At 37.1% G+C, this 63,738-nt stretch overlaps 1 protein-coding gene across 4 annotated transcripts; it reads left to right on the forward strand.

Annotated features, from left to right (window-relative positions):
* Positions 1-30,015: 30,015 nt before the first annotated feature.
* On the forward strand, positions 30,016-42,773 carry b3galt2 (UDP-Gal:betaGlcNAc beta 1,3-galactosyltransferase, polypeptide 2). Of its 4 annotated transcripts, none has more exons than XM_032572818.1 (3): positions 30,016-30,826; positions 31,935-32,075; positions 40,430-42,773. In XM_032572818.1, the coding sequence occupies exon 3, from the start codon at positions 40,768-40,770 to the stop codon at positions 42,091-42,093; it is 1,326 nt and encodes a 441-aa protein (XP_032428709.1). In that variant the 5' UTR covers positions 30,016-30,826; positions 31,935-32,075; positions 40,430-40,767; the 3' UTR covers positions 42,094-42,773. The 4 variants fall into 4 exon arrangements, with proteins under 4 accessions (XP_032428709.1, XP_032428710.1, XP_032428707.1 ...); XM_032572819.1 differs by having other exon boundaries at positions 30,016-30,183; XM_032572816.1 differs by lacking the exon at positions 31,935-32,075.
* The last annotated feature ends 20,965 nt before the right edge of the window (positions 42,774-63,738 follow it).

Consider the following 63,738-nt stretch of genomic DNA (forward strand, 5'->3'; position numbering starts at 1 on the left):
TGTGAAAGAAGCTAATTGTTTCATCTGTCTGTCACCACCCTTGACTCGTCCTTATGATGTCTTGAGTGTGGTTTTGAATTGTTATTGCTTTGAATACAAAGCCTTGACCTGTTATATCTGCAGACCAGACAAACGTGTAGATATAACTGTCTTTTTTTAGTTAATATGTGACCAATTGATCTTCAAAGGTGGACAAAGATTATTATTTTAGTTATGCAGAAATGACTGACAAAAAGGTCAGAAGAGCAAATTCTAAGAATTCAACTCCCTTTCAAACACTACTAAAGTTTTTATGGCAATGTCTAAAAAGATCCTGTAAAACAATTCACAGGATGTTTCTATCTTCTCTTTCCTGGGCTTGATCTTTGACCTTAAATCTATCTCTCTGTAGAGAAATTAACATTTGCAGGTCTTTGTCCACAATCGGTGCTGGCCCTTGCTCCTCGCCTTGTCTCTACTGCTTCTTCATCCCACTTATCGGCATGGCTGATTGAATCTGTGACCTTTTTCTGTCCTCCAATCACACTATAACAATAACCTTCACCTTCTGCAATAAAAGCACAGACAGTTTGTTAGCAAGTACAGCTTTGAATTTCACCACTGTATCTCTCCTCATTCTCAGTTCTTAGTAGTGAAGTCTGTACCTAATCTCCCTTTAGGAAGGTTATAATATGGCAACCTTTTGGTGTTTGGTTGCCCCAGGTAAGACAGTGGGTTAGTTTTCTGTGGTTGTATATGCACAGGTTAAAATCTAAGTCTTGCTAAACCAGAATCACACCAATTTGACAAATACATCAATGATGGAATGTGAGCCAAAAGTGATTTAAGTATGCTTGCATCAGACTTAACTATGTGTCTAAAAGCTTTGATGAACATTGTTAGCTATTAGTAAATTGTTGAAGCAGAAATTACTTTAGTGCTTACAGAACAAATCAAAGCCAAATCTAATTTAGCTCTACGCCTACCCCAGCGACCGCCCCTATCCCTTGGCATTTGTTGTCACAACGAGAAGCGGTTTAAACAATCAGCTGTAAAATGGGATATTCTTTCTTGAAGTCAGTACATTGTCAATTTTACACACTTCCTTTGAACATGAACACACTGACATCAATATACCAACTTGTTTTTACAAAAGAGGCTTCATTATACAAGATATGCTTGATGCTTGTTTCTACCCTCCTCCCAAAATTGCATATGTCCTGTCATTTTAATGCCCTAAAAGATACAGCTCCATAACTTTGCATGAGTCTGATCTGCACCGTACTGGATGTGAGCCCCAGCCAAGCCAGGCAGTCACAGATTGTTTGGATATGAATGTTGCAGTTTGTAGATGCCACATGCAGTGACAGTGTTTACAGTGAACAGGGCAAGCCCCTTTTTATGCAACCAATTAAAATGCAGAAAATCATCTAAGAATCAGAGGTGGGATGAAATGCTGTGGAGTCACAAAACAAGGTTTCCCGATATGTGTAGGAGCAATCAGGTTTCTCCAACTTCCCACACTGGCTGCACATTTATTAAAGCAATAGAAAACCTTTTTTCAGAAAGTAACTAACATACTGTAAGTAATAATTTTATTTTTATATAGTGCTTTTATATTCTAATTCTGCGGTGGGCAATGACTCAGGGTGGCATTAAAAATGCTGGGCTTGTATGGAAATGCAACTCTAATATTAAAAAAATTGACCCGAAATTTAATCTCAGGCATACCTGAGACACTGCACAGACTGCAAAGCATCGTATGCAGACACTGTATGTATTTTACACATTCATTGAAGTTTCTGAACGATAACCCACAAAATAGCAAGCATGCATTTAAAGGGTAATAATGTTGTTCCTTTGCCCTCTGTCTAGAAGTCTAGAAAAGAAAAGGGTTGGTCTGATGCATAGAAGTAACATCATCATTCAAATCTACCTTATGTTACAGTCACAGGCGTTTAATTTAGTCATTTATGACATATTAAATTTATTGATAGAGCATTGTGACATGAAAATTAAAATATTACTTATTATCTTATCCCTGTTTATATCTTTTAGGACACATTTCTTGGAGTTCTGCATCATAACTCCAAAATGCATGCTCCATTCAGCAGGACACATGCTGAATGGAGCCCAGCTCTGCTGTCCCTGTCAGGGGTAAATCATGTACAATACATGACCCAGAGAAAATTTGAAACTGCATTCAATTTCACTGTGTGAGAGCCTTATTTGAAAAACTGTTCAACATCTGTGACCTACTCTTTGACACTGAAGTGGCTCCCTAAGACACTCATTGTCTATGGTTCACTTTCTGCCAAACTCACATAAGGATGAAGTACTAGACTGTCCTATTGTCCTAAAAACGTAGGATGTCAATTTAATAGATGTACTTCAATAAATCTTTCCTAAAATCCTTAGAGGAAAACTGAGTACTGCACGTGGTCTGCAAGGCTGACATTGTCCTTTTAATCCCGTGGCAGGTTGGATCTAAAAGAAATTAAGCAAATACTCAGCCTCTCAGGGAGTAGAAAGCCACGGCTCTTGCTTGATCCTGTCTATCTCCAGCCTCCGAAACCTATTTCGCTCAACTAAAGTGGCCACACACAGTCTTTATTCTTGAGAGGAAGACTGACAACTCCAGCACAGACCTGAGTGCAAGTACTCGGGAAGATTGTCAGTCTCCAGCTCTTTGCAAGGCAAAATCCTCCATGAAAGCACCACCTGTCAGAACAGTCAATGTCTCTCTCAGGAGTGTGAAAGCAGAAGGTGAATAGAAATCCCTGTGACTCTAAGTTAAGGTCATGTCAGTGACATGGACTTAAACTGTCTTGGTACACAGCTGCTCTTTATGCAGGGCACATAAAAGAGACTCCAAGAGTGCATCAACCAACCATTCCTCTGACAATTTCAGTACTTGACAACCTTTATTTAATGACAGGGAAAACAAATACAACATTCATTCCATTTGTGTGCAAGCTTTTTCACTTATGTTACATCTCTGATAAAAACCTAGAGTACTTACAAACCTGTCGTCACAAACAGCCAAAGGGATTTGACACAAAAGTGAGTACACAGTAAACTGAACTGGAGCCATCACACTAATTATCTTTACAGGAAGGGTCAGAGCAGACTCTACCTGCTGAGGAGATCTTTTGGAGTGCAGTGGGCCACTTCTGGTGGCATCGTCCATCTGTAAGTGTGTCGCCTGCAGTAACTTAAGAATCAATTGGATATGATCATCAAGAAGGCCACCTCTGTCCTTGGATGCTCCGTGAGCCACTGCAGGTGGTACGAGACAGGAGAACACAAACCAAATAACGTCACTCTTTGAAAATATCTCTCACACACTTTGCAACCACTGGTAAGCTCTTTCAGTGAGTAGATCTAAAATATGAAAAGTACTAAATTGCACCTCATAGCTATTAAACTACAACCAGCAAATACAACAAGATGCTTACTTCTTACTATTATCTGCACAGGTTTCCTTAATCTTAAGTTTTATTATTTTATGTTTCTTTAAATCCACATCTGCTATTTTTCATTATAGTTTTGCTTTCATTGTATATCAGACCTTACTGTACAGGCCCTATTTTTATTTTATTGCTTACCTTTATGTGTATCTGTGTATTTTATGATTGGTTTGCTCCTTATATATGCAAAGTACACCACTAAGTAACAAATACAGCTTTGGAAAAAAATAAGGGACCACTGCACTGAACCCCATTGAAAACCTCATGGTTATTTCACCAAATATTGATTTCTGAACTTTTCCTGAGTTAAAACATTAATATTGTTGTTTCCAAATTAATATTAACTTGATTTCTTTGCACTATTTGAGGTCTGAAAGCACTGTATCTTTTTTTTTTTAAATTTTGACCACTTCTCATTTTCTGCAAATAAGTACTAAATTTTTGCTTGGAAATTCAGAGACATGTCAGCAGTTCATAGAATAAAATAACAATATTCATTTTACTCAAACTTATACCTATAAAAAGTAAAATCAGAGAAACTGATCACTTTAAGTGGTTTCTTAATTTTTCCAGAGCTGTTCACATGGAGACGAGCATAGTAAACTTTTGTAAACAATTGAGAGGAATACGTCTACAAGACATGATGCAGCACCATAGAAAATACTGTATCCACTGCATCATAGTTTATAAATGTCACAGCTCGCATGGCCATGCAGAAACATAATACCCGTATTTTGAAATTTATTCACTGTGGGACCAAAAGTGATCCGTAAGGATGGCAACACTGACATCAGTCCTAATGGGAATTAGAAATTACCATATTTCTATATTTCCATATTTAAACCCTACAAGCTGTAACAACCCCGCTTTAGTTCAGTTTTCGCAGGGACACGTTGTGAACGCATACATAGCATTGTCAAGGTGAGATGATCATGTTTACATATTTATTGAGGAACTATAGTTTTAACAGGTCTTGTGTGTGGTTCAGTGCCCTTTAACCGATCAGGTGCCAATGCTATTTTTTTTTTTTTGCCTGCTTTGTCCTCTGACAGTTCAGCTTGCTGCAGCAGATGGTATCTTACTGAGCTGGGTTCTGCTAGAGTTTTCTTCCTATTCAAAGAGAGAAAACTCCATTTTGCTTTCAACACATTTCCTCAGAATGAGGGACTGACAACATTAACGGCTCAATGTAATCAATCATTCACATGCTTATTCAAGAGGAATAATTGCTGCAAAAGTGATGACTCAAAGCAGTCTACTGGGCATCCTTATACTGACAAATTTTTACAAATTGGAATTATCGACAGAATTTTACTGCACTGTACATAACCAGGACAAAAATATAAGTAATTGAATTTTAATTTTAATGACATTTTAATCTTTCTTAATTAGTGGATTGTATTGGAATGACTTGATCATTTATTTATGGATATAAATTGGATCTGTTTGGGTTTTTCAACCCTGCTTGAGTTTAATTTTTTTTGTGAATTGTTGCTTTGTTGATTAATCGGATTCATTTGAATTTATTACAACGTCTCTCCACTGAATATAATTATGATTTAGGCCCAGGTGACTCTTCAGAAAGATGATAGATGAAAACCACTGATCTAATTCAAAAACTCTTAGTGACTATCTGCTTCAATACTCATTATGAAGTCACATAGCCACAGAAAATCGACGTGAGAAAACCTACGACAGATGACTCCTGTCCATACTTCAAAATAGTAAATTAATGAATTATCCAAACATTTCAAAAGCACAAAATGGGAAGAAAATTGGTATTATAATAATGATAATTGGCATAGTATTAATTGAATATAACTATAATTTCTCAAGCTGAACAGACGCCAAGAAAGGGAATGAGTAATGACAAAAATGACATTTGGTTTTTTGCCTGTCAGAAACAGGATGTAGACCTAATCAAAGTAAACATAAAAAGAAGTTATAAATTGAAAGCCACCAAATGAGCCATAAAAATGACAAAAAAATGTACTTTAAAAAATCAAGATTAGAATTGACTAAGGGTGTCGTTGCTGTATCTTTTGACCGTGAAACTGAAATAAAAGCTTGGAAGAAGACAAAGAGCAAAAGTGTTACCAACTGATAAAACATTGAGAGAGTTTGAGAGTGTGGACAGCGCAGTTCATTAGTTGGCAGCAAACAAGTTAACGGAAGGTATTCAAGTAAGACAGCAGAATCAACACCTCAGATTCTCCATAGACTAGAAGAAAAGTGCCCAAACCCACAGTTTAATCACCGCCAGACACATTTGTAAAACTCTTCCAGTAGTGTTGCCAATCTAAAGTGTTGCCATTCATTGTTAAAATGAATCACCAAGAGAGAAATCACAAGAATCAGTTAACCTCTTTTAGATAGAACCAGTCTTTCTTTTGGGCTTGTCCACATTGCGGAAATGTAAAGGGTGGGTCTCCAGTTCTGCAAAACCCCCTTAAACAAAGACGTTCTTTATCTTTACAGATGGGTCTTGTCTGCTACAGGAAATAAACTTAGCCTCTACACATGCCATCAAGAGTTATGCCCCATTTCACTTTATTCTGAAACCATTATATGTCTAAAAATGTAGGTCAATGGCAACAAATGAGTAAATAAGAAACCAAATTAATGTAACCAATAAATGCAATTGACTCTAAGTAGATGACATAAAATAATGATAATGAACAAACATTTTTCTACCCCAGAATTATGGACTTTGTATGGCGCTATAACAAAAATATTTTGGCCCTTCATACTGTCACATTATTTTTTTTTCAGACAGAGAAATGTTCTTTTTGTTCTTAAACAGAAAGTTAAACTTGGTTTCTCAGCAATCATACATCTGTTTTTTTAGACATATGGTCAGTGTAAATTAACTCTTTGTTCTGTTCTCCAGTAGTACAGGAACAAAACTGAAGTTATTATCTTTGGACATGAAGACTGACAGTCAGGATGCAGCTTCAGTTAATAAAACTAATAACTTCAGGTCCATAATCTGAGCATAGTGGTGGACTCAGATCTGAGCCTTCACAGACACATAAAACAGTTACAAAGTCAGCCTTCTATCACCTGAAGAACATTTTCAGTATTAAAGGACTAATGTTCCAACAAGATCTAGAAAAACTCATCCATGTGTTTATCGCATTGTTGCATTGATTAAAGCGAAAGGTTTGCCTAAAAATTTAATCAGTTAGAAAAGTGGAAAGTCCTTACCCTGTCTCCCTGTATACTTAATAAAATAATAAAATACTTATGTTAGCTTATAAATCACCGAATGCTTTAGCACCAAAATACATCCTAACAATGGAGAAGCAGCATTCACTTTTTATGCTCCACTGGATCAAACTTCAAGAAAACTCCACAACAGTTGAAACACAGAGTTCCTTTAAATCACTGATCCATGTATTTGTACTTGATGATGGCCTTTTTGTAAAATATATGTTACTGTCTCATAATTGGGAACTGTATTATCTTTATGTTGTAAATAACTTTGATTTGCCTTGTTGCTTAAATGTGCAATATAAATAAACTTGATTTGCCTTTACTTTGAGGAATCCTTTTAGCAGTTATAGTTAGAATAAATCAAAAGTATCAGACTGACTGCAGAAATGTTCAATGGAAATCCACCCAGCAATCAGTAGTTTTAGATACTAAAATCCACAATAGCAAAGTGTTAAATGAGTGTCAGGACTGAACTTCGTTTTGTAGCCTCCCTGCAGGGGCAACCATCTCACACTGAGTGATGGAGCTGCAAAGAATAAATTTGCACATGACACAGTCATCATAATAGTTAAGTTTCAGGTGATAAAATTAGCAACTGGGAAACTTAGAAATAATTAATATTCCTAAAGCATTTCTAAAAACACAACAGCAACAAAAAAACCACTAGGGGTTCATTGGATTCTCTGAACTCTGCTGAAATGTGAATACATGTCATGGTGCAGTTTAGTTTATATAAATGAGACTTTTAATTTAGCTATGATATATCATGAAAATACAACAAAAAACTTTTAAAATAGCAAACATTTAAATCTGTTGGATTCTCACAATTTATAAAATATTTGTAATAGACTTTTCTCATCACATGAAGGGCAAATATACTCAAATGATGCATTTTCCAATGAAAAGGTGGGACACCTACTCTGAAATTGGGGGAAATTATTCTAGAAAACAACAATTTACTCTAGGTTGTTTTGCCAACACCCTTAAAATCAAAAATTAATTTCATTTTTAAGGTTTAAAGACATTTTTAAGTCTCTGAGCAATGTTTTTTAATCTGTGAAAAAAAATCAAGCTCCTTGTCCTTTGCCCAGTGCTCCCAGTGAAAACTGCAGAAAATACAGTTAGCTCTGTCAGAAACAAACAATCAGAGTCAGGAGGAGGGTCTTAGCACTGTCATTCATGCTTGTGTACACGCTGCTCTCACCCTCCACCTTGTTCTCTTCTATGCTAGAGCTGGTTTATAACAATTGAGCCTGTCATGAATGCTCAGGCTAGTTAATCTATTTAGTTCTCTAAATAGATTATGCATTTGACTCATTATACTATCATTATTGTTATTTCAATAGAACTGGGCTATACATTAAGAAATCTGCCTTTATGATTGAAATGTGCTGGTATGAATTGAATTGATTTTTTTATTTTACATTTGTCAAAAATGTGGCTGGAGACAAAAATTAGTTGTCTTGTTATATGCTCTAAGATGAACTATGTTATCTCTATAAAAACAGAACTAAATAAAAATATTCTGTCTTAGTCTCTAGATAAAAGAAGCAAATATAGACATGAGTCTAAAGCTAATTTAGATCCCTTCCATTTATACTGTAATTAGGATATAATTAAGCTTTTATTTTAGAATCCAATTAATGATCAGCATTATGTAAATCTACTTTAGATCATTTCTAACTCCATTGAAAACGAGGCAACTCAGAGTGACTCTTTCCTTCTTGTTGGAAATAACAAACTTCCTGAAGGAAGTTCTGGGTTGGATGGACAAACATTTATTTCTTCTCTTTTCAATAACTCCCCCTTTTTTACTTTGATGTTACAGAGTATGTACAAAACAAGTTTTTTTCCTGCATTTTGCCAACTCTAATTGTCATAGTGTGTGGTCTGTGCTTGTGTTTTGGACATGCTTGTTTCAAAAATGTCATGATGTGCAGCTTTCTACTCTGACAATCACAACATTTTGGATTATAAAGGATTAAAAATGTGTGAGGAGTTTGTATTTCAGGATTAAGATATTTGAAAACACTCAAGAAGTATTTCCCCCTGCGCCGGCTGACAGTGGGGAACACAGGAGCTCACACTGCACAACACACACACCCAGAGGTATGTCAAGTTTATGCAAATTTCTATCAGCCTTGAGGATTAGGAGAGGGCTTCACCCTTGATGATATCTATGTGTGGATGTTAGGGCAGAGCCACTGTCATCTGTTGAGCTGAGCAAGTCATAGTCAGAGATGAGTCACAGAGCTTCAGTTCACTGATCAACACCTCCGCCACAGCCCCCCGGCACTGCTTAACACAAATACACAACCCTGTGTCAATCTGTCAGAAACAAATAGGGTGACGTACTTTTGGGAGAATGTTCAGCTCCAGAAACAGCAGCCTCAGCCTGAATGCACCGACTAAAGTCTCATCGTCTTGCCGACACGAGCGGAGGCAAAGTCTACCACCACAAAGGCAGATATCTAATTATTTATGCACCCATCTGTCTAAGCATTGTAAACATGTTTTGTTGTGACACAGTGAGGATTCCATTTATAATTATGTGCGTTTTTATTCTTTTATGAGCTTTAGAAGAAGTCAAAGGAAAAGAAAATGAATCTATTTAAAACTCTTGAGATTGAACAGTGCCAAATGAACTTTGTTTGTTTCACTAACTAAAAATTATCTCTTAATACACAACTTAAAATGGAAATCTTACAAGACTGTTGGACATTAGCAACATCTTAGGAATAGAGTTGGTAATTACTTTGTTGTTATTCACTTTGTTAGGATAACCTCAATCAGAATTCTTAAACTAATGGACTCTCACAGAGAAAATACAGTTAAACAAAGTGCTATCACATCAATTGTTAAAAATTGGTCAGTATAATATAATTATAGCAGTCCTTAAAACTGGAAGAATCTTCTGATTAACTGACCTGAGATTATATACAGTATATTCTAGGGCAGTAGAATCTAAAAAACCCAATTGTGTTTAATTTGATTGAGCGTCTTGTATTTTGAAAAAATTATGTAGAAGTTTCCCAACTTAAAAAAGAGACAATGAGTTTACTAAACTCTAAACTATTGTAATAAAAAATAATCTATGAATTGCCTTTTATATGTCATTAAAGGATGTAACTACATAACTGTAAAGCTAAACCAACATCTGGACATCTGTTATCAATACTCTTAATCATTTTCTGAATAATGAAATGTTTCCGTTCTAGTGGATGGAAATTGATCAATTACAATATAATACAGGGATTTGCAGGCATTTAGCTTAAAAAATGAAATTTATCTCGGTCAACACAAACTTGTTGAAGAAACAAGTTAACTTTTGTGTATTTCTAACTGAAGAAACAAACAACAAATGTACTGGAACATTGCAGAGCACGTCTGTTTAGTGTTAATAAACTACTAATTACAGAGTTACTTAAAAATAACTCTGCATATGACAAGCAACCATATCAAATAACTTTACAGCAACTTCTGTCATTTACCATTAGTTGCATCAACAATCAAACCTATAGCACCATTGCCTGGAAAAATCCTGACGAAAAGCAGTGAAGTCTTTGTACTAGTTTATCAGGTAGAAAGAAAAAGCTTCAACCATTTAGACCAAGAAAGCAGATTTCAAATGGCTCCCAAAATGTTGATAAAAAAAAACCCTTCAATTTTCTAAGCCTTGAAAATCTCTCCTATTCAAACTTCTATTATAGCAAAGTACTGCCTTTTGCTAGAATCAGAACAATGTTCACAGCAAACACAGCTTATTACGTATAGATTTTAACATGACCAAAATGCACCTATTGTGAACTGCATCAGCACTAACATGTATTACGAAGGCTCTTTCAGTAAAAGGTCTTCACTTAGGCTGACAAAAATCAATCATTTTCCCTCATTATTCTGCTTCACGGTGCACCTTCATCAGCTGTGGTATTTGAATGAATAGAGAATTGGCAGTTGCTGTGTTGAAAGTGTGCTGGAGAAGACAGTAATTGGAGGGAAATAATGAAGTATGAGGACAGTTTCTCAATGAAAATGTACAAGGAGCTAAGTGGATCTTTTAATGGTGTATATAAGGCTCAAAATGACAATTTTTGATATGGAATATTAGGTGTGTCCATCATGAATGAGTCTGAGCATTGCACATCTAGAAGGATATGTTTATACCCCAATCAAAGAACATGAAAAAAGATGGTAAGATGAAAGGAGCATCCGCGGATTCCAATTAAAATGTGCATTTGATTAAATAAAAGATTAGATGCTTTTCCTTCATTATACGTTATTAAAGTAACACATGCTTTTTTTTTGCTTCCTTTCAACCCAACTCCCGTTCCTTATTTAACATAATATGTAAAGTTAATACACAGTGTAAGAAGGGGCTATACATCTTCAAAAACAAGCATAGATTACTAGAGTCTTGCTGTTTAAGAAAATGATGTTACCTAATCTAAAACCTTTGGATTTCATAGTTTTTTTTTCCAACTTCTAAGACTGTTCTTTGATCGTGTGATGTCAGTGCAAGTCTGTTTTCTTTGACTGCCTTGGAAATGCGTCGCTGGCCTGATAAAACCAGATTCATTTCAACCCTGAGACTTGAAACATTTGAAGCACTTCCCCCACGTTTGCCAGGCGCCTTTCATCGGCCGTGTCAAATTTCAAAAACCCCCACGGTTGAAGTCTTTGGAAATATTCAATAATCTTTAATATCTGCTGCTAACTCAGCCAGACACACTGAAATTTGAGCTGAAGAGCTTCATTGCGTCTCAGAGTGAAACAGTTTAGGGTCTGTTCATTGACTCTTTCCATCGTTGCCTGTTAAAAAGAAATAAGAGAAATACGGCTTGATTTTTTTTTTCTTCACCCCTCAGTTGGCTTCATTTGCTCCTTGATGTGTTTTTCCATGGGGATAAGAGGCCATGAATAAGCTAAGCATCCTTGAGGAAATGTGAGCAGAAAGCATGGATATGATCCAGTTAAGCATGAGTGGTTACTTTTGCTATTCTACAATGGGTGTCTGTCTGTAAAATGACACACAAAACAATGACTGTCAGCACGCTCATGAAATTACAAAAGAAAGAAGATTTTTCTTTTGTACAAATACCAACAGACCTAGAGAATGGAACAGGTCATTATGGATAGCTTGTAACATGATAAAACCCGACAAAACCGCGCTTGCAGCAATTAATTTTAGGTTGACAGAATGCAGTCCATTTAAGCAATCTGAAAATATCGAAATGTTAACAGTTAATAAATGAATAGATGTGATTCTGTTTTGTGCAGCATTCTTTATCTAGATCTTACAGTGCCTTGTAAATGCATACTTGTGAAATGTTTTCAATTTTTCTCACCTGAGAAACACACATTACAATATATTTTATTAAAATTTAAGGGGATAGACCAAATCACATTATTGTCAAGTGAAAGGAATAGAATAAATGTTTTTTTTGTTTGTTTTTTTGATTGTTTGCCAATACAAATCTTAATCTCTTAAAGCTGAAACTACTCACTGACCTCTTCTAAATTTTTAGCTAGAACAGAGAAAGCCCTTAATCCCTTCAAAATGTGTGTATTCTACATATATGCAGTGGTGGGAAGTAACGAAGTACAAGTACTTCGTTACTGTACTTAAGTACAATTTTCATGTATCTGTACTTTACTTAAGTAGATTTAATAATGGGTACTTTCTACTTTTACTCCACTACATTTTACAGTAAGTATCTGTACTTTCTACTTCACTACATTTCTACAAAAGTGTCGCGTTACTCGTTACATCCAAGTCGCACTGCTCTCTTTTTGTCCGTTAAAATATGAAGTTCAGGGACTTTAAGGTGGCGCCGTAAAATCCAAGCAATAACGTGACTTAGTGTCTGTTGTCACCCATCGCCTCCCCCTTTACTAGCACGCGGAGCTCCAGACATGCGCAGTGGTTTCCTCTGAGCGGGAGAAGAAGTCTAACTAATCGATAATAGCTGCATAAATCATAAGATATGACGACATGTAAAACCAGCAGCGCTTCGCTTTCACAGACGGTGGGACTTTGTCCAACTTTTAGCGTCACTTGGAAGGAAAGCTTAAAGAAAGGTAAGATCTGTGGACGTGATGCTAGCAAAGCTAGCTGTACTGAGACACATGTTGCATCTGCGATGAAAAAAAGTTGTCACTCATGCGCTGAATTATTGTGTGGATTCAGGAACGATCCGATTCTTCTGGACGGATCTTTACTAAGGTTGATGGGACTGAAGCCTCACTGAGAGCCGTTCTTTGTTCTTGTATACACTGCAATAGCTATATATAGCTATATATATATATATATATATATATATATATATATATATATATATATATATATATATATATATGTATATATATATATATATACACACACACACATTTATTTAATTGCCGAATAAGTAAAAGTTGAACGTATGAACACAGAGCATGCTCATTGATTGATTTTGTCTCCTGTCATGGTGGCAAACATGCAGTGGGAGGGAGGATGAGAACAGTCATGGTGCTCCTCCTGGTTGTTGCGCCGTTGGACAGTGTTCATAGTGTTGTTGTAATGTTACAATTACAACTGTAATTGTAACATAGCAATTACAGTTAATTGCTATGTTTCATGATTTAATGATGCAGACAGTTGTGGTTTCTGACATGGGCAATATGGGCAACCGCCCAGGGCGTTATTTTTATAGGGATGGCAGGCGACCTCTGCGGATTGTAGCACAGCGATGAAAGCAAAACAGAATGAAATGAGTTGTAATTGATACTGGTTAAATATATTTCAGCTCTAAGTATTTATATCTAGGTGTTTTTATGGAAATGTGGATCTTTCAGATCAATCTGAGAACCAATTTTGATAGGTGCACTTCATTTTATTGTGTCATGTAGCGCAGGGCGCTGGTCTTGGTCTCGTGTTCAGTGGTCTTGACTACAACTCTGCTACGTGGCTCCTCGATTGCATGTCTTCCCCCCACACCTTCGTTCCATCCCCTTTCAGTTGGATTTCTTTCTAAATAAATGTCACTAATGAAGTTCATGCTACGTTAGGACAGGAAATAAAATGTTTCCATCCCTGAAATTATGATGCATAGAATCACATATCTAAGTCTAAACTCTTACAGAGAATAAACACAATAAGAACATGTTTAATCTGTGACATTGTTTATTAAAATGGCACATTTATGATGTATTCAAATTAAATACTATTGGCACACTTAATGATATTAGCGATTAGGTTATGTATTCAGCAAGTACTTTTACTTTTAATACTTAAGTATTTTTAAAAGCCAGTACTTTTTTACTTTTACTTAAGTAAAATGTTAATGTGGTACTTTGACTTTTACTTGAGTACATTTTTGCCTGTGTATTTGTACTTTTACTTAAGTACATTTTTTGAGTACTTTCTCCACCACTGCATATATGTCATAATTTTTGTACAAAGGATTTAAAAATATTTGATTAGATTTTTCCAAATGTCTACTCAACATTGATCTATGCTATGCAGATAAATAAAGGGTTTACTTTTGTTTTAAAAAGTTGTACCGGAAATGTAAATATCTGAATCAACATCTGTTCGCACATACAAGGCTAATATTGAACAGCCAAATCTGGAGTTGCATAATCGCTCATTTTAACTCTTATTGTGACCTCCACTTTAACCTCTGCAGCTTGTTTGCTCTTTTTAAAATCTTGGTTTTTCACTGCAGCTAATACCCACCTTAAAAGTACTTTTCAAGATTGGCTGTTTTAGTTGTCTGTTAAGACCAAATAGTTTGTCTTATTTGGTGGTCAGTGAGTGGTCACAAACCACTGTACTGCATCCTTTAGTATCCACTAAAGGATCCTTTAGATGTTTCCTACACACTTGATTCAAATGTTTGAATTACCTCCTCAGCATGTCTCCAGTTCCTGAAAAAACCTTTAATCACCCATTCAATGAAGCCAGGTGTGCAGCAGCACGGAAACCCAACTAAAATATGCAGAATAATGGTCCCTGAGGGCCAGGGTTGAAGACCTCAGCTCTAAAAGCAGGACTCCAGGTGTGTTGATCCTTGAGTTTGCTGCTGACACACATATTTTCTGGAACAGTTAGGCTTAAACACTTAAACTGTGGTTCTAAATCTTTAACACTAATGAAATAAAGAAATTAAATTCAACTGCAACCTTTTAGGAACACCTGGTCTTCCCAAATAGCAACTCTGCCAATTACATGGTGTCATCTCAGTGGACTTTGTCAGCATTCAGATGTGGTGTGTCGACGACTTGCTGTCATTCAAACTGAGCATCACGAAAGAAGAAAAAAGGGAACGTTATTGATACTGAACACCGCATGATTGTTGGTGCCTGACAGGCCATTCTGACTGATTCAGAAACTGCTGATCTATTAAAACCGTCAGTCACAAGTACTCATGGTTGGCAGATCTAAACTATTTTTTAAGCTTATTATCATGTTTCATCTGACTGAAATTAACACCAATCCCTTAGTGTAGGGGTGCCCAAAGTCGGTCCTCGAGGGCCGGCATCCTGCACGCTCTAGTTCTCTCCCTGGTGGTAGTAACAACCTTTTCAGCATGTCAATGTTCTTCTTAGGCCTTCTAACAAGCCATCATTTGATCCAGGTGCGATAAACCAGGGAGAGAACTAAAACATGCAGGATGCCGGCCCTCGAGGACCAACTTTGGGGACCCCTGACTCAGTGTGACCTGGCAAGAATGTCTATTGTAAACTGATAGAGCAGGAGTCCTGTCCTCAAAAGCTTCCATCATGCAGCTTTTAGATACATATCTGCTTGAACACAACTGAATTAAATTAATGACTTGTTATGAGGCCTTTGCCAAACTTGATGGACGTAGATTAGAATATGGCAAGACCTATTCAGATATAAATAAAAATGAAGAAGGCGGTAAAGACAAAAAACACAAATGAAACCAAATCCAAAGATCCAAGGTTCATAATAATTAGAAACAAATGTTTTTGTTCAAGGAAAATGAGCTTAAATCCAAACTGCAAAGAACTATTAATACCTTGGAGCTGAGCTGTACTCCTATACATCATTATTTTGTACATACATCATTTGATTGTATGGTTTATTATACAGTTGGAACACCATAGTTTGAGCTCATGTAAAGCATTTGCTCTTCTTTCATGCTCCTGTCACTGTATGTGCTGAGCAAGTCCTTCAGCCTGCATGATGTTTCTTCATTGTGGTACAGGCTCAAATATGAAAGTCAACCTCAGCACAAATTGGGCATGTCACCAGACTTCAAAGAGAATACATTAATCACTTTCTATTGGCTTTGAAATTCATGTTTTCTGTTTGACTTCTGCAGGTGCTCCATGTTGGATTTTCCCCCCCTTTTTTTATCAAAGGCAATGCTTTCCTAAAAGAGAACACAAAACCTTCTTTCACTGCCTTTCTCATTCTCAGTCGCCAATGTTTTACTGAAATTTAATGACATCCAGCCTTACAAGATTTTCACTCACACTGCTCGCAACTTTTCTTTTATTGTTTTAATATGGGATGGAAAATGCATTATTTTCCTCAGTGGCGCTTCTTATTTCATGCAGTATGTTTTAAATAGGATCTGCACTTCTGAGGATTGATCAATGAAGGACGCCCTTCTGAAGTTTCTTGCTTGACGTTATGGTAGCAGATTTATTTTTACTTTTACAAAACTTTGTATCTAGTTTTTTTCTCACATATCCCAGTGGATATAGAACTACTTAGTACCTGATTTTTCTTTGTATCTATGTTTGCTTATGTCAACCAGTGATATTGTGGACCACTAACTACTGTTGCTCATGTAAACATGTACTAAATTTGGACTACAAACATTAATTCTTTCAAGTTCAGCCACCTAAAAACAAAACAAAACAAAAAAATGCGGTCTCTTTACCCATTGAATTATGTAGATGGTACAAGTTCCAGAAAGACCTAGAAATAAAACATAACCGTTATATTATTTACTGTAAATACAGGTCCAGTTGCAAAATGGTTAGTTAGTGGGTGTCCTGTCAAGCGTGGTGTAAACATTGTTCAAAAAAAATAATAAGCACACACTGCTAAATGAATGGCTACAGACAGGGAGGTAATAAGTAGCCAGCTGCAGCATTTGACTTGTGAAAACCTTACTCTGTTAAAACAAACAAAAAAATATTGCATATTATTTTTTTTCATATGAATTCAGTGAGAATCTCCTCTTATTCCCATAAATCCAATATATTTGGTGGACATTTAATACAGATAATCTGACTCAGAGGTTTTCCCAGATAATCATTTAGTCATGAACACCCACTGTGCCTGCAAGAAAATCGGTTGTGATTTCTTCAGTCTGTTATTTTTTTAATTATGCAACACAAAAGTAGCATTATTTTAACCTGCAACAATTCATTAGTTCTTTTTTGTTTGTAAGGAATTGTGTAGTCGAAAGTGGCTGTTTGGTGCAATTCCCCATCAGGATTCACCGGATGCTCTTAACTCTTACGTTTTACCTTTCTTTGATTTTTCTCTGTTTTCAATAACAGACTGCAGACAGTCCCTAAAGCCAGTCATTTGTTTAGCTTCAGTCTTCGTGCCACGGACTGTAATTAAAACCAAGCAGCTCGTCTCTCTGACTGTGTGGTTGTTGTTTAACTTGGCCTGCTTTAAGTTCCTCGTATTGCTAATCCTTTAAGCTTAGAAGACAATACAGTGTAACTGTTTTGCTCTGTTCCCATGTCTTTTTAAAAGTGCTGACCAAAGTTGCCTCAGAAACACTGCCATGATGTACAGTATATCACCATAATGTGTAATATTTCTGCTTAGAACCTTTTAATAGACGAGGTTAGGTAGTCCACATCAGCTTATTCAACTCAAATATGATTTGTCAGAGTGAATTGTGAACATTAAACTGAGTAACAGTTTCCTCGTTTTATTTTTGGTAGCATATTTTGAAGGATGATTGGTTATTTTTTGGATAAAGCACGGTGCTCATGCTCAGAAGAAGACCCCTGAATGTGGGGGGAGAAGCCCAAATTAGCCCCTTATCAAGCCCTGCAATGCTTCTGAGATGGAAAACAGAGCATGTACGTTTTGTTTTTAGTCTCCAAGTCAGAAGAGGCATGCAGTTTGGCATGCACATGCTTTGGCTCCTTTCAGTGAGGCAGACACGGATAAATCCTTTTATACGCAGTCCTGCCAAACTTCCCTGTAGGCAGGCTTTGCATTTGAAATGTACAATTAGTTATCCCTGTTTGGTTTGAATGCAACATTTCTGAAACATAAAGCCTAGGGGCAACACATGGTGAATGGCAGCAGTGAACCCATACATTGTAACTCTTTGCTGTTTATTCTGTATTCCTGTCAGTCTTGCTCCTTCCTTTCTTTGCTGCTTCATCCTTTCTTTCTTTTTTTCATGCTTGCGTAATTTAGATGTTATCCAGATAAATGTTTATGTATGTGTTCTGAACCTATCTTTACCATAGAAAATGTTCTGTCAGACATAAATTTGAGCATTCAGTTAAACGGTTAGAGTTGAGGGGCTAAATGGAATAAATTGAAACACTCTATCTAATCAGCAAGGCTGGTGGCAAGCTGTAAAGCCAGTTGTTGGTCAGTTGTGTGTGTTTAGGTTAAAGTCTGCCCGCAGTACTTGTTTTCAGTGTTGACCTATAAAATGCCCCAGCCGGTGTGTCTAATCTACAAAGACATTAAAACTGGCAGAAGCGGCTCACAACATGGCTATGAGGGAGGCTTTTTAATCTTGCTAAGCGCTCTGCTGGCAAATAAAGAGCTTTTTTTGTGTATCCCCCTGCAAAAGATTAAAGTCAAGTTCAACATGCTAAATTGTTATGGTAAAGCTTTGCAGTTTTTTCCATGTGTATGTGATCTATTTTCTCATTCGTGAGTTTCCTTTTTTCAACATCCTCCCACAAGGGCTGCATGATTTTGGAACAGTTTATTAGCTGGAAGAGCTAAATCAAATTGCCCAGTGGAATAGTGTTTACTAACAAGTTTTTTTGCCAATAGGTAAAACTTAATATCAAGGCCAAAAGGGGCTTGTTTAGGTCAGGCCGAGCCACCCACACATTTCAGAAGAACAGCATTTGAGAACATTGTTGTTTTAACTGATGGGAATGATGGGAATGGACCGAAGTCACCTGTGGCATCATCCTTTCTCACCCAGTTCAAAAACAACACAAACCTTAGAACCCCTTCAATACAAACTTGAAGGTAGCTAAACACCAATAGCAATCTTGGAGAGATCTTAGTTATTTCATCTTAATTTGTCAGAAACTTTCTAGCAAAAGTAACTTTTCCCATTTTGTCATGTTATAATCATAGACATTAACATACATTATCCGAATCTTACGTGGTAGAACAAAACATAGTTATGTATAGTTGTGAGGTTGTTGAAAAGTGGGTTACAAAATTGTTTACTCTGAAAAGTGTGGCAGTGGGCAAACCTCGTGGTGAGCTAACTGTGGATATACACATGACCATGTCCTCATTCAGAAGAATAAATCAGCCCAATCTTGAAATTGAACTCAGAGGAAAGGTTAGTGAAAAGTCAGGGCATAAATACAAAAAAACAAACAAAAAAATCTCTAGGAAACAGAATGTCTGCTGGAGTTCAGTTAAATCTATTTTCAACAACAGGAAGGAAAGTAGTCCATGTGTAAATCTGCTTAGCCCACCCCCTTGTTCTAAGTGTTGAAGTTTTACCCAATTATTAAATCTGTTAATATTTGCCTCAAGCTATGTGAGAAAGAGAAAAACAAGTTTTGTTTGGCCCACGTTGAGAATGCAATGGGACACAGAAAACTAACTCTGTACAGCATCCTGACCACATTGAAATATAATGCTAGCAGCATCATGCTGTGGGATGTTTTTCTTCAGCAGGGAGAGAGGTACTGATGGACAGCATTTACTATTTCTACTTGCCAGGGCGACTTAATCAAAGTCCAGACTTAAAACTAACAGAGAATCTGTGTCGAAACTTGAAACTTGATGCTCAAAGGTGCTGTGCTGTGACATACCGCAAAATACTTTTCTCTAAGCCCAAGTATTGACCCACAGAGGCTGAATACAAATGCACCGCGCACTATTAACTCAGACTTGAGTTAATCTCAAAAAAGAAGTGGCCGCAAACTACACACAGTACATCACTTGTTTGAGTCAGGTTGAATTTGGCAGATCTAAAATCTTGGCAAGTTGTAAGTGAAAGTGATTGAGGTAATGAGCCAAACCAAACCAAAGAATTGACAGGTTTAATTCATTTCAGTTTGTTTTTATTCTGGAGATGTAGCATTGACAGTGTGGTGTGCACAAACATTGAAATAACCTTGTTCTTGAGTGATTTTTTTTTTACCTTTGAGCAGAAGAAATTAATGTTAAAGATCATGCTATGTATTCTCATATAAACCACACTGAGAAATACATTTTCCGGGTCGAGAAATTTCACGCTGCCTTACAACTGAGAGGGTTGGTGGTGTCGATGGTCCAGCTGTACATCCCCCTCCTCCACACTTCTGTCATGGCCTGTGCACAAATTGCGTGCTGTGCTCCATCTCTCCATCTTGTGTAATTGTTCTTTCCCCAGAAGTCAGTACTCTGCATAAGACTTGTTTCACAGTCTTAACACAGGAAATGTTTCAAACAGACAACTGCTTTGTCTGTTGATTACAGAAAAGTGTGTGATGAATCTCACCCACTTTCACTGCACAGCTGGATCCTTCAGGAACGAGTGGATGCTCACTTCATCCTTTAATTTCTTGCAGTAATAAACATCAATTAGGTATACTTGAATGGTTTTTTTAGTCAGTGAATATTAATATAAATCTTACAGTCAAAGAAAATGTTAAAATTCAAGATAAAACCTTTTCTGGTGATCTACAAAATGCTTTAGAAAATTACTTACTGACTTTAAAAAACAAGCCAAAGGCCAATTATGAATCTTTCAAACATAACCCTTATGGGTTTTATGACTCCTAAATGTTGTGTGACAAATTTAATTTGTCAGTAATTTACAAAACAACCTCCTTGGGATAAAATTTGAATCAAGTGACAGTTATTTTTTGTCAGTTTTCACATATTTATTTTCTGGTTTGTGTGTTTGTTTACTTTATCCCAAACTTTCATTGTTTCATTGTTGTTCACATCATCTGAATCTCAGGTGCACACACCTTAATATTGCATTGTACTGTAGTGTGGCTACAATACACTGTAATATTACCACAGCAGTGGAAAATTCCTTTTTATCTTCAGTTCTAGTAAGACTCCATTTTGATACGTGCCATTTTAAAAGCTATTTTAAAACCTCCCATCCATGGAGGACGCACCATTATTTTTCTACTTCTTTCAAACAAAACATTGCTAGTTCTAAAAGCCTGTGATCCCAGTAATCCTTAACTTGAATGGTGTTGTGCACATGTAATAAACCATCACAAGAAAATGGCTTATGAATCATACTGTTTGGTCACAATCACTCAAACTGCCACTGAAAGAACAATGTCATTTTCTGTATAGCACCTGCTAAATATCAGCAGTTGGAGGCTTGGAACACCTAATACATTTCACAAAAGTAATTTTCTTTCTGCCAGTTGAATGCTTCGGTTAAACTTCATATATCTTTTGTAGACAGCTGGGAACTCTTTTTTTTTTGAAAACCTTTTCTTCTACTGTCTCCTCAGGCTGTGAATTATGCCTTCACTCCCAATACCTCACAAAACTCATAATGATGAAAGTATAAGCAGATATCAGGCTCTGGTCATACAGTGCAATCATAAAGTTATGGACAGCCTGCTTTTACTTTTGTCCTCCATTTCATCCCCATCAAACAGACTCCTACTCCATTTATTGAGGCTATGGTTATTTTCTTAACAGGCGAGTACAGGATGAGCTGCTCATGTGTGAATACACCTCTGACAGTAGTCACAATTCAGGCACTTCTGAAAACTGCCCATAAACAACATAGGAGGGCAAAAGATGCTTACAGAGGCAGTAAGTGTATTTGAAGGAAAGCGCTAGTGCTGCTGGAGGAAGCAGCGGTCCATTCAGGAGAGTCGCAGGCTTTATGTTGATTCATTACTCTATTAGACCTTGTGACAGAGATAAGGACCAGCATGTTTCAAAGTGATAGCTGACCTCTGCGTTTTACCCATCCCACATCCAACACACCCACAGTGGCCACTGTTTTTCAAGCACACAGGCTCACCTATATACTATACATGCGGACACAAAAACAGTAGAGTACCTATCAAATCCAGTTTTGTTTTTTCTTCCTCAAAAATCTATCAAAGTAAAATACAGATGTAAAGTTATTTTCAAAATTGATACAGACCAACTAGCATAAACACAAATGATGTAATGTAAAAGCAGTTGTGTAAAATGATGGATATAAATAGAATGATTGTGCAAAAGTTCAAGCAGTTAAAGAACATTTGACATGTTTACCATGAAAACGTTAAGCTAAATGCCAAAGACTGTAGAGTATTTAATTTTTCCTGGGCCTTATTTCTTAAATTTTTCACAGCATATGTGTACAAGACATGGCTGCTGCTTGTGCTCATTTTTTATTTGACATAGCAATAAATAGGATTAAGAGTATATCAAACAACAAAAATAAAAATGAAAAAATAAAAAAAACTTTCCTCTGTGCAGATGGTCTACTTTTGCATATGTCAAATCCAAAACATTTTGTCTTATGTCAAGACGCTAACTATTCTTTAAAGTCCTTTGTATTTCCACTGAATAAAGTAGCGAGACAAATCAATTATGAGCATTTGCCATTCAAAATGGAAAAGGACAGAATAGAAGAATAGAATAGAAATATCCTTTATTGTCCCACAGTGTGGAAATTCAGGGGTAACAGCAACAAATTTCTTATACCCGAATTTTGCACAAACCAAGTATAAAAAAAATTGTCTAGATGCCTACAATAACTGAATGTGTGGATGTGCCATAGCTTTCTTCAGCTGAACAGAAACAAAACTGAAGCTACCATCTTTTTACCTAAAGAGGAACGATCCAGGGTCAGCATGCAGCTTCAGTAATGACAGCTAGAAACTAGTGATCAGTCCTGAAATCTGGACTTGGACCTGCAGAGACACATAAAGGCAATTATAAAGCCGGCCTTCTGTCACCTGAAGAACATTTCTAGGATTTAAAGATTAATGTTGAGTTTATTTGGCTTGACACCAAAATACAGTTAAGATCTGTTGTCACTGTACCAACCTTCCAGATCACTAAGGTCTTCAAGTTCTGCATCAGAATCAGAACCAAATGTTTAGAAGAAGCAGTCAGTTTTAATGCTCCTTTAATCTCGAACAAACTTGCAGAAAACTGCAAAAATGCTGAAATACCAACTTCCTTTGACTCAAGGCTAAAAACCCCATTTGTTAGTTTCCTTTGATTAATAGTGAGAAGAAAATAGATTAATTCTGGCCTGGATTCCATCTTTTTATTACTTTTCAGTACTTCTTTGTTCTGGCAATGTATATAATGTTTAATTTTTTGTTTGTTTTGCTAATCATCACTGGTACTGCTCAGTTTGTTGCATGGCTTTTGTTTTGTATAGGTGTTTCTTTTCATAATAACTATTTTTTTTATTACATTTAAATAGGTTAAGGTTACTTTATTCTGTTTTGTTACTACCTGTCACATGCTATATTCCTTTTTTACAACAATTGGTTCGGGACAATGCGAAAGGAGGATTCATATATAAATTCAAAATATGGACAAAGAAAAATGATCTCTGTATATTGACAATCCTTTTTGACAGACATATAACCATCGAAACGGACTTATAGTGTCTGATTGCCTCTGCTCAGCAAGTTCATTTTACCTTTAAGGCTAACTTTCACATTGTTAATGTGACAGAATATTCACTTAGACATCCTGTGAACATTTACCAAACGTCCTTCTTTAAATGGAGTGAATTAATGCTCAGAATTTAGCAATGCAGCCTCTGCTCTACTAGCTGACCCACAATATATTTTTATCAGAGAGCTGAGACAGAATAAAGTCAAACATGTTCACAGGCACATCCCTCACTGCATTGATGCCCTGCCACAGGATATTGCAGGCTTCAGTCTTTAAGAAGAGCAATAACAGCTCACATTTCATCTGAGACTGCAGTCTTTAAAAGGTAAGGCAAGGCGATAACCCACCTGTTTTTTCCACGGCTGCCTGAAAGTGCAGCCAGAAGAAAGGATTTCAGTGTAAACCGTTTTTAACCTGTGACATAACAAATCATTGTTACCATGAGTGAAGGAAATATTTGAATTTTGACAATTGTGATTGATTATTGAGTCATTTTTTAGAAAATGTATTTTGAGGTTTTTGTGTTGGTTTATGTTCTGTTTACGGATTTTTCTAATCGTAGTGTTCTTTTCTTTTCCTCATGACTCAGATATTATATTCTATCAGCGCCCCACTTTTCTGCTTCCTGTTTTTCATCAGCCAATAAACCCACTTGCTTCTCATCCCAGAATTACTGTCTTCCACCTTGTAGCAACAACTCCTTGCAGAACCTTTTGTAACTCACCATCATTATCATTTATGCCTCATGATTTTTTCATCTAAGCTTTGACTTTAATTTACTGAAATAAATTATAATCTAAAAGACATGTACTTTCATATAGTGATGCAGGCAAGATCGTCTTCTCAGTGGCTCAGGAACAATGTAATTGTTTGCCAATTTGTACCTCGATTTTATACCCACAAAGTATCATTTTGTCTCTTTCTGTTTAACCTGGTTTAACCTAATAAATGAAACTTTATTAAAACTATTTGCAACAGTCTATGGACATTTTAGGCACCATGCTGCCTCTGACAGGTCAGTGGCAGAAACTGAATGATGCTCAAATTTTTACTCCTAGATCTAAATGCAAATGCAGTACTTTTTTACTTTTACTTTGTGGATTAAACAGTAGCCTATATGTTAGTGGTGTAAGTAGTAATGGGCAAATGAATGCTCATGAAGCAATGAAGCTTTCCAACCCTTTGCTTTGCAAAAAGATTAATTACTTGATGCTTCATTCATCACTCACTAGTGACATCGGCTGGTGAAACTGTAACAGCTTTGTCACTCAGTTGGATCATGCTTCCAAAAATTAGTAAATGCAATATTGTCACAAAGTTTTTCATCAAAGTCATGTTTAGTAACAGGAGAATCAATTAAATCATATTTAATTGTCATATGTTTTAATTATTAAAATGATTTGTAGCCAATCTAATCCTGGTATATGTTGAATGTCAGTGGTTGTGTTGGGTTTTCTTTTATGTCATGTACTGATTTGACATTAAAGACATTTGATGTTTTAGTGTCTTGGGAGTGCGATGCTTGTTGGGGCATTCGCTTTTTCTTGGATTTCTAATTGGCTCTGATCCCTTATATTTAGCTAGATGCAGAATTTTAGTCTTGCAACAGCAATAAATCTGTTTCTGCTGTTCAAGACTGATATATCTTTGCTGATCAGACTACCAATAATAGTGGACATTTCCAGAAGGTGAGAAATGGGGAGGCATAGGGGTTAATTATTTTTATTTAAGAAGAATTTTATTGTGAGCGGTCATCTCAAAGTATTACCAGATGTCAGAAATTTTCCTCTAGCTGGATCCATTTCAGACAATCAATCGAGTTTATTTGTGTGGCAGATTTCAGCAACAATGTAGTTCAAAGAGCTTTACATCATAAAATGACAGAAATATAAAGTCATAAAAAAAACACCATAAACAACAATTGAGAAAACCAGTAACAAACATTACATTTTGAGTGTCATCATCAATACACATCAAATATGTTGGTCAATGTTTCTTTTATTTTGACCAGTGAAGCAAATATTCTCCTCTGATGCGCAACCATATGACCTACAACAACCCATGAAGCAGCATGTGCTTATCGTGCTTTTATTTTGAAAACCGACACGCAAAATGAAGCAGTCACGTGTCCCAGGTGATGCGAGGCGTCGTTTGTTGTCAGTCACGTGGTGTTCAGCGAGCCGACACAAGCATCGAAGCAGGGCTTCATCTGACACGCCCCCTTTTTACTCGGTACCCGCCTCAAGCCTGGTTTCAGATGGCCCATCTCTAGGTGTAAGTGTTGTGACATTTGATCATCAGTATGAACCTTTTGTACCACATGGTTGCGGTATTGTTTTAACCCTTCACACATGCACAGTATTTACATGCAGAACTGTCTGGTCACTTTTAAAAGCAAATCTAAGCTTATAGACAGACATTACGTTAAAACATGGCGTTTGGGAACATCAAGGTTTCTCCGCTGACAGCAATGAAAAAGAGGTGGATTGACTGAAATGCAAAGTCAGACCTCAACAATAGCAAATGTCACTAGAGCTACATCAAATATAGTTTACTCACTTGTAACGACATGTAAGCACAACTGGTCCAAAGTGAAGACAGGTTTTACAGAAAATCAAGTTGCCTGTAGCATTCAAACACGCTCTTGCTGACAAATTCAGACTTGGGTACTGCTACAACACGAAGGAGCTGACATGTGACTTCTTTGTGAAAAACAGCAATGCTGAAAGTAATAGTTGTGTTTTGTCAGCAAATAGGACCACATTTACATAAAATAGTACAAGATGCTCTTGTGCATGACTCATACAAAGCTTAACTTGCTGCACTCATTACTGATGAATACAAGAACAGTGTTGGTCAGCAAGTCATGATTAAATGTGCACATCTCAACCATGGGTTTGTATTTACTTCAGAGAACTCTGACTTCCAAAAACTTTATACATAGCAAGAAATGTGTTTCATATTTTGCTCACTATTCAAAAAATGTTTTTTCCCCACTTAATGTAATCATACCAAGCTGAGGCCATTAGGTTTAGAAATATGTGGAACATCAGCAGATATGCTTAGAAAACAGCTAACCTTTTGTACTCAAGTATGCACAGGCTTCCTCTCAAGTCATTAATCCTTTGCTATAAATGACAGTCATAAATGACTATACTATAGAACCTTCTATGCTGTACAGAAAAACTAAGAAAACAGACAAAATATTCTCCATTTCACGCATTAGTAGTTTTAGTTGTCACATATCTGGGCCTGTATTCTCAACGATTTTCTTTCTTCTCAAAAAGCTCCTAACTTAGACTAAAAATTCTTAGTGTTTGTGGTTGACCCTGTTGCTAGGTGTGATGCTGTCTTCTAGGGACTATGATTGGTTCTTCTGCTACTTCTTGTTTAAGGGTTGATAAACAACTTAATGGAGCATTACCACCATCAACTGGAGAAGAGTGTGGACCAAATAGTGGGGAAAAAAAACGTATCATGTCGTACACATTACACTGTCTTTAAAATAAAACATGGCTGGGTAGTTTCTACTTCTTGAGTCTTCAAGAAAACAATCAGTAAGGTCTAATTTTGACTTTGACTGGTTGATACATGAAACAAAATAAGACACAGAAAAAGCAAACACACTCCCAGTCGGTTAATAAAAATTTACTGGTCATAGAATTTAGAAAAGTGTCATGATGATGATATTGTGCAAAACTGAATTAATTGCCACACAGTATCAATATATTTGATTGCACCTTATTTACATGCTCATCATTGTTGTGATATATCACTGCTTGTCAATATGTTGGTCATTTTACTGTGTCATAGAGTTGATATTAAAATGGACGCTCAGCTGTCAGCAACACACTTGGTGAATGCCTTCTTATATAAACTTATTTAACCTTGTAAAACTATTATAATGGAGAAGAAAAGGACTCGAAAAAGAAAACAGGACAGGAGCAGTGTCTATTGGTGGCACTGCTACTGTCATCGTCAACTACAGGTAAAATTGTAACCTACCTGTAGTTTCAGCAATGACAGTGAACAAAGCCGTTCAGTCCGTGTTGACCACATATCCAAATATCACAACATGGACCTGGTGCATTACATGCATCATGGGCAAACGTTAATATATAAGCAATAGCCAAGAGTCCAAAAAACCTCTGTCTGAAACATATACCATAGGACAAAGAGCTGGTTTATACCATGCTCCTGTACACAAGGACATGTGCAATCGTGTTTATCTGTATCCAGCAAGTTTGGTTCCCCTGAGTTGCAGCTAAAGAGGCAGATTTGCAGCTTCAACATACTCCCATAGCACCTGCAATTAATGATGACAATTTAAATTTTGATGTGCTGGGCTTTGCCCGAGCAGTCAGCGCTAGACAAGTTGGGGAAGTCACCTATCTAACAGATGCCACATAATATTAATGTAAAAAGGTACGGTGCCTCTAACCTGGCAGCCACAGGAAATCAATCACCTCCTCGGCATTGCTTTCTTCTGACAAATATACTCTCAGAGGCCAGGTAGCAGAGCTAATGGCCTCCAAAGTATTTCTGTCAAAGACACAGCTCCTATTAATTATTCAGTCACCTGTGCTGTGGTGCAACCTTACAATATTTACAATGCTGCAATAGGCCGCTATCCCACCAGCTTGGAGTCCCTGTGGTGGTGAGCTGCTTTTGCATGAGCTATAATTCCATCTGCTCCCCTTTTACTGAGACAGCAAAAGAGAAAAGCTGCTTTCATCCCTTATCAAGAAACATGCTGGTCTCTTGAGGAGACTGAGCATAAACATGACTGACGGCTGATGAAGGAGCTGCACAGTATTTTTTTAGACATTAATGAGCCAGGTAGTGTTTTATCATCATGCTGAAGTGGAGGCAGAAAGTCTGGTTTCAACGGTCATGAAGTATGTGTCTCTTTAATTCAAGATATGAAAGCTTACTAAATATAGATGGCAATTTTGTGTACATAATGATGCATCACTAATGTGGCAGACAAGCCACAATATTACGACAGTTTTCAATTTGGAGCTGTATAAAAGATGCTGTCCTGGGAGAATGACTGTATGCAATGCTTTACAAAGTAAACAATGGTTGTAAATCCAGCTGTTGCCAGAGAACTGCTGGCCACCATGCTCTCACAGAGTTAAATCTCCCCTTTCCTGCCTACAGACGGGGAATAAAGGGGTTGGGTCAGGGGTAGGAAAGGAGTAAGGGAAGAAGGGATTAAAGATGCATTCAGGTGCAAGTGGGAAAGTAGAAGAAACAAGAATTATTGTTTAGATTTTTTTAAAAAGAACTTCAGAGAAGTTAGCTGTTAAATGCTCATTTAACAAACAAGTCACAATGTTTTTTTGTTTGTTTGTTTGTTTCTTTGCTGTTTTGGACCTACAAATGTAATACTGGTTTTGTAAATGAAAATCTGTGTTTGAAGAAATGTAATCAGTGTGACATGAATTATTCCTGGTTTGAATTATCCATGTATTGCGGTTTGTTTGCTTGTCTAATTCTAAGGTATCCAGGTAAAAACCCTCCTTCTGTGCATTGCTTCATACGGACTCTTGGCTAGTGAGGAACGATCACTACCTGGAGGTATGAACTCTGTTGAGGTTTGAAATTTTACCTAACTTTTGCCCATGACATACTGTATGTCCCAATGTGAAGCTATGAAGCTATATGCAAATTGCCTGCGCTGTAAAGAGAGAAATGCTGAACTGAACTGGTGACTGTTAATGTTACTTCAAAAATTTGGAAGCGTGACCAACATGTACTGAATGACTTCGTTCACTTCAATTGGTGCATTGTTTCTGTTTGCTGATTGACCCGATTGAAATTCTACAGGAGGAATCCAAGTCAATGGGAGAAAGCCCAGACAGCTGTGAAGTGAGTTAAGTATTGAGCGGAATCGCTAGGGAGAAAATGATAATCTCTTATTTTACACATGGCAGGTAAATTATATCTTATGTCCCCCAGAATGTTTTAGCTACTGTTCATTGTTATCATTTACTTTTTCTGTTAATCCGCTGTTAAATATGGTGTAATCATTCCTGTCATTTGCTCAAATAAACAACTTTAAACTTATAAATGAACAGTGGAAGTAAATATTGTAACATGTGAATATGACAGGTTGTCAGTGACATTCATTTTACACATCTCATCTGTTATACAGAACAAACATGACCACAGGTCAAAGTTAAATATAAGAACATTTTACATTATCTGAGAAGTATGTGAATAAAATGATAACTATGTACAAATGACTTGAAGTTAATAACTTATAAGCTGCCTGCCTATATCACCCATTGTTTTCCCAGGCTTTTCGCCTCCACCCTCTCACCTAAATCAGAGTACGTATAAATTCAGATGAGGTTTTAAAACAGCAGTGCAAACAGAAGTTTTTTTTTTTCCACAATAACATTACTTCAGGTTCAATATAAAGTTGAAATATTTTTTGAGTTGTGGCAGCACTATGATTTTGTTTCCCCAATACCCCTTGAACGTCTCATAACGGAGTAACTGGGTCACGTGAGCTGCTCCTCTAAGAGTGCTGTGACGTGGTCGAGCGCCGTCAGTGTAGCGGTGTCTGACAGACAGCTTTCAGGGGCCACCAGCTGTCTTGGCTGGATAAGAGATCCGGCAGGGGTCGGGGTCGGTCCAAGACGTATCAGAAGAATGATTCTGCAGAGGAGAAGAAGCGGAGTGTCCAGTCAAAGCCTGGAGCTGAAGGTAGATGAGTTATTGCTTTTGTTCTCCCTCTAGGAGTCGGGGTACATGTTTCAACTGTGACTGGACTCAGAGGTGGAGCTGATATTTCTATAATTCTGTTTTCATCCATCGCGTTTCACTGCGAATTCACTGCACAGCAGCCGGGCTCAGAATCGTGGAGCAGCAGCCGCATACCGGCAGCTCTGCCGCCGCTCTGCTTTTCCTTCCAGCGCGTTGGCTCCAGATGAAAGTGCGGGGATGCTTTTTCATTTTTAAATGACAAGAACGCCTCTGTAGAGGAGGACAAACTTGGATAAGATCAAGGAAACAACTGGGAACTGCATCGTAAAGCAAGAAATGTGCATTTGAAAAAGAGTTATATAACGGACCCTGGGAAGAGAAGAGGGGTAAAAAGGGAGTCGCACCAGGAGGAGAACCAAAAAAATCCCCGCAGGTTACTTGAGGTTCTGCTGGCATGAGGAGCTGGAGGGTCGTTTCCACATCTAAGGTGTCTGTGCAATTAGCGAAAAGGGAGGCGGAGGACGGAGGGCACAACTGAAGCCCCGGTCAGAAGAGGCGGTGATGGCGGGTGTGGGTACCGGGGTTCAGTTCACCCGTGCGCCGACCGCAGCCCTGTCAGCAGCCGCAGCATGAGTTGGAGGAGGTACGCAGCGTTGCACGTCCCATCGGTTCTCCACATCCTCATTATTCATTTAGCCGTCCCCTCCTTCCTCTCCACTCCATTACATCCACCTTTCCTCGGCTGCCTTGACTGGGATCCATGAACCCATCAATCAGTTTCTCCATTTAGCCCACCTTTGACTCAACATCATTTACCTCCCCTTTATCACTTTGTGGTTCTTTACACTGACAGAGTAGCCCTTAGACTTTTGGATAGGTGGACCTTTGCTTAGTAAAAAATAATTTACTGACTGCTTTATTTTCTTAATGTGGAATTTTTTTTATGGTTAAAAGAAAAAAAAAAAGAATGTGAAATAGAGGTCAGTTTGTTTTGCATTAATTTGCACACATTCCAGTTTTGGAGCCTGCTCCATATCCCTGCCAAGAGGCAAAGCCATTGAGTTCTTATTGATCACATTGATTTAGGGAGCTTTATGTCCACTTCATTGTGCCAAGCTGCCTGATCTAGTTGGCACCCAAGTCTCTGCATTCTTTACGATGCTGGAAGTGGCTTAAAAAAGAAGAAACAGAAGAAACTTCACCATCTGGGTATTCATTCTGCACCACCAGACTGTGACACGTTAATGGGGCTTAATTTCCCAACCATTAGTGGTTGACCTCTCACTTTTGTGGAAACTTTTATGCAAAGAGTTTGAACTGCTTTAAAATGTAATTCTGACATTTAAAGTGTTAGTAATATAGATTTCGATTTAACTTTTTCCCTTTAGCTTAATCGTTGTAAGTTTAACCCTTTTGTTCAAAGCTAAAAACCACTTCCTCTGTGAGGAAGTGGTTTTTAGCCTGCACACCCACTCACGGGTACACACACCTACACACACACACACACCTTACTGCTGAACATCACTGAGGCTTATGGTTTTAGGGTGACACCCCTTAGAGGAGTCGCAGTGTAGAAGATAAGAACTGCGGTTCCTGGTCTACAGCTTCTTTTGGCTCATCCTTAAGGTGAACTCAGCTGAAGCTCCAGTGCTGGGACGGAGACAGATTCTCTGTATCGTGACACTTTGTAATTGATTGAGAATTGCTTGCACTAATCTGTGAACTTATGCCAAAATTTCTTGTTTATCTAGAGTCCTTGTCCACCTGAGATAAAGAACCCCATGATGCACTGCCCGGCATAAGGGTGCAACAAGAGTAAGGGAGAAAAAGTTGGAAGAAGTGAATATTGCTTCCCAAGTAGAAAGAACCTTATCACAACAATGATTCTTCTTGTATGCCAGACCTTTATTTCTCAGAGGTTCTCTTTATTTTTGTGCCCAGCTTTAAAATGTTTGTCAGTCTTCTTTTTGAAAAGTCAAGTATTTAAATGTTCCTCATTGCATTCATTTTACACCTGTACTGTACATAAAATACAGATTTTAGTCGTTTTTCTTGTGGGCCAGAGACAACAGGGACTATATTTATGGGAGCTGACTAAATGTTATGTCTGTAATGTCATTATATCAACCTTCTTAGTTTAGCCTTTAAAATGTCCTAATTTAGGCTTCATTAGTCCGTTGCTAAAGGAATTTTCTTTATCAACAATAATAACAGCAAATTTGTTTATCCAGTTTTTATTCTAAACACTTGAAATCCGATAAAATTTGAGCGGTAGGATATATTGAATCACAATTGTCCAAGCATCTTCGAAGTATTGGACGTAAAGCACTGCTTGGATGATCTTTCTGATGGAGATGGTCTGGTGGGAAAAGAAAACAGAACATTTGGCTTCAACTCAAGCAATATTACAGAATTCAACAATATTACAATTTCACTTATCCCTAAAATTTTGCAGCCCTGCATATGATCACAACTCCTCTCAAATAGTGTTAATGGGAGGAATATTTATTAGAAGTTCACAGAAACAAAACAAACCCTGTTTAACCCAGAGCCGTTCAAAGCTGTATTTCCACATGAGATAACACCACCGCTTTTGTTATTTGGGTCAGCTGACCCTTTGTCACCTTATGGCAGTGTTCTATAGTAAACGGACTCTTGTGGTCTGACCAATATCCACAGTTAAAGGGTTGCGTTGACATTTCAATAGTTGCTCAAGGGACTGGAATCCTGCAAATCTACAGTACTTTGATCACTTAAACCAGATGATTGTTTTGAATACCTGACAATCATAACGTTGAAGATGGAAGTTGATAATTTAAGCTCAACTAATCCTTTTATTCTCTAGCGTATTTGAGTTTTAATCTAACTCAAATATACACAGAACTGTTGATCCACATGACTGCACACATTAAAATATATTTTCACAACAGAAATATGGATGCTTTACCTGCATTGTAATTGTCATTGAGACAGGTACAGATAGAGGATTTTTTTTATGCCAGCAGGATAAGATTAAATTGTGGTGCATAGACTCCAGTTTTTGCACAACGTATTTTAATGACACGCCTTTCTTTGCGGTTGTAAAATCTGAGTTTCTGTGTCAAAGAACATGAATTATCACTTCAATGCAATGGAGCCAGAGCAAGAAACTTTATTTGTGATGTTTGTCAAAATGTGTTTTCATTGTAATGTCTGTGGTGTGGACTACAGGAAGAATAGTCTTTGCTGCAGTAGAAACTAATGGGGATATTTAAATAAACAAATGATCAACTTTGCCCAGACTTGCAGTCAGAAGGAGGCAGCATTTATAGAAGAGCAAGTTCTGCAAGATTGTATGCAGAAGAGTACATTCATGAGTGGGGTTATTTTCTGCAAATTTTGAGCTTAGGCAAGGCTTTTTAAAATCTGAGCAAGTTGTGCTGAATGTGGCTCATTGTTGCAAAGTGGCCAGTATTTCTCCTCGAGTACAGAATCTGGTTTTCTGCTGTGTGTGAGCTGTATGATCATCTTCTGGCACACACGCAGTTTTCTTTCTGTCATTTATAACAAGTTTTTATTTCCAGTTACCTGGTTGATGGTGTAGTTTACCTTTTAAAATGAAATGTGCTTTGAATTTGACTAAACTGTCAATAACATAAATAGATGTCATCCATTTCTTTATTTTACTAGACTAAGGTCATAGGAAGCTACTGTCGATAACTGTAACATCTATTCAGAACAACCATAATTTTAGCAGATTTTATAAAACCTTAAACTGAGAATGTTTTTATATCTGTGGAAAATAACACTATACTAGCGTATTATCACATTTGGCTTCATTTCACCACTTCCATGTTGCCATGGGAGCTGAATGGGTAGGATCGGGTTTGGCCACGTTGTCTATGGGCCTGATCTAAACTTTGTGTTTGAAAAGTGATATTTGATGTTGAAGTTGCCTGAGTTTCTCTACAATATTAATTGAAATAATTTTGTTTAGATTATGTTTTGGCTGTCCTGTTGAGTATAACCAGACCCTTGGCTTTTGTTATTGAACAAACAAACCAGACCATTTGAACCCTAAAAACATAAAGATAAAAGTTACTTTCTTAGTGACATCCACTAGGCTTTTGGTTGTTTCCTTGTAGATGGTGAAGACAAAAATATCTTCAAAAAGCCTTTGCACATTTTGTAAATTACAAATTGTAGTGACATTTATCTCGTGGTGCTCTTTGGTTGTTGAGATATCCCTGCTTTACTTTCACAACCTTCAGCTTACATCTGCGCTGAATCATCTCAGTCACTGAGATTGAAGAGCACCCGGTGAACCCAGAGATTTAAGTAGCTCAGGTACCACTTAGTGGTTCAATAGTAATTTCATTTTAAAAAAATGTATTAACTAAATATTAGTGCTAAAGTAGAACTTGGTTTTATAAAACCAGTAACCGATATGTCTCTACTACATAAAAGCCAGCTTCTGTGCTGAATGAAACAGACTGAAACAAAACATGTCTGCAGGCACGTGCAGAGGGGGGAGCGATGGGGGCTTGAGCCCCTGCCCTTTTTATCCTTGATGCCTCTAGTGCCCTTTTTGAGTTTTTTTTTTTTCCAAAAAATGTTTTTTAAATTTTTTTATTTTTAATCTGTATGGCAGAAGGCCTGTTTGTGCCCCTCAGCAATAATATTTGGCTAAATATAATAATTTAGTAAAAATAAACTAGTCTGGCTCCCCTCAGTCTAATAATGACTCTCAGAACCTCCATGTTGTTCAGACTCTGGGTCCATGGTGAGGAGGAGGCTGATCTGTGTCCTCTAACTATCAAATTATGGGCAAGAATATTTTTTCATACACTGGTTTGTGAATAAAAACGTAGGTCTGATGTTGACGTTAGAAAAACTGTTTCTATTTATATTTTTATAATCATCCTCGCAATAGCGGGACAAAACCTGCCTTTCCCCTAAACACAGAAATGTTTCGGCTGCAGAGAAAACTTCTGACTTTAACTTCATCATTCTGCTAAATGTCCGGTTCGCTACAGGCAGCTTGAGTCGGTCCCACCGACAGATATAAAGAATATCTGTCTTTATATCAGACATCCTGATATAAGACGCGGTACCGACTGTCACCGCGAGTCGCAACGCAGCTCAAAGCCCCGGTACCACCTGGTACCACCTGCTCTCTGTTCGCTCTTCTTCTCCTTAACGTTTCTACCAGGCGGCTTAAAGCTGACGGGATCTGGGCTGGAGGTGAGAGGCTGTAGATAGAAGTTATTGCAGAACCTTCCCCAGTCATGGACCCGGTTGGCCCCCACAGGTTTCTGCTCCCAACACCCACAACTGGTCAAGAGAGGCCGCCTCTGGATCTCACTGGGCTTGGGACTCAGCTAGACCCTGGCTCTTCTCTGGGCCTGGTTCTTGCCGTCTGCGCCTGCCTCTTCTCATGAGTGGAACTTTGCTCCTTAAATACAATCCAGGTGGCCACGTAATCAGAGGCACCTCCCACAATCAAGGACCTTAATTGACAAACAATTTACCACATTACCACACAGCAGGGCCGTCACAATTGTTTTTCAATGAATTCGAAGCACATTTTGGCCTTTTTATACACTTAAAAATCTTTAAGCTTTTACCATGACTATCATTTATAGATCTTGTCACATCAATTTGCAAGTGAAACATATTGCACAAATTAAAATTGGTAGTTGTAATACAGAAAATTGGAGTTCATAAATAATTAAATAAAAAAAAGGTTCAACAACCAACAAATTGCATAAAAATCTGTTGGTGATGTTTGAGGCTATCATGGGGGTGTGAGGGTAGTATGACTCAATGAATCTAGTGTGTCTAAAGTCAGAGTACATCCACTTCATTATGTGAACTAATTAACCTTTATGACATTAAATAAAATACCTTGGATATTAAATCCATCCATTCCAGTCGTATTTTTGCCTGCTTGGCGATGGGAGGACAGAACCCTGGACATGTCCTCTGTCCATCACAGGGTTTGATATTAAATAATTGGGTAGTTTCTTGACAAAAAAAGTATAAAATATTTTGTCAAGATAAAAAAAAATTGTATACTCATTCTGAAAGTGTGGAGTCTTAAGTTTTCCAATTAAGTTATGCATTTCAAACTGAGGTTTAAAGACAAAACTATAATGATCAAATCATTTTTTTAAATAGTTTAACTGAGAGATGTATCTTTTGCTTTCCCACATCCATCTAATCTTGGAGAGGTATGTTGCCATACATTTATGAAATTTGTGCTTTTCTGACTAAACGGCAAGTGCTACAACAATACATCAGAATTGTTGATGATGAATTAAAATAAATCAAACATGTTGTGGCTCACTGAGGATTGCTGTTTCTGGATAGCTTTATTAGGTAAGACGAGATCCTCAGTCAGCCATATCAGTCAGGGCTTTTTCAATAAAGTGGATTTTAACCTTTATCTTCAATGAGAAGCTACTCTAAATGGCTTATAAATGGGAGCAGTACTTTTCTTCAGGAAAATATGTCACTATTATGAAATGGGATGTTTTTACTGAGTGTCATACATTCATTAGCATTGCCAAAGCTTGTTTTGAATCCATGCTTTGCATGTTTCCTGTGAAGAAACAGAAACAAAACAAACGCCCGTCATCTCTATTTTTACCTCCAGGTTTGAAGTTGATCTAGTGACAGTCAACACTGATGCACGCCTAATAATGTCACCAGTGCGGCACTCCCACAGCCTTCGTTCTGATTATTGACCGCTGCAGAATCGCTGGGGCTTTAATTAGCACTGGTGTAACTAATTGGCCTGCATAGAAGTGACATTGATGGGAGGCAAGAAAAGGAATTAATGAGGAGAGGCATTGGCACACTAAATAGTACTGTTTAAAAGTAAAAATGGATCCCTGATGAGCCCACTGAAATTTGCATTTATGCTGAGAACAACTAAACAAACTCGATTCACGAATGACTGTGGGCTGGGTGGGTGCCAGCACATAGGGGGGCGTCTATTCCTTGTGTATTTCTCTGCACTCATCTCTATGTGTGCCTCCATGTGTGTTCTCCTGATCAGAGTTTGTGTAACTAGATGTTCATTTGGTTGACAGCAGAAATCTCTCAAGCGCTCAATGTGCTCCGATGTAAAGTATGTTAACCTTTAAAACAAAGCTTGCCCTGGCCCTTCTCATTCCCCTGTAATTGCTTTCACTGGGTAAGCACACTCGCCTGAAAAGGTTATCGTGTTCCTTGTCAGTTGTCATGATGAATGAGCAAACATAACAGAAAATTAAAATGGGAAGTTTTGGAAATCATTCTCAGACTAGGTCAGTACAATATTTGCACTAAATGCTCCCTCTGCCCCACCAAACATCACTTTTTCCTTCTGCTGCTAAAATATGTGAATATTAGGCTTATATTTCTGTCTAACATTTATTTGACTTTTAAACACTCCCCATCAAAATTGTGAGACAATGAAAAATGTTACAAATACTCGCATACGCCGCTGGCTTGTAGCCAACTGTAAGTTGAACTCCAAATGCTAAAAGTAAGAAATAAAAGCAAAAGACAAAATAAATACGACCAGACAACATATTGAAAATGGCTTACTCTGCCTCTATGAGCTGATGTAGTGAAGTTTAAGACCACTAGCTGTATTAAAAAACAACCAACAAAACAGAAAGTTCCATTGATGAAAAATGTGCTTATGACCATAATGGAGAAACTTCCTCTCTGTCATGTAGAAAACATTCACAGAGATTTCCTTGTCATACCTTTGAAACATAATGTGAGATTTAGAATACTGAGAACTCAGAAAGAGAGTACAATTAATGTTTTGGCATTAGGAACACTGTAGAACAGGGACGTCAAACTCTTTTTTTTGTCAAATCACATCAAATTTATGAAATCCTGAAAGAGCCATTGTGTCAGAATCTATTGATGAAACTTCCAATTAAACTGTTAAAATATAGCATTCTCTCTATTCTATGAGTACTTTTTAAAATGAAAAATATTTAACATCTTTTCACATTGATTTAATTTGGCTTTATTTGGAGAGCCGTAGAAATCTCTCTTTCTATGGTTGTCTAGATCAGTGTTTCTCAAACTTTTTCAGACCACTTAATCCGTTTAACAGTCACAGACCACCTAGCCTGAAATTGCCCCCGCAATAACACATCTTAATATATGATGCAACTTGAAATGAAAATATTAGTCTCTTAAATCACATCATGTTGTTTCCTTTGTTGTTGTGGTGCTGTTTAGTAAATATGACTGGCCACGACAAAGCCATGAACAGGTTTATTCTGCATTTTGAGTTATTTACTGATTCTGAAAGTGTGGAGTCTAAGCTTTCCAATAATGTCAAACACATGAAAATAAAAAAAAGAAGTTGTTCTTTACTACCAAGTGTTGTGTGTATTAATAACATGTATGGCTATTTGTGATTTTGAAGCACAATTAAAGGAAAATAGACTTGAGTTGCTTTATCAGGAAAAAAAATCCTTTTCTGCACCATTAAATATAAAAATAATTAACCCATTTCTATCAATTGTATTTATTTGTTGTATTGTTTAAAATATTTTTTTAATGAAATAAAACAATAACATTAACTGTTGACCTGAAAGCAGAGCATCATTCATTACCAAGCAAAATCATAAAAACCAAAGAACAGTTCTGACTAACTGGAGCAATTCCTACTGCTAATCATTCAAAGGAATCCAATCGCTAGTGAACGACATGTCAACACTCAGCAGCTATGAATTAGCTTCCTCTGATCACATTAGTAGTTCTGGAGTTGTTTTCTTTCCACCAGTATCTGCAGCTTTTTTTTTTTACCTGTTTTTAAGCCAATTTTCTATCATTATCTAGGATTAAATGATCCTAGCTAGCTGTAGCGTCACACTTTGAGCTTACGTCACGGCAAATAAACGGTTGTTTACATGCAGACCACCAGTGGCCCGCTGGCCTGGAGTTTGACACCTGTGCCTTAGAATTAATCAAGGGAAATAAATACAGTATATAAACTAGTCAAATCTGGATCGAATTGCTTTATGCTAATTAAATCTTAGTATTCCCAGAAATATTGCAAAATCACAGCCATTTCTGATGAAGCCGGTAACAGAGATGATGCACACACATTGTGATTAGGCAGAAAAGCCTGTTGGACCACAAATCGTGTGTTGGCATGATAGTGTATGCAGAGCACAGTAAATGTTGAGCTTGTTTGGCTTAGTGACATTCTGAATCAGTGAAGACTGAACATGACCGGCAGTATGTCTGTCTCAGTGGACAACTCCCTGGTGGGCACCAGGCACAATCATTTGCATTTTATCCACACTCTTGTGTATTTGTATGTCTGCATGTGTGCATTATTCCCTGCATGTTCTGTGTTCATGCCTGTGTGTCCTGGAAGATTAAGCAACCCGGGTGATCCCTACAAGACCGTACAAAGCCTTGATAGGCTGAAGGTGAATGACAAGCAGTGGCTGTCATCGCCAGAGGCTGGCTTGGGGTGCAGCACCACTGCTTGCTGGACCCTGAAAACTCATTTTGACAGATGCGTTTCCTCTCTCGCTGTTGATGTGTGGTGGGGGGCTGATGACACTCAGCAGCCTATGTGGTTTAGAGCAGGTTTAATCGGCACCACATTGAGCAAAGCCACAGTTTATATGTAAGCTCTTGGCCCTAAGCCCAGTAATTGTATGCAAAAAGGAGTCACAATGTTGCTATCCACTGGTTGCAAGTTTTTGGCATTTCAATACATTTTCATAACATTTGTCATTTTTGACTAGTTGTTTGCTGTGAGATTTTAAAATGCTAAACTGATTTAATTGATCTGTTAGAGTTCCTTTTAGAACGGTTTCCCTTTTCTTTCATTTTTTATTTTTTATTTTTTTGCATTGGTATGGATGTGTTTGTCATGTTATCAAAAAGCTGCAGGCCCATGCTGTGTTTTTCATCCCTGTCTAATCAAATATGCTACGGTGCTTTAATATTTTTTAGAATTTCCTTTTCAAAGTGTTAAATCGGCTTCAAAAAAGAAAAAAAAAATCCCTATTAGGCTATGTATCTATAAAAAGCTTTAATTGGGACTCTTCCATCTGGACAAAATTAATTCAGATTATTTGTGTTGAAACAAGTCTAATAAATATAACAGTAAAAAGAAAAATACAGCATAGTTGGAGCTAAAATAATTGACACTTGGCACAGTGCTAGTGAATAAAGGAAATCTTTTGGAGAATATTTCCTCAGTTTCTTTTTCTCTGTTTTTAAATTACAGGGAGCAGACACAGTGGAGGTGACCCTTATTATAACCTGAAGAAGACAAGACCCAGTGCGTGACCCTGTTTGTCGGAAGTGCCAAAGAAGACAAGGAGAAGCGTCGCTGGTGAAAGAATAGTCACCTTCTTCTTTCCACCAGGAGCCCTTTCAACCTTGCTTCAAGCTACACTTAGGGGCTCAACTGTTCTCTTGACTCTTCCAGGAGCCTCGCTCCAACCCATCTGCCAGCTCAGATAACCTTCTGATTGTTGGCCACCACATGTTTGAGGTGACTGCATGTGACCACCACCGCCCATTCTCGAGAAGGAGCAGTGTCTTGCAACCCCAATCTGCATCATGCAGTGGAGACGGCGGCACTTATGTTCCATCAAGATGACCTGGACCATCAAACGTTCCCTGTTTCGGACCCATGTGGCTGGTCTGCTCTCCTTGGCTCTACTCTTTACAGTCTTTCTGTTTTTCAGCCACCAGGAATGGTTGCCAGGGCGCAGTGGGCCTCGTGACTACCCACTGGCTTACACCATCAGGGGTCTCCGGGCTCCCAAGGGAGAGGCCAACCAGAGCAGCTCCCTGAGGAGCCTGTGGAAGGAGACAGGGTATGGTGCTCCAAAGCCTCTTCTCAACCTCAGCTCTCAACAGGCAGAGGGAACAGCAGCTGAGCCAGGAGGAGGTGGAGCTGGAGGAGGATCCAGGACGGGCATCGTGGGGCTTGGGGACTCCATGAGCTCTAACAACAGTTTACAGAAGGAGATGGATGTTGGGGAGAAGCTTAGTGCTCAGCCCTACCGCTACATCCTGAATGAGCCTTACAAGTGCAGGGACAGTACGCCCTTCCTCATCCTCCTCATTGCTGCTGAGCCTAGACAGGCTGATGCACGCAACGCAATCCGGCAGACGTGGGGAAATGAGAGTGTAGCTGGGGGCCTGGGATTCGTCCGACTTTTTCTTCTCGGCACAGGAAAGAGTTCAGATGCCTTCCTTCAAAGTAGCATTGAAGAAGAGAGCCGTATTTACCATGATATCATTCAACAGGACTATCAGGACACCTACTACAACCTAACCACCAAAACCTTGATGGGCATGAACTGGGTAGCCACCTATTGCCCACGTGTCTCCTATGTGATGAAGACGGACAGTGACATGTTCGTCAATACAGAGTATCTCATCCAAAAGCTGCTAAAACCCGAATTGCCCCCCAAACAGAAGTATTTTACAGGTTATCTAATGAGGGGCTATGCACCAAACCGAAACAAGGACAGCAAGTGGTACATGCCACCAGAGCTTTATCCAAGCGAGCGCTACCCAATATTTTGCTCAGGCACAGGATACGTGTTCTCAGGGGACATGGCCGAGTTGATCTATCAGGCCTCGCTAAGCATACGCAGGCTGCATCTGGAGGACGTGTATGTAGGGATCTGCCTGGCAAAGTTACGCATAGACCCTTCACCCCCTCCCAATGAGTTCCTCTTCAACCATTGGCGAGTCTCTTATTCCAGTTGCAAGTACAGCCACCTGATCACATCCCATCAGTTTCAGCCCAATGAACTCATTAAGTACTGGAACCATTTGCAGACCAACAAGCACAATGCCTGTGTCAATACGGCCAAGGAGAAGAACGGCAGACACAGACATCGAAAGCTTCATGGGGAGAGGCTTCCATGATGAATCCTGTGACAACAGCTCACTTAAGGAAGTTAAAGATCTTGTGCAAAGAAGGGAACATTGAACTCGGCACTATATTTAAAAAAGCACATTGTTTTTGGTATTATGTACAGTTTATGAGCCAACTTATTTTTTTATTTTTGAAAGAGTTATTGTAAATCTATGGAGCTATTTCCGACAGGAAGAATAGGGGACATGATTGTGTGATGCACAAAGAAAGCTGCAGCTCAAAAGTGGGGTTTTGGATAATTCAGGTGCCAACAGTTGGGTGGCAATTCCTGCTCTTCTCTCAAGGGCAGTGCAGTATGTCAGTCTATGATGTTTAAAGAGATGGGTTAAAAAAAACCACCACTGTGTTTACACAGACAAAAGGAAATGTACATTTATTTTGAAAAATTACACTACCTAAATATGAATGAATGATATAAATCTTTTAACACTGACCAGTTATGCTGCCCTGTTTCTCAGTGTTTACTTTACAGATCTATCAAAGTACACTAAGAGTGGTTTTCTTGTCATCTAATGTATTTTATTTTTCAAAGGATTCATATAAAGCACCACAATCACATCAGAAATGACTGAGATTGTATTTTCTAAAGCTTTACATTGAGTACTACTCTGCACTTAAGTAAATGTGCAATGACTCAGTTAAAAAACTAAAAATAAATGTACTGAATTCATTTTGCGTGTAGTTCTTGTGTCTTGTCTACTCCTTAAGCAAAGTGGGATCACAGCGGGTGATCTTGTTGTTATTCATTGGGGTGGGGAGGAAAGAAGATAAATTTAGCATAGAAAATTGTAAATGGCTTACAACCGTCATTTGTATATTTCACCAACAGTAAGTCTATAAGTACTGTATATTTTCATAGCGTGTTTGAAACAGTAGATCACAGAATTGCTGCACAAATAAAATCAGTAGAAAATTGAAAAGCAAAAAAATAAAACATTTTTCCATAAAAATATGAATGGTGTAAATTGCAAAATTCTGAAAGCCTATAGTACAGTGAGTTCAAGATTAAAACTGCAGCGATTACAGCTGCTGCCACTTTTACCTTTAAATTGGTATTAAGAAATGTCCAATAACACTCAATGTGTTGCTCTGGCTGCAGTATATGCATACACAAACTAATATAAATCTGGTACCATACCAGATGAAGACTCCCAAATACACATTTTCAACTGGATCACGAAATAGACAGGAAACCGGATTAAAGAGGCCGTAGCAGCTTTGATGAGATCATGTCGTTTCTTTACCGATGGTGTACAGCTACAGCATATTTTGAATAGCTTTTTGCAGTTTAAGTGAGAAATGATCAAAACCATCTTACAGAGAATTACAGTAAATCAACAGAGATGTAATGAAAGCATGACTTACTCAGTAATGTGAATAAATGTTGAACTGAGCAGGAAAAAGCTCATTTTAACCGTTGAGTAAAGCTCTCACACTTAAAGGCACTGTCACACAAATGTTGTTTCCAAATGATAAAATTAATCTATCATATAAATCATTGCATTTTATTTATGTTCAGGTTAAATAGGTTTATAACAATCCTTTTTTGTAAATCCCTAAAAGAATTATGCAACACCTGAATTTGGATATAACGACAGGCAATGGCTTAGCTACAATGGTCAAATATTTTTTAAGGTTTTATATGAAAAGTAAATTAGAAGCAACCTAAAACGGAGCCTTGGGGAACTGCTGGTTCTCTCAATGTATCCAAAAACATCCTTTAGTTAGTAAAGTATGACTACAATGATTTCTGGATTGCCCTCTTATTACCAGCACAGGAGATGAGACCTGAAATAAGTTACTTGGGATCTAGAACATCAAAGGTTGAAGTCAGACCAAAAGCACTGGAATAGATTTTATAAAGTCAACTGCTAAAAGTAGTTGACTTTATCAATTCACCCAGCAGCATAAATTTTGCACACTTTTCAGAGCAAAATTTATGCTGCTGGGTGAATTATATGTTGCAGCCACAACTATTTTAATATCCAAAATGAAATATTTGAAAAACAGTGCATTTTAATAGCTCACCATTAAGATAATGGTGAGCAGGCCTAAGTGTAATTTATGATTAGTGTTAAACCACAATTTTTTCTTTTAACATGTTAATTTTGCACCCTATTTAAACAGAAAATGAGTTCCTTGAGAACATACTGTAGTTCCTTTTTTTCTGTGGTATTAACTTGGTGTCATTGTTCATCCTACCAGCTCTAAATGAGTAATTTTAGACAAACTAGGCAAATGTTTGTGAAAGGAATACAAATGATCATTACAAAATCCTAATGTTGTATTAAAACAGGCCTCAGTTAATTTCCAAATAACACAGCAAAACACTGAGCAGGTGAATTGAAACATTATGGAGACAAGAAATTTCTGTTGGGAAATTAGAAAAATGTTGAATTCCACTGTGACCCCAAGGAATATGTAATATTCAGCTGAAAAACACCTAGTTTCCTATTTAATTATAAATGAATTCACAAGACTTGAAAAGACAGCCAATATTGCTTCAAATGACTTTCTCCTTGCAGAAGCAGGTGTTTTTGTTTCTGGTTTTGTGTATGATGGAGAAAGTAAGGGAAAATAAATTAATTTTAAAAAACCATCTTCCATTGCTTTGAGCTAGAAACAAAAGGAACGTATATAATTGGGTGTTGGCTCAAAATAGCATATATCAGATTAAGGTAATTTAATTAAACTAATGGAGAGCCAGGACATCACTACACACACCTGTCACTCTCGTTTTAATCACCTATACATATGAGTGATTCTGCTGGGGGCATTGTACAATGGGTATAGTTCACACAATGCGATATTTTAAGCTATTAATCACTAAGCAGAAGAGTCTTAAGGGAACTGGGAGCTAAAATGGTGAAAACAGTATAGGGGGAAAATATCAAGATATTCATCTAAGATAAACTGCAAAGCAGCAAGTAATTACTTCATGCAGGAGCCACAGGCAAAGAAGACAGTTGCCTATTTTTTTTTTTTAGTCCGTGCACATTCATTTGCAAATCTAAACCCCCTCGTAAGCCCTTGTTAAACAGTTACCACAAGAGTTTTACAAACACAGTAGTATAGTGTCATCAGTGAATTTCCCCTCTGTGTTTTCTTAGACCTTGTAAAACCTTATGATGTAGACCACAGCAAGGTTTTACAGGAAGGTCTTTCACAGATTTGGTAGCATTTAAAGCCTTGCAAATGAACCAAGATATTTACATGATGCTATACACTCGCAAGAAAATTTTGGTCTTTATTGACATGACAGCATCTCACAGTCGCTGCACATTTGTCAGCTACACATCTCCTCATTCCACCATCTCACATCCCAAAGGTGCTCTCTTGGATTGGAATCTGGTGAGGGTGTTGTACAGTGGACTTTTCATGCCTATGCCTGCTGCTCATAAGATAGTCTGAACTTTGTGACAGGCTGAGTTTTCCTGCTGGAAATAGCTATCAGAATTCTGGCACACTGTGGTCTCTAAGGGATGAACATGGTGAGAGACAACATATAGGTTTGGTGTGGAGTTCAAGCAATGATCCTGAGATGCTACAGTACTCTAGGTTTTCCAGGAAAACAATTCCCACATTGTTACATCCGGAATGGAGGAATGGTCCTATGTTGTTTGTACTAGATTCTGACTCCACTATCTAAATGTTGTGGCTTGATCCAGACTCATTAGAGGAAGTAATGTCTTTCCAATGTAGTATTGCCTAGTTTTGGTGAGCCCATAGTGTGTTGTTCTTAAGTGACAGGCATGCTTACTGGTGTGTTTTTTTCTTTGTAGCTCATCTGCTTCAAGGTTTTACATCTTGTGCATTCAGAGATGATATTATGTACAAGTTAGTTAGAGCACTGTTGTCTTTATATCATCTCAAACCAGTCTATTCATTCTCCTCTGCCACTCACTGGACAGCTTTTTCTTTTTTTCGCGTTATTCTCTATAAATGGTTAATTTAAAGATTACATTAGATCAGCAGTTTCTAAAGTACTCAGACCAGACTGTCTGGTAATATTGATAATTCCTGTTCAAAGTAGTGTAAATCCCCCTTATGCCTCATTTTGATGCTTGCTTTAATCTTCAGTAAATCACCTTCCATATGTCCAGATGCCAGAATATATTATGTTGACTGATTTCTATGAACAAGCAATTGAACGGGTGTACATTATGAAATAGCGTGTAATTGAATGTTTTATTGAGTTGTAATGGGTTAAACAACTTTTGAAGGAAAACTATACAAATTTTATGAAGCCTTGCAGAAAACAAAAAATTAATCTCTTTCCGAAATACCCATTTCATTCCATAATGATGCAATTTACAAAATGCTTAACTGGCCCCTGGTATTCATCACCTTCCATTTGCAAAGATTAAAGCCATGACCCAAAGCAAGAGGATATTAAGAATACGGTTGGATATCATTCATGCAGGCGCTGCACAATCAGAGCAGCAGATTAACAGCATCTGGCACCATTTAGCCCTTTAAAGAATGATGGAAATGAAAAATGAGAAGGAAAATGGAAAATGGAAGCAGGAATGGCAAGAATATCAAGTCTAAAGAATGTGAAAGAGAACAAAAATGCCAGAAGAGATCAGTCTTCTCCTTACTAGAAAAAAGAGGCATGACCACATGAAAAAGTTAAACAACGAGAAAAGCCAGGTCACTGTACTGGTAACAGGAAGAAGGATGAAGAAGAAAGAGAAAATTGTGAGAAGGAAGTAGTGATGAATGAAGCAAAAAGAAGCAGTGACTGATTAGTATTGAAAACCTATGTTGCTGTAAATGTGGGTAAAAAAAAAAGGCAAATGGTGAAAACAGATTGCGGTGTCTGCCATGATGGAGTGGAGGCTACGGCATGGCTTTAACACCACGACTCAGTGTTCCTCAGAAACCCACAGAAGAGAAAATACACTTGAGGAAGAGACAAATTTCCTGACCTTTCTGAAACAGCCAGGCCTGAGAGCTGACTAATACCTCTCTCTAGGCATTACTGATGAATCCTAATGGAAGTTTTACGTGAAGAATAACTGAATTTGACATAAAACATCATGAAATTTTCTTGCTGCAAAGAAAGATATTTCTGTCGTTTGAATGATAATGGCTGCTGCTTTGTGAGGCAAAGTTGGAGGTTCATTAGATTTTTCCACTTTTGTTATTTTAAGGGTATGCAACAAATCTGCTTTAATGCACGTTACCTTCCTTGCTGCTATTATTATTATTATTATTAAACTTTATATTGCCGACAATAAGTATCTTTTCCAGAGTATGTTCAGGTTTGCTACCCATACAGAGATTCTAGTAGTGATAGATTTTACTCAGAAAGGCACTAGAGCCACATGTATGTGACAAAAGGTTCCTCTACAAATCTATATTACTTTGAGTCAACAATTTATTTAACTACACAAAAACATAAAAATACTGAGCCCTGATTTGCGAGAACCTGCAAATGTTTTGTGAGATGCTGAACTTCATTTGCGACATCTCGCAAAATGTTTGATATGTACTTACGAGTTATTTTTGAGACATATAAAAGAACCATAGCAACCGAGAACACACACCCATGTTGGAGATTTATTGATTTTTATTTTGAGATCGCCTGAACTACCTCACATTAAATCAGTGCTTGAGAGAGGATGTGGTTTTCATGACAGAGATCTGAAGAGAGTTCTTAGCACACTAGGAAATAGTTGAACACACAGTTGTGGATCAATTCATTAGCAACCAACTGCAGTATTTTACACAGCTTAGCAGGTATTATGTCATTCTGCATTTGTTTCCTCATCAAAATGTCTTCTTTCCACAGATTTGCCCCTCCTAAAACCGTGTATGGCCATTGCAGGCTGGTTTCCAGCTCAAACTTTAAGTAGCACACTCTGCTCATATCACAAGGGAACTATGGTCTAAATGTCCATTGGGACATTTAGTGTGCTGCTTAAAGTTTGAGCTGGAAACCAGTTGACGTACCATAAGCAAAACACACAATCTGTTGACCTTATGAACAAAGTTCATTGCTATCAATGCTCATTACATAATCTCTATAAAACAACAAACAAATCTCTAGTTTATTACAAAATTGATGACTAAAATGTTTTAATATTTTAAAATTTCCTCTGTCGTGTGCATTAATGCCACTGATGAGGATCAGCTTTATCTAAAACCATACTGAATATCTGTTAATATGTTTGGGTTTATTGATGAAGGCATAAAGTCTTTGGGTGACAATTTTTTCCTGGATTTCTGAGAACTGGTATAGTTATAATAGTGCCCTGTAAATTAGAAAACAGATCTTTGTCACCAGCTGTAAATATTATATTAACTTTGTTTTCATTTGACATGGAAATATTCTTGTTGTGAAGAATATGTTCTGATATAGGTCAATAGAGGCACATTGGCATCTATACCTTTTTTTCACTAAAGTCAGGATTTTTGAAATTAATAAAATTTAAAGAAAGGCTTTCACATATTTAAATACATAAAGACCACTGTTTAGCTAACTGTATTATCATTGTGCTTTGAAATTAACTGAGCAGAAATGCACCACATTTTGCTTGAGAAGCTACAATTTCCACTGACATTATTCATTTGATTCCAGTTGTACTTCAATCAATCAATCAATCAAATTGTATTTGTATAGCACATTTCAGCAGCAAGGCATTTCAAAGTGCTTTACATCATATCAAACACAGAAACACAATGCAACATAGAATCAACAATCAAAACACAGCATTAAGTCAAGTTCCATCAATAAATTTGTAATTGATTACATTTCAAATACAATCCTAGACAGGTGGGTTTTTAGTCGAGATTTAAAAGAAGTCAGTGTTTCAGCTGTTTTCTGGAAGTTTGTTCCAAATTTGTGGTGCATAGATGCTGAAAGCTGCTTCTCCTCATTTGGTTCTGGTTGTGGGGATGCAGAGCAGACCAGAACCGGAAGACCTGAGAGGTCTGGAGGGTTGATACAACAACAGATCTTTGATGTATTGTGGTGCTAAGAGGTTCAGTGATTTGTAAACTAACAACAGTATTTTAAAGTCTATTCTTTGAGCTACAGGGAGCCAGTGGAGGGACTTTAAAACTGGTGTTATGTCCTCTATCTTTCTGGTTTTAGTTATGGAAGTACCAAAAAAATTTAACCTTTGGTAAAAAAAAAACAAAAAAAAAACTTTACCTCTAAATCAGTTTTCTCTCAATAAATTTGGTATACGCCAGCTTTCAGCGCTGACATCCACCATGTGGCGTTGGGGAGTGAATGGCTAAATAATGAAAGAATCACAAGATTTCTATCAGTCCCTAAATAGTGGAACTGATGGTGTTATAATGCTCTCTCTGTTACAGTCTTCCTCTGTGCCCCCAATGAGAACATACTGTATATTGATGGAGTAACGCAGAACGACTTTGCAAGTTGCAGAAACTCCACAGGTACATGTCCTTTGACCAAAAAACATAGCTCCTGATTTTTCAGGAGTTATGGAAAATCTTTGCATGATCTCCCTAACTAAGAATGTTTACGCTTCAATTTGCACTGCAAACCAAATAGTGCCTTTTATGTGGCAATCAATGTATGCACATTCAGAGGACAAGCATCCATATTTATGTGAATGCAATAAAGCATCAGTCTCTCAAAATCGACATTGTTGGGGAAACATAGTGAAACATGAGAAAATAAAGCAAGCAGATGTGTGTGTGGCTAAAAAAACGGAACTTTTCTTCATTTACATAGAGAAAACAACAGGATGTAAGTTGTACAAGCCGATATATTTTCAGCTTAATCAATTCTCTTTATCTTCCAGGTAATCAATTAAATAGGTGAATTACTAAACTCCCATTTACAGTCAATAGTGTTGAATTAAAAATATAGATCATTTTACTGATTAAGAATAATTTCTAACAAGCTACCAATGCCATCATGTTACCAAGACATTTTCTTCTGCTGAAATTTAGATGCAAGGCTTGTGAAATAAGGGCAGCTAGGGACTGACGCAAAAATAGTGAGTTGCTAAACTGAATAAATGAGTAATAGGACTCAAAAGACAGACAAGATGGAGCTGATGCCACACCTCAGGGCCTCAATCTGTTCTTCCATACAAGAATGTGTTTTGCTTTTTGCCCTTTCTTGTCCATCTGTGGACTGTTGGTCTCCTTTTTCAAGCTGTAAAGTCACTAAATCTGATTTGTTTTGTTTTACAGTTTTCTTCTGCTGTATTTTGCGGCATGTCACCCTAATGTGCCGCCAGACTCATCTAAAAACTGTCCTTTTTTGGGATGTGATGTGATTGACCTCACTTTGTTTCATAACTGTAATAAGTAAGTATCAATTTTTTAGCATTTGTTTGTACTTCTCTGTGTTTTGTATTGTAGTAACAGCAGGTCTAAAAAAATTATCACAACTGATAGCTCTTTGTTTATATTTTCATAATAAAAATATTATTCTCATTTTCTGTTCTTCTGAGCAATACATTTGAACTCTTGTTGATTTCTCTCTGAAAACTGTAGCTTTACATCAAGAGTGAAAATGAGAAAATGTAAGGAAAATGTCATCTGGACAACTTTTTTTAAAATCGTATTTACTGAAATTAATGAAAGCTGTCTGCCTAAGAAGACTGAATGCTAAAACTGAATTACAAGCTGATTTAATAAAGCCTCAGTTTAATATTGCATGCACCTATGACCACTGATTATTTATATTCACCTTGAATAAATTTATTTGGTTTTGAAATATACAGCATGCATTTTACCTTCAAATTGAAAAACAAAAACATTGTTGTAATTATCTGACATATTTTATTTATCTCTTTTTTTATTTTTACATCAATATGGTGTTTAGAAAGTGCTATGCTTTTGTAGTTTTGTCATGTAAGAAGGCAACGGCTGACTAAGCCAACCAGAAATGTGACATTTTCAAAAAGTGAAAAATATGCTTATATTTTCACATGAATGTTTTGTAAATTTTTAACTGGTGCAACATCACAGGTCAAAACCCAAAATAATTTACATTTTATCATTTAATGAGCTTCTTAACAGTTTTCTTGTCAATTAACATTATAGTGCAAGGAATACAGACAGATGATACATTTAAAAAAACAAAATAAATCCTTGCTGATGTCCTTCTCTGTGTCTTACATAAATGCTCAGCCTTTTCAGCTGATTCTAATTGTGCATCAGTTGCCAGAGGAAAAGAAAAGTGACTTTTGAAAGTGACTAACCTGAAATCTGCATTCAGATCTGTGGGAAAGACATTTGTAAATAGGCTCAGAAATTGTGCTCTTGGCACACATTTGATGAACATGATGCTCATGTTTTAGTTCGGTATCTTAGGAAAAACAGAACAGTAGAAGTGAAAAGATAATTCCTCCTCGGGGGACTGAAAATGTCAATACAGGACATGATTGGATTGTGTCAGCAAGAACAGTGCATCAGAATTAACATAGAACATGGTTATTAGAGCAAACAGAGCTACACTGCTTGAATGCTCCGTTGTGAAACAATACACTTTCTAGATTTTAGCATGTTATAAACAATACTCTCCATCTTCAGAGAACTGAGAAAAGGATGTAATGACCAGAGTTTATATACATTTTACCATTATTGGAAATATCATAACTCTTAAATAGTTTTGGAATATTATATCTGGGATTAAAATACTCGCAATCTGAATAATATGTCACTCCATTTGCCTGCAAAGACTACCCTACCTTGCATAAAAATGCACACGCTTTAAAAAAAAAAAAAAAACCCATTAGATTATAATCAGATAGCACAATGATCTAGAAGCAGCCTCTCTTTTTAGAACCAACTTTCTCAATCATCTTTGCACATCTAGAGGCATCTGAAGCTTGTCAAATTAGGCAACACGATGTGACTCGGTCATTCTAACACGTGATCACCCCAGTGTGTTTAAGGTTGAAATGCTACTGAAAGGCAGCCCTTCAACCCATTCTTAACCCTTTGCAACCTTGATTTAGCTCAGTCCATTTATCCATCCACTAAATACTAACAATAATCCCCACAGTAGAATAACATCTTCAAATTTGTTGTATCCCCACATGGCTTGCGGCTAACTGCAACCAAGAATGGCTTTCTTGTTCTTTCAACAATGGCTTACTTCTTACCTGTTGACGTTCCGCTTCCATTAAGGCCAGATTCTGGGACTCCACCTTAAAGTTCTGCAGTTTGTCCATCAGCCTCTGAAGTTGTGGTTCTCTGCAGCTTGTACAGAATTATCATCAACCACTTTCATACTTCTCTAACACTGGTAATTCAGAAAAATCCCTTGAGGCCAGAACAGCTGTATTTGATTAAATTACTCATATGCCACATTTATTGATAAGGTGACTTCTGTATTCAATTTGGTGCACTAGTTTACAGTGGTGTGAAAATGTGTTTGTCCCCTTTCTTGATTTTCCTTTTTTTTTTTTTTTTATTTGTTACACTTGCCATCCATCTACAAATTTGTTTCGCCCATAAAAATAAACATCTTGATTTAAAAATATAATTTTGTGATTACTTGTCTTATCTTTCACAAACATTTAAATTGGTTTCATGCTCTGAAGCACATAAGTGTTAAAAAGATGCAAAAGAAATAGGAAATCAGAAAGTAGGCAAACACTTTTTCACTCCACATACAGGGCATTAGAGTAAAGATTGCAAAAAAGTGTTCTTTTTTTACTTCTTTTAAGTTTTATAGCAATTTATTCCTTTACTTTCAATTTGATTTTATATACTCCTGTATGTTTGTTTCTGACATAAAATTTAATACACCGAAATGTATTAAAGTGTACTGACAGTGAAAGGCAGTGTAAAAAATAAAATGAAGCCCTCTAATTTTGCTGCTGCTTCCTTGTAGAACTCAAACCCAAACATAAAAATCACCATCAAATGCATTATTAATAAAACAAACCAAAAAACATGACATCCAAAGCCATATATTTAATGGAACTTTGACACAAATCTTCTGCAGTCAACACTATACAAAGTAGGAAAGTGCATCCTTTTATTTCAGCTCTGTAATGCTTTCAGACAGACGGCAGAACTGAGCCAACACTCAAGGACTCGGTAAAGAGGATGCGCATGCATTGAGCCAAAAAGCTATTTATAAATATAATTTGACAGTGATGCTCCACAATGCAGGAGAACTGTTGGACATCCAACCTGCCAGGGCGGCGATAAACAAATCCAACCCTCTTTAGCACTTTAAAGAGCTCTAGGCGGGTGGTAGTGTTTGTTTGGCATTTTGGCCGCTAGCCACGCGGAGAGCAGTTCCAGTGGAAGAAAGGCATTGTTATATAATGGACACAGGCTGCAAGAATGCTAACAATTGAGATAGGAAAGGAGTGACCAGTGACATGGTGTCTAAATTCTTACAGATATCAGCTGCGGTTTTAAAGCAGTATATCTGAAACGATCTACTAGCTAAGCAAATGTGCTGTGCTTCAAAGGTCTTTGGCCCCCCTGTGAGATATTGCAGTACAGGAGGGTAAAACTGCTGAAAAGGAAGATATTTCTGGACCAGCCAAAATAGTGTAAAAAGCCAAAAAAATAACAACTCAAACAAGCAGAAAAATGTGTGCAGTAATGAAATGTATATTTTACAATTATATCACTGTCATTCACACATACTACTTCAACATTGCATTTTATCTGTCAGAGAAAACATAACATTCACATTGTCGTGTGAGCTGAGAGGATACTGTAAGGTGAATAACCTTTAGGAAACAATTCAGATTTAGTCTCTTTCTGTAAAGTTTATTTGCTGACCTCATACAAGAAAACTAATGCTCTTTGAATTCATTCAAAAATTAAATTTCCACATTTTCTTTTTCCTCCCATGTCTAAGGAGACCGTCAGCTAAAATGACCTTAACCACAGACCTTGGAAACATATTTATCTGTCATCAATAAACATAGTGTGTCCAGCTAATATGATAAAAACATATTTCTTCACAGCTGCAGCTACGTTTGGTCACATTTTAACTCCAAGTGCATTCAAGTTGCACCCTAAATAGTCTGTCCTGAAATAACTCCAATATAAGTAATACATTTTTTTTTGTAAAATGTCAAGTTTCTTTCTTTCAGCACTTTCCGTTCTATATGCAGCACATTTTCAACCATTTTCAAACTGTTTTACTTCGTTAGTTTTTGTAAACAAAGATTCTGACCAGAACTATTGCCGTTTCTATGCTGACCGCTATTTAAAAAACTGCAATCTTAAAAGCATCGAACTGATACTGGAAAATATCAACACAGTCTCAATCTAAATCTGCGTGAAATTAGAATATAAAATCAAAGACACCTCTTTGCATAAGCAATTTACACTATAATTACCTTTTTTTTAATTTCCTCATTAGGTATTCATGAAATATATATACATAGATAAGAAAAACTAAGAAAGTGATGAGCACAATATGCTTCCCTTTTCAAAAGGAGTTGAAATGGTGACGACTTGCGGTGCTGAACTGGAGCTTTACTGCGCATAGTGAACATCAGCATTTCTTTTTGTCTAATTTGAATCTGACTTATCAGGTGCTGCTGTCCGTGGTAATGATTACTCAGCTTGACCTTGGTACTAATTAAAACATTAAATATTTATAAATGCAGGAGAACTGTCTTCCAATTAAATCACAGGTTTATTAGCTTTTAATCAGAAATGTGCTAAAGATTTGTGATAAAGATGTTATTTTAGTTCTGAAATATAGGACATATATATGTAGGAATGCAGCTGTGGTTTTGGTCATATTTTATTATTTTATAAAAATCAAAGCACAACAGTTAAGCACACAATTTTATTTTTTAGCTGTATTTCACCGTAAACGATCAAATGCATATTATGCACTTTGATGTACCACAAGTTTAACACAACCTGGTACGATAGCAGGAGAGAACTGGAGGAGGAAAAACAATCTTGATGGTAGACACCTGCCAGCAGTTACATTATTTACAGCTCACACTTGCATAACACATAAAGAATATCCTATAAATTTTAACCAGGTCAAAACGAGCCTTTTTAAAAGAATGGCATACATTTCCCTGAATTTTTAGGTAAATTATTTTCTATCTACTTGGTCTGGAGAATGTTCTCAGCAGCATTTGTGGGATATGGGTCACACTTTGTTAATAAAAAAAAAAGAAAGCCTGCTGTATTTAGCCGAGCTTTATGAATGAGTGCCCAAGTCTGCATCTTAGTAAATGTCACTGACTGTGTGTGTGATCCCATTAATTAAGAAACTAAAGGGAAAGCAGAAACTTGGTTAGTAAGAGAGAAATACATTTTCCATTTTGGGAAGATTTTAATTTGTATGCATCCTGTTGCGATGGCCTCACATCAGTTACAATATCACCCTAAAGTGTTCATTTGCATAAACTACCTACGATAGCAAGCTAAATGAATATTATTAATGAATGGAGGAACAAACTGTGGATAACCCAGTTCTACATTTTATATCTGTTAAGAACTGCAAACTATTGGATACAAACAGATTGATCTCCTTTTAAAATCGTCAATGAATACCACTAAACCAAATATTCTTTAGACATCCGGTGTGCAAAGGTTTACCTGAGGATTTAATTCCCTTACTGAAAAGGTTTTTGGATGTGAGAGTAAAAGCAGCATCAGAAACCTGATGGGTCCAAGAAAGAGCATTAAACTGTAATGCATATAATGCGCCTTCAAGGTGAATCATATTATCTGCCTCCAAAGATCATTAACACAATCTCATCTTTCATAATCTAATATAACCAACCCATTCGACAGAATATGATAATTTCCCAGATGATAAAATGTTGCATTGTCAAATGTCATTTCCTGATTTCCTCATTTCAAATAATAAATACTTAACCTGGGCATTTAGATGTAAATGCTCTTCTCATGCACTCAAACCCAGTCAACCAACCAGATTTGTGCATTTCCAGACGGTGCATTTGATTATCAAGCTCCTTTTAAAGCGACAGGTTTAAGCTTTCTTTTTTTAAACCTCTGATAACTGCAATCTGCCTTTCTCACTGTAGTTAAAATATGTGTTGTCATCACACCAAAATCTCATCAAAATCTTTCAAGATCTATTGCTTATAAACTTGCCAAGTGCATCTGAAAATACACTCATGTGACACCTACCTTAAAGGCAGTCATTTTTTAAACGGTATTGCATTTAAACTACTGATAACGCAACCGGGATAGGCTACACCGGTCCATTAGGATCAGCTGTATGTTGGGAAAATGTGTTATCAGAGGGAGAGAAAAGGCACATCCTCTTTGATTGACAGGTGATCTCTGGCTGCCAAGAGCTGTGCAGAAGCACCACAGCAAAGAGTGATTAATGCCACAGATGGTGACAACAGAAGAAAAAGCAGCTCATGCATAGCATTATCCACAGTGAAAGAAATGAATATGAACTGAGAGTCATGCATTAATCTGTCCGAGACTATAAAGGAATCTGAAAACATTTTTTCTCCTCAGTTAATGCGGTAAAAGCTGTTTGTGAACTTACACGAAAACCTTTCATAGTAAAATATCAAGTAGTTATGCTTGATCGGCTTCAAATAGTTTGCCATCAAGTGGGATTGGATCTAGTACCATCGTTAAAAAGAAGGGGAAAAAATGATCTGCACAAATAAGATACTAATTATCTCTCCGAAGGCCTGTGCGCCTCCTCCCTGAAGAGAGGCTGTGGAGGGCAACGGCAGTAAATGCAGCTCCTCCACCTCTCCCGGGCTCATGTTTCAGTGCGGTGTTTACCCTTGCACTTTCTGAGATGACAAACGAGAACAAATTGCAGGCCAAGGGTGCATTAGTAGGGTTATTGGGTTATATGCCAGTAAAATATAAGCCTGACAAAATGCCCTTTCCCAGCGAATCTCAGAAGTGTCATTCTCCAAAGTAGAAAACAGAGCTCCTGCTCTGTAACAATGCCTCTTTGTGCCTTGGGCACAGGTCCCGCAATGCACTTATGGGATCTGTGCCAAGGTGCTGATTTCAATTAGACCGATCTGACAATAGGACTGCGACAATAGTACCAGTGATGTATGAAGAATTTTGAGTTAAGAATATTTTAGAGTACATTTGTTTTGTATCAATATATTCATTTGTTTTGGTCAAGATATCAATCAATCAATCAATCAATCAAATTTTATTTGTATAGCACATTTCAGCAGCAAGGCATTTCAAAGTGCTTTACATCATATCAAACACAGAAACACAATGCAACATAGAATCAACCTGACATTAAGTCAGGTTCCATCAATAAATTTGTAATTGAAAGAAATTAATACGATATGAGTACAAAACTATGCAAGATTATTATGGTTCCACATTTCTGAAGAACTAAATACAATTTTGCATTGGTGTTGGATTTTGCCCTTTTATGTTCTTTGAGTTTTGGGAACCAGTGCCAAGAAAAATCTATGGACTGTATTGGAAAAGTTTATCATTTTAAGTGAGCTACCTATCATATTAGAGCAAGCTATTGCTAGAATTCCGTTGTTCTGCTCTGTGGTGGTTTTACTGCAGCATAAACTGAGTATCCTTTGAGGGATCATATTGGTGCAGCAAGCAAGTGATGTCCTCAAAATACAGTGCAAACCCTTGGGAAAAAATAACTAATTAACCAGAGCTGAAAGTAAATCTACTGTGCTCTCTACAAGCTTCTTAAGAACATACTTCTCCTGGATCAGAGGCTGAACAGCTTTATAATTGTTGTCACGCCTTGTCAGTGTTTCTAAAAATGAATTTTATGTGAAGAAATTAGGCACTTTTTGTGAAACATAAACTCCTGTCATGTGACTACCTAACTTGGTGAGTTAGACTGACTTCTTACCTTTTCTTAAAGCACATAGAAATGACAGAAAGTGCCTCAACTCCACCTTGAAGAGTTTCTGAAAGGGGCTAATGAATGCCTTTCAAAAAACGGGACTGAAGCCCCGTGTCACTTGGAGTCACCATACAAAGTTCAAAGATTTCCAGTTGAAACATTACATGTGTAGAAAGAGCATTTTAGTATGGTTTCAATGGTGCATAATGTATATTGAGTTTCCAAGTTGTAACTTTCTGGCTTTAGAATATTTCAACATGTTAAAAAATATGTGGCAGTTTAATATGGTACAGCATCACAAAGCAGGGACACAATATTCCTGTGGAGATATTAACCATCTGCTAACTGTAGGTGCTCCACAGTACTAAATATGCAGCATATAGTGAATTTAATTGAGACCTCCATCAATGCAGATGTTGACGATGAGAGCTTTGAGAGAAAACAAGAACATTTTCCCAGGATGCTATTATAACAACAGATAAAATCTCATCCTTTATCTGTATCCAAAATTACAACAACAGAGGGATGAGTCCAATGGACAGAGTTCCTGCCCTTCATTCACTATAGTGTCTGTTGTGCTGCTGGCTTTATCAAATAACTCAAAAGAAAATCACAAAAGCTCAAAAAATAAAGAACTGAGATTCTGGTTTCTAATAATAAGTGACTTGACTTGTATATTATGTTTCAAACAGATAGTTGCAGCATTGTATTAATGAATACAAATGATAATTTAAAGGCAATAATCATATTAGAGAATTATGGTCAGGATAAAAGCTTTTTATGCTTTAGGAACTGCAGAGATGAAAGTAACCAGAAGGTTTTCTTATTACCTCAGACAATGGACTTGTGAACTTTTCAGTGGTGCATTTGATATGATCAAGCACAGAATTAAATGTTACTGAGATGAAAGAAGCTAATTTCTTCACTCTATTACTCTCTGTGCATGCTTATGCTCTTATTCTTGTCATTTACTGTGGGAACACGTCCTTTTTTCTTCTTATTGGCATGCTATCCTTGTCTGTAGTCTGTGGTTGGGTTGTGTAGATGCCACCCTCTGTAAAAGGACAGTTTTTAACTCATTACCCCTAACCTGACAGGCAAAGATTTGTTGCAGTCTTTGGGGTTTTGAGTATTGCATGGCACCTTATGAACATCAACATAATTAATCTGACTGTATTAATTGATACAAAATTGAAAGAAAATATGCTGAGTTTTATTGGAATGTTCAAACACAAATCCTTGCCTTCTATAAATGATAAAAACAATTTGACAGTATAAGCTGATAATAATGTGCCTTCATTTGTAAGGCCATTGTCACACTTTCTGTCAAGCCAGTTTGCACTAACTTTAACCATCAGTTATCTAAGACCCAGCTCTTTGCGATGCCACCTTTAACCACACCCTGATCTTTAGTGGTCAGCAAGGTCTCTGCTGAAACCATAGTCCTTACTCGTCCGGAAATCACTTTGCGATATTCTGGTCTTCTTCCTGTTCTCTGGTACCTGTAGGCAGCTATCAACACAGCTGCTTTTGTGACTCCAACCCGTAGCCAGTCAATGACCAACAGTTTTCTGTGACCTCATTTTCAGCAAAAACGTCACCAGTTTGGAAACCATGCAAAGCAGGTTTTAAAAAAGGGGCTGGTACCACCTAATCGCCAAGAGCCATGAAAGTTCTCAGTGATGTAACTAAAACAGAATGTGTCCCATGTTATATAACAATATGCAGATGAAATGCTGGGGGCCGGAGGTGGAGCAGTTGTTAGCATTATTTCCTTCCAACAAGCAGGTACTGGCTTCACATCCCCACCACCATGCAGGTATGAAGAGAGCTCACTAAAATCTTAAGATGTGACACGTTAGACCAAAACAATTTGTCTAAACCTTTAAGGAAATATAAACAAATAATTTTAAACAATCTTATTGAATCCAACTTACCTAAATATCCCCTATTGATCACACTTTGCAGGAGCATATTGTAGATCTAATTTATGTGAAAGCCTGTGCATGACCCCACTGTATAAAGACATGTTTAACTTATTGGGAGTCGAAAAGGAAAAACAAACGTTCATATTTTTCGATGAACTTGTTTAAAATGCTACATTCTCAAAATGCTTAATATTCTTTGACCTTTAAGAGTGACTTGTAAAAAACAACAACTTTATAACAGTGTACTTATAAATTATGCTGTTTCATTTAAATATATCATTTTTCAGTGAGGTATGTCAATGGCAAAAATAAACTTCTGTTGTTGTTTGTATAGCAATTCTTCACAATTCCTCACCATCATCATCTATAATTACTTCCTCAACATCCAACTTTGACTCCTCTTCTTTTTGTCTTCAGTGTCACTGAGGATGACCTTTGTGTAAAGTTCAAAAAGCCTTTTCGTAAACCATCAATTCTTCCACTCTTACCAGAGTCTGTACCAAATTTTTGGGAGCTTGCTTGCTCCTGAACAGTGATCACATGTGCAAAGAGGCATAATAGGATCCAGTATTTGATAAAAGAAGAAGGAAGTGAGATGTACAAACTCCCTTTGATACAGATCCCTTTGCATAACGTGCACGTGACTGAGGAGCAGTGTAGACGTAATAAAATCTACTTGCAGAGAATCGGATTACTTTCATTAAGATCATGATCAACTACATTTTTAAATCTCTGTTAGGGTCCAACCTCAGATAGTTTGAGTTTTTGTAGTTCCACTATATCCCCATTTATGAGCACCTGAATGAACAAACCCTCACTCCAGTCCTTTGCATGTCTACCGTAGCAGAATATAAAAATGATAAACATATATGCAAAGTAGCAGGCAGTGCTGAGAAGAGCTGGATCTTTAAAAATGTTTTTTCAATTTCATTTGACATTCAAATAATGACTTACTGAAAACTATACACCTTTATTTATGTCAGATAAAGTGGCGGTCAGAGGTGTTGGCATGCAACCCTGCCAGCAGCTAGATTAAGTCCTATCGCTGACATCAGCTTGGCACTGTTTCTTGCGCTGAGTGCAAATGCACACAGACAAGGAACAGATACACACTTTTGTTCCACGTTTCACCACAACCAGACTGTGCAATTGTTTCTGTCTCCTGTTAATCTTACAGTGTGCTTGGCTCTTCTATGTGTTGAATGGCTTTGGTTAACAGCAGCAAGTGAAAAGGCATGGGAAAAGAAGAGCTGTCTGGTGTCAAAATAAAAAAAGAAAAAAAATGATGTGACAGAAATTGAGGAGACAAAATCCAGGCAGAAAAATTGAACAAATCCAACGTTTGGAGGATGACGCTCTGTTTTTGCAAAGGATCTATTCTAATGAGAGCAAGACAAAAAACGTTTTTAACTTTTGCTTTATCTATTTACAATCTCTGCACATATTAGGGAATAAATTATTCACAGACTTGGACCACAGCTCCCTCTTGCCTAATTGAGACGACTGATGTTGTGCACTAATGTGTAACATCCTGAGTTTCATTTAAAAAATGCTAAATTCTAGAAAGCACACAGGAGACCTAAATAAAAGTGGCAACCTTGAAATTGGAGCAGATATAGGTCCCCTGTTTTCATTTAATTCCCAGAGCAAACACTACCAAGCAGCTTATTTGCAGCCTTGCCCATATTTCACTTTTAATAAGTTTGCCATCATCAATGACTGAGTAGAGGTTGCAATGACCCACAGAGACAAACTGGAATCAGCGTTGATTTGTGGAACAGAACATCATCATTTCAGCTCCATGGATTTTTCAGCTGACTGTCGTCGATTGTTAAATCATTTCAAACAAAACCTTCTGATACGTGGATGTTCTGGTGTTGTTACAGAGCTTGTGAATCATGAGGACAATAACATATCTTATCCTGTTAGAATCACTTGGCAAAATTGTAAATTATTGATGTGTACCAAAGAACAAGTCAAGCTTTGAAAAAAAAAAAAAAGTTTTGTTTGTGAAAAAAAGAGTTGATCTGTGAAAAAAACAAATTACACATATATAGAATAGAGATGTTCTCAGGAATTTCTAAAAATCTGGGAAAGAAATACACCTCAGGTTCCTGCATTGACTTGATGGTGATTACTTAATCATAAATTAATTTGTACAAATAAAAACAAGAAAAAAATGCCCCCAAAATCAAATTAATTTTTGTATAAACATATATCTCAAGAAGCTTACACAGTTACAACTTTGAACTATGCAGACACTCCTGGCACTGCATGTGTAGATATAAAAACAGTACAATATTTTGCACCAGAATTGTAATATGTCGAACAGAATGTTATTCTAGCAAAGTCGCTATTCTTTGCTAATCTGTTATTTTGCATACTTTGGAAGGCGACATCTCTAAGATTGACAGTGTGTAGCTTTGTTTCAGGTTCTTATTTTGAAGTTTGATGGGAAGTAGTATTTGTGTTGCCCTGTTGTGATGATAGAGACAGTTAACAAAAACAGCACATGGACTGGCTGACAACATTTGCTTAAAACGCCTCCACAAATTACCACACAAATGTTTTTATGGCAGCATGTTGGTTGCATGGTTGAAAGAAAATCCACAGACAGAGCGACAGATGAGATATGAACAGTTTATAAGCTCCTTGAGAATACTGTAACTGAGCTGGCTAACACTTAACAACTGACAATATTAACATTGACATCAGCTTTAGAGTTTCCAATAACTCTAAAGCAATAACTAAAGGGATGTTAGTTCACTGTTTTTTTTTTTTTTTTACAGAATTTGGACTCCAGCTGTGCGGCTGAGAGTGGCTTCACCTGAACCCTCTACAAAAACATGACTATTATGAACACAATTCATTTTGATTTTTTTATTTTATGAGACAGCAGGAATCAGCTTTAATTAATGCCTTTTCAACATTAGAATAATCATGGAATTAGAAAAGGATACAAGTAAAAAACACACATTTTATGTATTAGTTAAACTAGATTGATCAATTTTTTGGTTAATTTATTAATTTATGTCAATAAGAGTAGTAAAAAGAGAAATGAAAAACTATTATAAAAACAAACAATAGACAAACAAATTGAGATGAAAATTAGCTTTTTCATTTTTTTAAAATCCTGTTTTGTTCTTGTGAAATGATTTTCCTGTATCGCGTCATTTCATTGGATATATTGCCATGACCATAGCTGTAAATATTACCTATTTATTTAGTTGCTCAAAAACTAATGACTCTAAATTGAGCTCTTGTAATACATGCTGCTTTTTTAAATGAAAGGCAAGGAAAGGAATTTTAACCAACAATGACATTAACAGTTTTAGGGTTTTATCAGTTTAATTTACATCTGACCATTTTTCATCCAGACTTTTAGATGTACCAAATAGACCCTCGAAAAATTTTAAGTCATGCATGTTTCTGCGTTTGGGTAACTTCATAAGCACCATTGCATGTGTGCCAATGCTGATTAAAGGTAAAAAAAAAAAAGCTGCACAAAATGTACTTTTTAACAATACACACAGTTTCAAGTAAGAGCTACTGAATATCATCATTGCAATATTAATCTGGGTATCAATAATACTGAAGGCCTTGGAAAAAATTGCAAGTGTTAGTATTTAATGTAGTTTATATAATGTTTCACACATATTTTGTTAATTCATTGAATTGGTGAGGTGGATCTGCTTGTGGATCTTTCTTTTTCCAGGATTAGAAGTTGAATTAAGGTCATCAGACACTGCATGCAACACATGTGACACAACATTACAGCAAGTTTCAGTTAGGAGTAGGTTTTATTTTACGGTTAAAATGCTATTACTGTTAATCTGTTAGCACCTGAGTAAAAATTAAATTTTGTGTTTGAATATAATTCTTTTTGTCCAATGACCTGGTCAACAGCAACAAGA

Source organism: Xiphophorus hellerii, chromosome 9, assembly GCF_003331165.1.
Source record: "Xiphophorus hellerii strain 12219 chromosome 9, Xiphophorus_hellerii-4.1, whole genome shotgun sequence".
NCBI classification, from domain to species: Eukaryota; Metazoa; Chordata; class Actinopteri; order Cyprinodontiformes; family Poeciliidae; genus Xiphophorus; species Xiphophorus hellerii.

Excerpts from the sequence above, each read along its gene's own strand:
- b3galt2 (XM_032572818.1), top strand. The coding sequence starts at position 40,768 with ATGCAGTGGAGACGGCGGCACTTATGTTCCATCAAGATGACCTGGACC.